The sequence below is a fragment of the Lotus japonicus genome, chromosome 1 (genome assembly GCF_012489685.1).
Source record: "Lotus japonicus ecotype B-129 chromosome 1, LjGifu_v1.2".
In the NCBI taxonomy this organism is placed as follows: Eukaryota; Viridiplantae; Streptophyta; class Magnoliopsida; order Fabales; family Fabaceae; genus Lotus; species Lotus japonicus.
Genome location: NC_080041.1, coordinates 97,871,443 through 97,940,171, shown reverse-complemented (window position 1 = coordinate 97,940,171; position 68,729 = coordinate 97,871,443). Strand labels below are relative to the sequence as shown.

The following is a 68,729-nucleotide window of genomic DNA, read 5'->3' as shown; positions in this document are numbered from 1 at the left end:
TGGACGTGATAATCTGAGTGGTGAAATTATTTGTCTGGAAGGGGACTCTGCTACTATCCAAGGTTCTGTCTGACTTTTGCAGGTGGGTTTGATTTTCTGATAAAAAAACCATAAGCGCCACGAAATCCACGAGAGAAGAGGAATCAGGTGGGTTTGATTTTCTGATAAGTTGAAAAACAGTTAATGGGTTTGTTTTTTTTGGAAATGGGTTTAATTTCCTGATAAGTTGAAGATTTAATTTGGGATTTAATTTTGATGGTTTAAGTTTAATTATGGGTTTTTTTAAAAAAATTAAATGAAAAAGAAAAAGAAAATCCACCTGGAGCTCATTAATCTGACGTGGCCTGCCGGAGCTCCGGCGTTGATCCAAAAGGGTTGAGGGACTAAAACCAAACTTTTCTCCAAACGTTAGGGATGATCGTCCACATTTACTCCGGCAAGGGACCAAAACCAAAACATGGTAAAGGATAGGGACCAAATACTTAATTAAGCCAAAAAAATAAAACTTAAGTTCAATGCTTTCAGTAGACATTTGTACAACTACACCATAATAATATAACCGCAGAAAAAGTTATACTTGTCTTACATCCAAGATCATCTACAGGAAAAGTAGGTACTTGGAATAAAATCAGTAGTCAGAGCAGAAAATTCTGAACTTTAAAACGCTACACAAAGGGAAAACATATGATTTCAATACAACCACTCCTCAACTGGAGTGATTCTTATATTTTCTGTTTAGGGAGGGCAAAGAACTTTATGACAGCAAAGGTGGTCAGAGAGCATATTCTTCTTCAAAATCATCAGCTTCATATTCTTCCTCATCCCAATCATCTTCCACAACTCCTATTACATGTCCACGCAATATAGTCACAATCTGTTGGAAATCTCTCAGTCCCCTCTGCATATAATCAGTGGAATTTGCACCAGATTCTTCTTCAGAGGTCGCTGGGGGCTGATAGTTCCGGTCACACTTCAACACAAACATTCCAGAGGGCTCCAGAATGTCAACACTAAATGCAGGTGACAACAAGCTCCCCACAGCTTGAACATGAGAAATACTGCAATCATCACAATTTTCCTCAAGTTTAGAACTTTGCACAACTATCTGATCTGTATACAATATTTAGGAGAATAATGTAGGAACATTTTTACGAGACTAAAGAGGTCATGTGAAGTAGGAACCTTTTTACAAGCCTAAAGCATTATTCAGTCCACAAGCAACAAAATGAAAAGGGAAAGCAAATAGTTTTCTCATCCTTACAGACAGGTCTAACTGAATCAGTGAACTAGGGTTGGAATTAACAACAGAACATTAAGCAAGGACAACTAAAACAACCTATGCAAGTGTGGGGTTCAAGTGAGGCAATCCTTCTTCAAACCCAACTTGATTGCATCCCGAAGCCTAATACATTAAGATGTCCAAGGGACCAAGAAGTTTATATCATTGCTAAACTAGACAAAAGGACTATCCTTAAAACAAGGGACAATAAGTATGAAATCATTCATCCAACATAATTGCAAGCCAAAACACAAGACTTACGATGTGGCAAATTATTTGTGCATGCAGAAGAAAAATGTAATTTAAACCTAGGGCTCCATATGGATAATTCAATACTAAGGTTACTCTGCCACTAAGTTTAATTAAATCTCAACAGCACACCAGTTCACAGATAAAGGAACGCACCAAATGTATAGCAAGCCATCCATTTCTTGTCTCTGTACCCTTCCCAAAAGCTCAACCTGTAAGATACCGCCAATACAAAGTACAGGTTCTGGAAGCTTGAAATTCTGCAGCTCGTTTTCCTGTTCACAAGGAATTGTTCTTAGAAACTATGCATGTAAAGCAGTTCTCAGGGTTAAAAATGAATGTGCAGTGAGTTACTCAAGCAAAATTATTTAAAATTGGAGCTATTGCTTTGTATGCAGCTTTCATTTAAATTTTAGCAATGTCCAGCTAGGTCATTCCATAATAGATTTTACCATCATCCAACAACTTTTATTTTTCAATTTTTTAACAATACCTTATTTAATTGACATAAACCCAATATCCACTGTCCAACAGTATAACCTAGACTGAGGAAATTCACACTGTTCTTAATAGGGAAAGCAAATCAGACAGCAGCAGCATATTTTTTCTTATGCAGCACAGCAGCAGTTTCATATTGTGTGGTAGGGGAAATAAGTTCTATGGTTGTAATGATATAACAATATTTGACCAGATCTATATAAATGTGGTTGCACTAAATACCTGTTAAAACCTGATGATATTATTACTTAAATACACAATTAGGTCTTTCTTATCCGATGAGCCAAACATAACCTAAGTTGCATTGAAAACTTATGTCAACATTATGTCAAACAGAAGCATCATATGAAGATGAAAAAAAGAGTTGAAAACTATAAGTTCACTGGTTACAGAAGGGAACTATTACAATATAGGACAAAATCCACAATAAGGTTACACAGAAGACTGAGACATCCTTAAGCAAAGCATATCTAGTTTTTCATTTCATTCATCAGGAAATCAATGCAACTGAAATCATTCGATGGAACATAAGTATAAAAACTAGCCAAGTTATAAGAAGTTACATACCTGAGTCATTGGAAACTCCGGTGAAGTGTAGGTCCATACAATCTTTTCATCAGCTGAAGCATCTAAAGAGGCATTAATATGACCCATTTTAAACCGAACAGATTTTGCTGAATAGATAGGTCCCCCCATCTGAAAGTAAGCTGAACAGGCAACACAAAATATTGTTAGTAGGAAAGCATAGAAATGCAAAATAAATGGGTCAACCGGTCAGGTACATAGTTTGTGAAGATTTCAAACAGAACCTTGGAACGGCTGGATATTGATCTCTGTAACAACACAAATTTGAGAGGCTAACTCATATGTTAATGTCTCAGGCACGTTGGGATTACTTTGTCCATTACTTGACCAGTAGGAATATCTACCAGCAATGTGGTCACTTGGCTCCAGAGTATTATCAATGCTCTCCTGAGGAAAATTATCAGTGCTAGAAGCAACAATTGTCTTGGCAATGCAATTCATAGAAACAGATGACTTGAAAGATCTAGCTAAATAAGCATAGACTCTATGATCTCTCTGCAGAGCTAGCCATTCCATAGAAGAGCTGGATCCAACTTCCGGGGTTTCCTCCAATCCATGTTGATTCGTTTCAACGACACGGGTAACTCTAGATAATTGAGGAAATATTCTCAAGCACAGCTGCTTACAAAGGCTATTTACAATCACTGCAAACCATAATACTAGTTTATCATCATAAATAATATTTTCAATCGAAACTACTCTCTGACTCTCTGTTAAGGGTGAGAATTGCAGTTTCAATGGAATTTAACCACTGTTAAAGAATATCACTGAAATAACATTTCTCCTTCATAAATTAACTTTTTGCTCTATTATTTTTAAAGGAGTAAATCTAAACAAAAACACAATGCAGGAAGTACAAGAAAACAAGATTAATAAAATTCAACTTCCAATCCCAATGTATATGTGGCAAAGATCGTCTCAAAAAACGACATAAAAGATGAGCCAATAAACAATATTATCCCATCTCAAAGATGAAGGAAATTCTACAAAAAGGTCCCACAATTATTTTCCAACAGAATATATTAAATGTTATGCTAACAATGTTTATAATATCCTGTTTAATATATCTAATTAGCATTTGAATTAGCTGTGGTAGATTGAATAGAGTTGTTTGCAGATATCTCAGAAAAGTTTTTCTTTATTCTTGTCATAACTGTTGCCTTATGCCTGAGCTAGCCTCAACAACTTCCTCTGGAATTTTAGACCCTCACGGGGCACATATTTACTCGACTTCATTTTTGTCAATATGTTATATGTTTGTGAAATCCCTACCGTAATAATATCAAAGGCCCAAAATAAGAGTACACCTGTGAGGGACAATGATGAAAGTGAGTGCATCTTTGATCAGAATCAGACCAAAACAGTTCTTCACTCTATAGTACTTAAACAAAGAAAAATTCTAATAAGAAACTGTGCCTTACTATGGATGATGTGTACATATTCTTATCATAAAGTATGCTTAATGCTTGATAGCCTATTTTTCAGCTCAAAGTCAACCATGCTAACACAAGAATCCTTTTTTTTTAAGTTAAGCACTACTTTTAACCAAGACAAGAGTATCTAAACATAACATTTTTACTTGTGTTAAGAATTTCTGTTAATGAATAATAATGGTTAATGTTATGTAGTCAGTTGTGAACTTGCAATTAAATATAAAACTTTTGCAGTATTAACGTAATCTTAACAGAAATGAGAAGTCTATCCACATTCATGACACCTAGGTTGGTTGACACAGCAGGAAAGAAGCATCCAGTCATCACAAAAATATGCACTTTCGATAAAGCTCTTTAGAGAATGTGCCAACACATTGTGTGAAAAAGATAAGAAACAAATTTCAGACATTATTCTATCAGACAAAACCTTAAAATTGTAAATGTAGGATCAGTACAAGGCTGGATACTTCTAAAATAAAAATTGAAGCAGAGAGATTATGATTCTAAAAAGACAGCCAGATTAAAATTTAACGTTAAGCGTACACCAACAAGAATCCAAAATTGAACTTCTCATGAAATTGAGGCACCGGTTGAAGAATAGTTACATACATCAAAGCAGTTTAACTCACCGTAGTGTCTCCAAGATCGCGAGACACAGCTGACACGAACAAGGTCTACTGGATCATCAAGACACATGAGTATCTTGAGAGACATGTCAGAATCAAGAAAACTGAGAAAATCTTTACGGCATTCCATCATCGACATCCGGGCAAGACAGTTGGTGAATACACAACACTAGGTTATCTTCTCAAACCTGAAAAACTGAATTGGCAGATAAGGTCAATTGCAATAGTTAGCATTGTCAACTTCAAAGTAAAGCACAAGATCCAATCCCAAACAAAGGGTTACAAAAACAAAAACATGAAAGAGTATTAATAATCCATATAAAATTGAAAAAATTCCACCACTCAGGCTAATCAGATCATGCCACAAACAAAGGGTTAAATTGATTGAAAGGGTTCCAAAGCCAATTGCCTAAATGGATGGAAAAATGATCAACACAGCAAATAACCAAACAAGTACAAGAAATTAACGTGAAAATCAAAGGAATTGAGAAATGGGTCATGAAATTCTAATTCCTGCATTTGGGGCAAAAAATTCCCTCGCAGCAAGCACAAAAAAAGGTGAATTTCTTCAAGAAAATGGTAATTGAATAGAGAAAAACGAGAGACAAAGGAAACGGAATTGAGAGGGAAAATTGAGGGCAGAGAGTAAGAGGGTGTTGAAAAATTCACCTGCGATGTGAAGAAGAAGACATGCCAATGGAAGAAGCGAAACCCTAGAAAATTGAAGAGAGAGAGAGAGAATGGTAAGTGTTGTTGGTAGGAAGGGAGACAAAGAGAAGATAGGAATGGCTTATAACTCAATGACAAACAGAACACTATTTTCATAATTTAATAATTGCTCATAATTTAATAAATCATCGTCAACCAATCTAAAAAAAACTTTACATTGAAAGTGTATGAAACTTTTTCTCTTAAAAAATCATCGTCAACCATATAATTTTTTAGATGTTCGTTCAAAACTTTTAAAAAACCTGAAAGCAAATTATTTGATTAGTTTATAAAAAAAAGAACTATTAAAATGGTGTTTTACTAGTGTGACCAAACATAAACTAGCTTATGCTTTTCATAAAAAACTTTTCATAAAATTCTCTAAAAAATCATTTCTATAATCTTAAACAAACGCACTCAAAATATATTTTCCTTATAGGAGTTGAGCGTCGGGTAGTAGGACAACCTGCTCAATCTACATCTAAAAAGGTAAATAGATCAAGTGTAGTGTTAAAAGTAAAATGTAGACCTATATTAATAGTGCATTTGACATATGGTATGATAAGTTTGACCATTTTCAAGTGCATAGTATTAGGAGTCTGCATGAATTGAGATGCATAGTTCTAGGGCTGCACATGGGTTGGGTTGGAATGTTGGATGGATTTTCAGGCTAATCAGGACCCGAACCGATCATAATTGTTTGGGTTGGGTTGGGTTGGATTTTGTGAATTTTCACCTACGAATCTGAACCAACCCAATCTGACAATCTTCGGATTGGTTTGGATGGATTGATTGGATCGCTATATTAAGATAAAAATAAATATGAAATATTGAAAAATAATAAAAAACAAGTACTTCAAGTCTCTAACATGCAATTACATCATAAATTAATAACTACCGTCTACACGCATCTATACAACAACACATAACTAAACAAGTACTTCAAGTTTTTAAATATGACAAGTAATTACAAACAAATTAGTCTCTCGGTCTCTTAAAAATCACTCAAGTAATAGAATCCAAGTCTCCATAAATTACATATCCTATTAATATCCTATTAATAGGTTAGGTAAAAATTAAAATTATTAAAAATATATATTAAATAATATATTATTATTGCATGATTGGATTTCGGGTTGGGTTTGATGGATTATTATGGAATCCAATATCCGATCCAAAGATGATTTGATCGTACTAAAATCCATCCGGTGGACCCGTTGGCCCAATCCAACCCGCATTTTTACCATTGGATTGGATTGGGTTGTATGGATTTATTGGGTTGACCTGGCCCATGTGCACCCCTACATAGTTCACACCAAATGAAAGACATAGGTGATAAAGAGTTAAGTATTGTAGGGCTCCAACAAGCCCACAAAAGTACTTGGATCATCTAGAATAGTGATATCTTGTGTGATCTTAGGCTTGGTTTCAAGGGGAGGGCTCATTGGGTTGCAATCAACCATGTTGGGTCATTCAAGAGTAGTAAGAGCATAGTATGGCTGGAACAAGTGGAGACCATCGGGTGTTGAAGATATAAGTCAATACAAAGACATTGTTGAATGGGATCGAAAGGAAAATCATACCACCGAGTGTCTAGGCTTGGTCAATGAGCTTAAATGAGATCGAAAGGAAAATTAGAGTCGGAGACCTAATGGTTTTCTTGTACATTTCTCTGCTGATTACTCTTCAACATGGTGATACCAAACGTAGGTGCAAAGATTATGTTACAAATCTGGATAGAATTTTTAATGCACAACAATGACAACATTCTTACGAAAAACAAGGTAGTATCTACTAGCCTTAGCCTTGATTCTCAATGAATTTGAGAAATGCATCCATAAATACAAAGTTGGGATGTTGTCTCTTTGGTGTGATCCTCCTAAGTGGTAAAAAAGTTTGCTTCGATATGAAGTTCTTGCCATCAGAGTTATAACAAATGTTTCAATATCTAAATCGTGGTCATTAATGATTGCTTGCGTTTAAAACTTATTTTTATTACTATATTTATCATTATAATTTAACAGTTTTATTGTTCATGTTTAATTTTTCTCTTTAACATTAGCTAAACCTAAACCGGCGCAAAACATCGATTTTAAATTCTATTCCACTTAAGGATTGTGTCGACCCCAACGATTGATAAAATCATTAACCAACATAGCATTCGCTTGCTGTCTTTTAGCAGTGGTTCATGATTGACGGTAATTTCCTTCGCCAACTTAGCGCCAGTTGTGATTAACACTAATGAAAAGTGGATCTGACCCATCTCTTAGGCCAAAAATTTAGCGTCAGTAAGGGGGATGCTAACCTTCCATGGTTTCTCTATCTGATCATCCTCATAAGCCCCCTTAAACCCTTAAACTCTCAAACTCTCACCCGCACACCGCCCCCACTTCCCCTGCCACCGCTCCCTACTAGCGATGGCATCTGAACAGGGTGGGGGCAGGGAATTCCTTCGCACCCCTTCCTCTATCTCTGTCCCTATCCCCATTTTTCATGGAGGGGTGAATTTTACTCGACCTTCGCTCTCCACCTTCTTACGGATCCCTGAATATGTAATTAAAAATTTCAGAAATTAAATTAAATTTATAAAATGCAAAACTTTATGCAATAAATTTAAAAATACAAGTGATACCACAACTACATCAAACCTAATGCAAATATATAATAAAGTTCAAACAATGATAAATAAATTCATCACACAATATGTAGAGTCTACAAAACAAACAATTTGAAATGTAAAATCCAACATTTAACCTATTCAAAATCTGAAGTCTAACACTCAATATTCTCGAACATTCAACTCAAATAAAATGTGAAGTTTTCATTGTAAGCATTCTAATATTTGAAGATAAAAATCATCCACAATCACATCATCGTCCAAAATGTTAAGTCTTCAAGTTATGTTTCTACAAGCACATAAATATGTATTTATGGCATTTTATAATTTTCTATTTGTTAGTTTTTAACTTTTTTTCTTAAGAGTATTATTATATTTTCACTTATATATATATATATATATATATATATATATATATATATATATATATATATATATATATGAGAGGTGGAGACCATGCAGAGCAGGAATAGTGATTTCAATCATCTTCCCCAAAATTTTTAAGGGGGTTTTTATATTCTCATTCTATGACATCTTCAGTTGGAAATTGTCATCCATACTTCCTGCCCCCTCTCCCCACGCTCAAACCTTTCATCCTTGTTGTCGCCCCTGCCCCCACCTCTTTGCTTGCCCCCACCTCCCACTCTTAAACCCTCACTCTCACCTCTTCGTTGTGCCTCTCTGCTCATCCCCACTTGGTTATGCTCAAATGTTGTAGAATAAGGTCACTTTCAGGTCTAAAATATAACTTTCCAAAATTAGAAGTCTAAACTTTTAATGATGAATTATTGAAGTTATAATAATGGAGTATGAATTACTAATGTTGTACTGAATGATTGAAATGAAGTTGCTCCATTTTCTTTGTTGCGCTTGCTCTTTATTTCCACCTGTCTATTTCCAATTCTTAATTTCATCTTGTTCAATTCATATTGAACCTGTAGTTATTTGTAAAATTCATCTTGTTTATTAACATAGTTAATTGGGTTATTTAAACATTTTGTTTGATGAAACATATCGATTTGAAGTTGTTTTAATCTAAGATATTCATACACACAAGTAAATGTGGACCAAGGGTAGGGACAATTTTAACAAATCTTGAGCACAATCGGTAAATAAGCTGAATAGTAAATTTCAAATTAGACAAAAGAAGACTCAATAATGAGATTTTCATTTCAGAATTGTTGAAGCACAGGTGCTTACAAATAGATAATACAATTTGTTTGTCATAAATAACCTAAGGCACTAAAGCCACAACTAAAATAATTGAAGTGCTCTGTTTACATCCAATACACATCATAGATGATTTGTCAACCACAAACATAAATCCATCATTAATATATCATTTGAAGCATATTTAACATACATCAATTTACAAATTAACCAAGAAATAGTAGAATGTACATTAACATTACATATGTGAAAGATTATTCAACAAACATCAATTAAACCATCACAGCAGAAGCTGTTAGCCATATCATCACTACCATCCTGGCTCCCCTACAAGAAGGTATAAATAAGCATGTGTTAAAAACTTCATGGTGATGAAGAGAAAAAACATTTATAGCAGGAACCAGTCTTTATGTTCTTATAACCAACCTCCGTTTCTGCAACAATATATAACTGCAGGTGGTATTCCAGAGGAGGAACTAGAGACTAACACACAAAGATCTACCGCATAACTTCACAGAAAATTAGAGTAAGAGGAAGTTTTTTAGGGTATGAATCTTCTTGCATTTCACTTGTTATTTTCTACATCTCATACACATGTACTGATAGCACAGTGATTGACTGTCACAATCATCAAAGAGTCTTAATGCCTACTTAATCACTCCACTAAGCACAACGTGTTTCCACTAACATTAACCACTTATAACACTCCACTAATAACAATTATACATCACTAAATAGTAATTCAGTACATTACTCAACAATAGCCAATGATATAAATGAGGAATGTAGGAAGAAAATGCGAGGACAGAAGTTTATAGCAGAAACATGGCGATAGAGAAGATTAGCCAAATACTTACGTATAAGTTCACTGAGGAATATCAGAATCTTAGCTCAGGCTGCTTCCTCGGAGAAAGTATTATTGATATTCAGGTCTTCCAAGTAGCTCATTTGGTATGAACTGGCGCACTTTAAATACATAGGTATATTTCAATTGAGGGCATTCTGCTAAAGTCAGTAAACTCAAGGATGGGAATTTCATCTTGGAAGTCCCCGTGTAAAAACCTATCATGCTTGGTAACGACTCTAGTGTCAAATTGTTGAGTTCCCCAAAGGTTATCTCTTCATCTATATGTTCATGATCACCCTCTATCGACACTATTTCCTGCAAAGCAGGGCAATCAATTACGGACATTTGTTTCAGTAGACCTAGACTTTTGGCTGTTGAGGGTGTGAGCAAACATAACAATCCATGACATCCACTAACATTCAAGTTCTCAAGATTGGTAAAAGATACAGTGGATGGAACTAAGATTTTTAGGCTGGAGCAGTTGTACACAACCAACATTGTTATTGTTTTAGGTAATGGCTCTACCCACGAGTGCTCTAACCCTATGGAATTAAGCTTTAGGAGATAATTCAAATGTAGCCCTTTAATCTTTGAAAGGATTTTGCTACAGTCAGTGCTAGGTCTTAGAGAAGGAAATACTTCATTGAAGGAAGTACAAGCCACTGCGAGGGATTCAATGTTGGGGATCTTTTCAAGTAATCTACTTGAGAATATATTTGACTCATCATCCTCATGAAAGCACTGCAATCTGAGAAATTTTAAGTTCTGCAGGAGGTGTGCAAGGTTTGCTCCAAATTGTTCTTCACCAATCATAGTGTCTTCCTTGGTGATTGTTTGATGCTCAAAGTCAGCGATAACCTAGAAATCAAAACAAATAAGAAAATAAGATGCAAGAAAGGGCACAATAATCAACCCCTTATTTTCAAGTTTGAGTTTCCATTCACTTCTTTTAATCTAATATTTTCCTGAATATGCCATGTAACGTTTTTTTCATCAAACATCTCATTTTTTCCTTTTTTCTAATTGTTTATTCATCTAAAATACTATTACTTATTTAACCAACCATATTATATATATATATATATATATATATATATATATCGCCACCTAATTTCACTTTTGGTGATAGGCAATTATAATTTGTTACTTACTTTGGGGAGAATTAGCCATCCTGGAGATCATTTCTGGTATTCTGTTATGGAGAGTCCCAAGCCTCTTGAATGCTTAGTTCATTTGTATATTCTCTTTGGTTCCAGATTGGGATTAGGGTTCTTAATCCAAAAAATATTCTCTTGGCTGATTCTATCATTTGGCCCCCTAGTTTTTACTATAGGTGAATTTTAGACACCCAATAGTTTTATGAGCAAATTTAGCCCATCAACTTTTTAATTGTTGCAAATCAAGTCCCCCCTATCATTATCATGCTACTTAAAACTCTCAAATTCTCATTTATTTAGAAAAATCTTCACAAATTTAATCAATTTAATCATTGTAGAAGTTTTCCTCATCAAAACGCAAAAATCAAAATATTAAATTTCAATACAAAATTAAAATTCCAATTTCCCACCTCTTTAAAAACCCACCTCATATCATTCAAAATTTAACAATTTTTTTATTATTTAACTTTTAAAAGGGTATTATATATCAATTTTATCATAAATACTAAAATATTTGAAAAGAAAATGAAGATTTAATGATTTCATGTGTATGAAAATTGAGAGAGGGACCAAATTGGCATAATTAAAAAAGCAGAGGGACTTAATTAGCTCGAAAAAACTAGGGGGCGAAAATTACACTGTCAAAACTAGGGGGACCAAAAGTGCAACTAAGCCTATATATTTTGATTGTCAATGTAAAAAAGATTATAACTATAAATTTGCAGTTCATAAACTTGATTTTTTACACACTATATCAAACTAATCGACATACATAATGTATTTTGTTTCAAGCAATTTAATTTTATATTCTTCACAACTTATATAAGTTTATATATATATATATATTTTTAAATATCTCTTAATTATTATTTCAAACTTTTTAAAATACTCATAAAAAAGGTAAGAAAGAACAAGAGAAAATGCAAGAGTAAGAGTAAGAATGACAAAACAAGCATTCCCCCAAGTGCCTAACCCAAGTAATAATTAAAATAAAATAGTACAAAGTAATGAAAGCAGTACAATTTGAGAAATCGTCCTTGCCTGAATTTGTCCTAGTGAAATCTTCATGGCTTCTTCCTTTGTGAGCGTTAATAGCTCCAATTTGGGAAAAACCTAGAAATCAAAACAAACATGATAAAAATATATTGTAATGAGACCTAACTCATTTTACAATGAATTTTTTTTTCCATTGTATTAAAAAGGAAAAAAAGAGGAATGCAAGCACCGCACTCTTTAGTACTATTAACAAGTTGGATATCTTATTTAGTATCCATGCATTCTTAATTTTTGTTCCCTCCTTTTGTATTTTGGTTAATACATATACCCCTCCCCTTCTTTTATTATAAAGAGGGAGTATGTAAAATTTTTGGTGTAAAAAGATATTATTCCTTTGAATGATAATTGGAGGGGAAAAAAGCAAGTGATTTGATTATGATTCACTAAGAAAAACAGTTAAAGAACTAACATTTATAGAGTTGCTAAACTCTGAACTAACTAACAAACTGTGACAGTTCAGCATAACTGTGCAGGTGAAGATAGCAATGTTATGAGTTTAAGGGAAATAATCCCGTACAAGTATGAGTATGCTATACCCAAAAGTATACTAACACTATACTCTATTAATTACTAATATATTTAAGTTAAATATTGAATGAGAAAAGTAAAATATATTTGGTACCTTTTCAGCTGAGAAAGTGGCTTGCTGATCAATTAAAGCACCAAGTTGATTCTCCAAATGTGCATCTTGGCAACCAGGAGGTTCAGTTGTAAACAGTTTCAATTTGTTACAATGATATACATCTATATGTGTTAGCATTGGCATTTCTAGCGAGTGCTTTCCATGGTAGAAGTACTTGAGCTCTGGCAATTCCCACAGTGCTAAATAGTTCAGACAATGGAAAGTTAACTGTTCAGTTTCTCCCTTCAAAGCTGCTTCATCTTCTGCAATAATTTTCTTCAAACTTGCACAATATCTCACATCAAGTCTAACAAGATGATTTGCCATTGATGCTTGAAACAAACTTTTAAGGCTTGGACAGTTATAAATAGACACTTCTTGTAAGTCTTGATGGCTGAGAATTTCATCAGGATTCGTGTTCCAGATAAACTCCAGATTTGGCAACTGATTTAGAACAATTTTCTTCAAAGGAAAAGAAAGCAGGGAAGCTGGTTCCATAACAGCTCCTGTATCTTTCACATCAAATATTGCCTTGACTGATTGACAGTTGCGGACTTCCATCTCTTTCAAGTTATGTAGCAATGGAAGTAGACGAAAAGGAATCACAATGGATAAATATTCACATTCCACCACAAATAAAGAAGTCAAGTTGTTGAAACAATTGTCGCTCGGAGCTACACTAAGAAGCCATATCTCTTCTAATTGAGGGTGATCACCAAATTTCCAATATTGGATATCACATGCAGACTTTACCAACTGTATAAGCAAACAATACTTTCAATTTGAGTGAAAAAATGACAGGGTTGAGATGGGAAAAAATGATAATTAAATCTCGATCCCTTATGTAACCCCAATTACATACTTTAAACAAATCATTAAACAATACTCTGTTTCACTATAATATTTTCTTAAATTGAGCACGAAGCCGAAGCAATAAAGCTATAAATGTAAAACAACTAGTTCAACTAAAAAACTAGAGACAAGTCACAAGTGGCCCAAAACAAAATATAGTAGCCTGATTAAATTTGAGGGGAGTGTTGGAAAAACAAGATCCACATGATGGGGATAAGAAAAACTCTAAGTGCATGTAAAGAGAGAACAATTTTTATTTGAATATAAATGAGTAACAATTTAATTTGGGCAAGGAATTCCTTACATTGTCGTATAACAGCCTCATTGTGGTGTTGAGATCATCATGGAAGTGAAAATCAACGTCCACAAACGATGTACGAACCCACGGACATATTGGCGCATTTGTGACACCTCCAGAGAAAGTCTTCATGTTGGGGCATTGAGTTACCAACACTGATTGCAAGTATGAGAAATGCAAGGTGGCGTCCCCTGAATAAAAACACACTAGGCTTGGCAAAGAACTCAGCCATAACGTACTGAGCCGTCCAAAGGTTATCTCATGATTGGAACCGCAATCATCTTCCATGGTTACTATTTCCTTTAATGTTTCAGAATCAGTAATGAATAGCTTCTCAAGTTGCTCCAAACTTTTAGCTGTTGAAAATGTGAATAAATACTTCATACTTTTACAGGACTGCACTGTCAATTCTCTTAGATTGGTGAAAGAAACTGCACTCTGCACTAATTTGTCCAACCTAGAGCATTCGTTAACATTTAATATTTCTAGCCTTTTAGTGCATGGCTCTACCCATGGGTGTTCTAGCCCTATCAAATTGAGCTGATCAAGCTGGTTTAGGCTTACTTTTTTCAACCCCACAAGTATTCCATCAAGAAGTTGGAGTTTTTCAGAGGGAAAAATCTCTTTGAGGCCAGTGCATTTGTTAACTTTAAGAGATGCTAAATTGGGTACCTTGTGAAGGAAATCAAAAGGCAAAGTAGCCTTCTCATTATCATGTTCTTCAAAGCATAGCTTTAATTTTAGAATGTTGTCGAGTGGCAAATGTGCTTCTCTCAACAAGTTAATGCTTTTCTCATTGAGTGCCAGTTTCTTCAGCTTGGGAACAACCTAGTAAATAAGGCCAAACCAATTTAGAAAAAGATGACCACAAGATGGAGAATAATGAAAAAAAAGGAAACAAATACTGGACAAGTACTAAGGCTTTGTCACCTTTTGAACCAAGAAAAGAGGTTGCTGCAGGAGACTAGTTGGTGTACTGTGTTGACCCTCTTCAAGTGCATCTGGGTGACTCTGAGATTCTGTTGTGAATAGCTTCAACTCACCACAATATGACACTTGTAAGTCTTCTAATCCAGGGCATTCCAAATGGTATCTTCCAGGATAAAAGGAAATAAACTGTGACAATTGGCGAAGAACCAGCGTGGATAAACAAGGAAATTCAAACACTACAGTTCTTTCAGTAGACTTTAGTTCCATTGGATCTTCCCTTCCAACAACTTCAGTCAACATTTCACACTCTTGTATTTGAAGTGTCTTGAGCTTTGCAAGATTTCTGGCAATGGACGAAGGGAACAATGTTGTCAAGCTTCCACAATTTTCAACAACCACTTCTTGCAAATTGGGAAAGTTGACAATTCCTTGAGGGTTGTTGTTCCATACACACTTCAAATTTGGCAAATCCTCCAAATTAAGCTTTTTCAAACGAAAGACTATTCCCTCGGTGTTCTTGGTCTCACTGTCATCTATGTCAAATATCACCTGCACCGCATCACAGCTATCTACATTCAATTCTTCCAATTTCTTCAAGTAAGGAAGAACATGAGAAGGAATTATGGTGTCTTTTTTGAATGACGAGTTGAACATCAATATTTTCAAACTACGAAAGAAGTTATCTGGGAAAGCTGGTTTTCCATGCCGAACTTCCTTCATCTCAGGATAGTCCTCAAGTGTCAAATAGTTTGAATATCCAAAAGAAACCTTCAGAGCAGTTTAATTCAACATCAAGAATGTATGGAAAATAAAAGGCAACAAAAAATGTAAGAACAACAATGAAGTGGGTTGGGGGGGACAATGTTCTGTTACTTTGAGAGAGAGAGAGAGAGAGAGAGAGAGAGAGAGAATTCGAACACAGATTCATTAAACCCGTACTCAAAACCTTGATAAATTTTATAAAATTCCAAGAATGAAACTTTCTTTCATGTTAGATGAATGCAAATATGATTAGTTTTTTCTCTGATTATAATGCACTGCATGTTCCTAAAGAATAAATATATCAAGATTCATAATTAAAACCACTAGCTTATGGCAATTTTGCTGCAGGGAGCTTTGTCCTTTGCAGTTGTAGAGAACTATATAACCCATTAATTGAAATATCTCCAGCTATGCAATTTTTTTTAATTATACCCCCATTTTTGCAAATTATTTTTAGTACAATCATCTAAACTATATGTTATGCATTAATTAGTCATTTTAATAATATTATTATAACATAATCATCCAGTAGCAGAAACTTACTTGCAACAAAACTATTTGGAATAGAACATATTCTATTTGTAGGGATTATGTAATTTTGGGTTGTGGCGGTTAATAAATAATCTAATGTATACCTGATCCTTGAAAATTTTTTGTACAGTGTCATTCAAATCACCCTCCCAGTACCATCTGTCTTTTTCTCCAGCAACAACATGTACTTTTCGTAGGTTTGGTGCGCTCTGGACTTTAGAGAATTTTCTCATTTGAGGGCATTCACTCACTACTAAATTCTCTAGTAATGGGAACTTGAAGTCACACTTGTCGGAACTGCAGAAACTTGTGAGACATTGCAGAGAAATCAATTCCAATGCCTTCAGTTGTTTAAACTCAATATCATGGCCATTTTCCTCTTCAACAATTTCCACAACCTTTTGACAGAAACCTACCTTCATGGTTGTGAGATGAACCAAGCTCTTGGCAGTTGAGGATGTCATTAAATTCTTCAAGCTTATACAGTTAACCACTTCCAAATATGACAAGTAACAGAAAGACACCGAGGAAGGCACTAAACTTGTCAATTTCAAACATCCATTGATGAGTAAGCGCTTTACCCTCTGAAGAAGAGGGTCATGTTCAAAGCCTATCACCTCTAAATGGAACAAATTAGTTAATATCAACTCCTTAAGTTGTACAACAACCCCAATTTTTTCTAATGCAACAAGGCTTGTAGGAGCCCAAATCCTTTTGAAGAGACAACTCGCCAATGTTAAGCTTTCCAAATTGGGAAGTCTATGAAGGAACCAAAAGAGAATCTCAATGTTCTTCAATCCATACAAGGCTAGTGACTGAAGTTTGTGCATTCTATGGACACTGACAATGTAGTACTGCAACCACTCCACTTCCTTCAAGCTAACTGCCAAAAATTCTAAGTTGTACATTACCTGAAAATGAGACGATTATAAAAAAGAGTTTCAAAGCATATTTGGAATCATATGTGTGAGAAGACATATAGGATGTGCTATTCATATATATGAAGTCCAAAACATCCTTCAGTGAGAGTTTCATTTAAGCTTTTATAGCATTCTTAATTCAAGCTGTTCTAATTCGTACCTTTTCTGTAGCTGAAAAAATTGGATTCACTTGTGAATTTGTGATTTCTGAAGTGGGCGCTTCCAACTTGTTGCAATAGAGTATTAGAAATTGCTTCAATGATGGCCACTCTAATGTGTGAGTTCCCTGATAGAAACTCCTGAGTTCAAATAATAGTTGTAATGATACAGTGTTTAGATGAGGGAACCTAAAGGGGGTAGCATGCTTATTTGATCCTTTCTCTTGAGCAACAATCTCCTTCATTCCCCTGCAACCACATACCTCAAGGGATTCCAGCTTTTTTAGGCCATCACTGGCAACAGAAAATGGAAAGAGATATTCTAATTTTGGAGCCTCATAAACACTTATGCTCTTTAAATTATTATATTTAAGAATTCCACTTCCGTCTTCTTTCCATACATGCACCAAACTTGGCAGTGAGTGTAAATACAAATAATGCAAGTTTGACTCATCTCTAGCATCAGTTTGTGAAATATTTGCAAAGTCAAATATATTTTCCACTGACTCGCAATTCAGAACTACCAAGCTTTGAAGGCTTTGAAACCAATTCCTCATATAACTAGGAAAGATCGTAACCAGTTTGTGGCACTCTCTCACCATCAATGAATCCAAACTGTGAAAGGAATGAGGACCAATATGCTGCAGCCATATGGTATTCAGTTTTTCCATGAGGATTATCTCCATTTTCTTCAACTTAGGTAAAACATCAATAATATGCTGCAGATAAAAGTGTTCATTAGGTGATCAAATAAAAACCCCATCAATTAATGCAATTAAATAACAAATGATATTAAAAATCAAATTTAATTAAATGATGATACACACCTTTGCATCTTCTGTTTGAAATATACCCTCCATCATTTCACATCCACTTACAAAGAGATTTTGGAGATTCACCAAACTTCCAGCCATAGAGAATGACAATAAATATTTTAAGTTACCACAATCTGTCACATTCAGTGTAAGCAAACTTTGAAAACAATTCAACGATTGGTCACTCCAAATCTTCTGGATATTGATTGAGGACAACTCCAACCACTCTAATTTGGGAAGTGAAACCTGTAAGAACACATAATTATTGTCTTGAGAGTGGTTCATTTTTATTGTCCAAGTTTAACGGGGCCAAGAGAAATGGAAGAAGTTAAAAAGTACTTCTTACTTATTTTAGAAAAATAACATCAAATGAACATTAAAGGTTGTAGATCTAAAGGACAAAAAAAATTATATACCTTTTCATCAAAGAGTGACACTCGAGTAGTGATACCTTGCCCAACTTCTGTGTCAATTTCTTTGTCCTTGTTTGGCACTTGGTCTTCCAATGATTGAGAGATGGAATATAAACAAGAAAATGCTGGTAAAGATTGTAAGGTTAAAAATCGTAATTGATGAAACACGAACTTATCATCTTTCCTGACATTGATAGTATATGCTTGTCCTTCAACTGAAATTATCTCCTTCAAAGCATTACAATCACAAACTTCAATGGTTTCAAGCATGGTTAGGAGTTTGAGAATGGTAAATGAAAAAAGATTTCGCAGTTGACCACAAGATTTAATCTTGATGATTTTCAATTGGTTGAAAGAGGCCCCTGTAAGCTGGTTATCACATATTTTCGTCAAATTGTCCAGTTTGTGAAGGTACATAGACTCCAATTTGGGAAAGGCCTGGTCCATTGAGTTCATAATGTAATGAATGCTAAAATTGTTTACAATGGACAAATGTTTCAACTCTGGAAATCCTTCAACATTTAATTCATAGAACACATCATGAACATCATTGAGCTCTCCCAGCAGCAAACTTTCAACTTTTTTGAACAACATTTTAACCCATTTTGCGGAATGAATGTTATTACCTTCTTTTAGTTGCAATGCCAAAAATTTCAACGCTTCATATTTGTCAGGCATTTTCAACTCTCCCACTGGAAGCATGTTGAATTCTCCAATGGCAATCTTGTAACTATCCAACTCGTCAAAGAACAAGTTCTGAGGAAAATGGGCAGTACTTGGAATGTGTATTTCCAGAGTTCTTAATTGATACAGAAGCCCCAACTCAGAAAGACTAGCATTTTCACTCTGGGTTCTTTGTTCTTCCTCCCATTGAATCAAGTTGTCTCTCATATACAACTCTTCCAAACTCTTCATCCTTGATATGATATTGGAAGGGATTACTCTTAGTTTTGAACAATTGCTTAAATCAAAATGTTGCAGCTTATCCAATTGCCCCAATTCGACAGGCAAACTTTCAACGTTAGATCCTGAAAAGGTAAGAATTCTCAATTTCTTTAAGTCTCCAATGATTGACAAGTTCTTTCCTATAGTGCATCTCTCCAAACAAAGCATTCTCAGTTTCTTTAGGCATTTAATTGAAGAAGGTAAGCATGACAGATTTACACCGGTCAATATCAATACTCTGAGTTCAATCATTCCTTTAAAGAAATTGTCTGGTATTCTTAAAAAATCATCTTTGTTGTCCAAGTGGAAGACTTCAAGTCTAGGACAGGATAGACTCTCAGGAAGCTCATCATTGATATCACAAAAGTGTAGAAAAATAGCAGTGCAGCTTTCAAGTTTATCTTGGTGAGGCCACTCGTCTAGTATGCCATTTTTCATGAAAAATACATGTTTCTCTTTGGATGATATAGAAAGAGCAACATCACGCACGATGTCATGCATGTTGAAGCGGTCACTAGAGTAACTTTCCACCAACAAACTTGAATCTTTTAGCTCATCTATCAACACATTTACTCTAGATCTTGCATCTCTTATTGTGTAGACCCCTTGAAGCAAACCTAGACCAATACAGAACTTCACCAAGTCCATAATCAAGGCGTCACTTCCCATTCTAGCACAATGTAAAAAAATGTACCTCAGCTGCTCATCTTTCAGATGATCATAACTCAACCTTGAAGAGAACTCTATGGATTCCTGCCCTCCTGTAAAATTTTGTATTTTAATTTGTCGACAGACATCCTCCCATACAAAGAGGCTCTTATTTTTTAATGCCCTTCCAATTGAAACTAATGCTATGGGCAACCCAGCACACATTTTGGCAATTTCAGTTGCTTTCACATCAAACTCAGAATTTTGATCCCATTTTCCAGCCACTTTCTTAAGCAAAGCCTCCGCCTCCTTTTCATCAAGAACTCCCACTGGGAAAGTTGATTCCTCATTCACATTCATTTGTGTATGTAGTACGTCTTTATTTCTAGATGTCAGCAAAATTTTGCATCCTTTGTTATCACCAGATAACTTTTCATTTTGCATCTTATTGTAATCACCAGAAAACTTTTCCCTTTTCATGTTATTGTAATCCTCAGATGCCTTTTGCTTTTCCATCTTACCATAACCAAAATCAGTTATATCCTTGACATCCCGCTGGGTTCCATCATCACTGCCAGGAATCCCCAACCTATTCAAGTCCAATCCATCCCAAAGATCATCTAGGATTATAAGGGTGTTCTCCTTTTCTTTCTTTAATCTCCTTCGTATGCGATCTGCTCTTACAATCTCACTTTCCTCTTCCAACCTCATCCCTAGCATCTCAGCAATCTGTCCTTGCATTTTTTTGATGTCAGGACTTCTTGTTATATTTGCCATAATCACCAAGTTGAACAACTTCTTTTCTTGAGCTTTCTTAGCCACTTCTTTGACTAAAGTGGTCTTACCAACACCACCAACCCCATACACTCCAACCATTCTAACTGTGGAGTCTTCCAATGCTTGCATAATCCTCTCCAGAGTTTTCTTTCTCGATTCAAAGCTTTCATTGCCAATGTTTGACAAAGCAGCATCTGCAGAAGGGCGTTCCCGATAAGAAACTCTCTCGAACTTTTTATTCCAAAGCTGTTCTTCTTTGGCTTTCTCTGCAAGCTTCGTAGCTCGTCTACCTAGCCGATACCTCAACTGCAAATTATTTGGAAAGAAACCAATGGAGCAACTTGTGTTCTCATGGGATCTGTCACTAAGAAAATTCTTATATTCTTTTATCTTGTCACCCACCTGTTCTAACCAACTATGAACATCAGCTTCAATTTCTTTTCCATTCATTTCCGCATCCTTAACATCATTTTGCACCCTCTTTTCAGCTTCTTCGAGTGAAATAACATATTTTTTCACCTCTTCAATTGTTTCGTTGTAATTATAAATGTAACCCATTTTACGCTTGACCACATCGACCCCAAATTGCCATGCACATTCAATAGCTGGAGAGACATATGTGTTTGGGTCCATTCTTCCTTACCCTACAAATAATTTTTAAAAAAAATGGAAAAAAAAGTATGGCCTGTAGTTAGTGTTAAAAATCTTGTAAATAAGTAGGATATCTTTTATTTATGCATATTAGGCAACCTAATCATGTAATTAGGGAAGTGATCATGTACATAGGAAAATAGAATATTTCTAGGATATTTTGTATTTATTGGGCCTATTATAAATAATGATCTCTGTTGTGTAGTTTAGACACACAGATTAAGTCTAATATTGTTTCTTGGTTTCTCCTAATTTTACATGGCATTAGAGCCTGATGAGAGGCAATCTTAATCCGTTGTCATTCCAGATGGACTCATTATCCACCGGTGTGAGAAACCGTGTCTCATTCCGGTTTCCGTTTCATTCCGACAGATTTTCCGACCTTACCACCTGTCTTGTTTCATTCTGGCTAGGGATGGCAATGTGGTCGCTTGATCAATTGTAGATACCAGGGCTAAAACTACATGTGAACTTATGTGGGCATCACAAATCTTGAGCAAGATGTGAGTTAAGAACACATCTCTGATGAAATTGTTGTATGATAACCAAACTGCCATACATATCACATCGAATCCTATTTTTCATGGAAGGACTAAACATATTGAGGTGGATTGTCATTTCATCTACGAGAAGCTCCATCCTATATTAGAACAGGTGACCAACTTGCAAATGTGTTCACAAATGCCTTGAATGGGGTGCGTAATGATTTCATCTGTAACAAGCTGGGCATGATCAATATCGAGGAGTATTGAAAGTTGAGTTAGACGTAGATTAATGAGAGTTATAGGCTTGGCCTATATATACTTTGTATTTTGTACTTTCTACTACATGATGCACATCACTCTAGTGGCCCATTTAGTATGTTGTATAGTATAAGGTCTGATATATTAGGGATCCGTTTGGTATGTTGTATAGTATAATGTCTGATAATATAATGTCTGATTATATTAGGCCCGATAGGATAAGACCTGATAAAATTTTAATACTATACAACGTTTGATCATACACTGTATAATTTGGTGGCGATAGTAGTGGTGGTGGTGATAGTGGTGGTATTGGAAGGTGATAGTGGTGGTGGATGGTGGTGGCAGCGGTGGTGGTGGTAGTAATGGCAGTAGCGGCGATGGTGGTAGTGGTGGAGGGTGGTGGTGGTGGCGGCGGTGGTAGTGGAGATAACGATGATGGTTTCAATGATGGTGGCAGTGGTGGAGCGTGGTGACGATGGCGATGGTGGTGGCGGTGGTGGAGGATGGTGGTGGCGACGGCGGTGGTAGTAGTGGTGATGACGATGACAGTATCAATGATGGTGGTAGTGGTGGAGCGTGGTGGTGGCGACGATGACGATGGTGGTGGCGGCAATGGTGGCAGCGGTGGTGGTGGCGGTTGATTAAATATATTCAAGTAGTTTATACATCACACTCTTATCATGCCTTATCCATCATCTATAGGGTGGATTAAATAATTCATCATTTTAATGTATAAGAGGGATGAATTGATGTATAAGCTTATACAATACAATGTGAGCACCAAACAATTGATAAGTCTATAATGTATTGTATAAGCTTATATTATCATGTCTAATACGGTGTACCAAACGGGCCCTAGATCTAATAGTATTAGACCGGATAAAAATTTAATATTATACAGCGTTTGGTCATACATTGTATAACTAATCATTTCAATTAAATTAATATTAACCTATGTTTCATGTGGTGGATGGGGTTGGTGGAGGGTATTGTAGGACGGTAGTGGCGGTAGTGGCGGTGGTGGTTCAGGTGGTGGAGGGGGGTGGCAGTTGATTAAATACTTTCATATAGGTTGTACATCACACGTTTATCATGTCTTATCCATCATCTACCCGGTGGATTATATAATTCATCATTTTAATGTATAAGAGAGGATTGATGCATAAGCTTATACAATACAATGTTAGCACCAAACAATAGATAAATTCATAATGTTTTGTATAAGATTATACTATCATGTCTAATACAACGTATCAAACGAGCTCTAAACCTAATATTAAATATATAAGAAGACTGCATCTAGCAGACTAGTAGAGTATCCCATTACAATTTTTGAATCTCCTTGTCTCATCTCTCTTTTAATTATTTTCCATCTTTACGGTCTAAATATGTCAATAATAAAGGAATTTGATGTTTTAAAAACTATATATGTAATGTGCAATGTATATCATATATCAAATTCCTCACCCGAATAAAATTGAGAAGTTGGAATGTTATAGAACAACTAGTAAAGAGAATTATAAATGATAAAAATAAGTAAAAAAAGAACAACTATAAAACTTGTTTGGATTGCATACCAGAAGAACCCTTCCTTGTTGTTGTAGCTATTCACTTTTAGAGTATGGTTATTGAATCGAGATTCAAAACATGAATCTGAAATCCTATTTTCTGAAACATGAATCGAATCTTTTTATATATTGTAAGATACATGATAAAAAAATCAAGTTATAAGTTGAAACATAAGTTAGTATGTCATATTATCGTTTTAGCTGCAATTTGACAATGAGCCCAGCATGCTCTCGCTGCTCACACCAGATTGAAGATGCCCTCCTTTGTCTTCGTGATTGCCCGCATTCAAAGGAGGTTTGGCTGCGCTCAGGGTGTATACTATCCTCTGCGTTCTTTACTTCTACTTTATGGCATTGGCTCGAGGACATGCTCAGTAACACTTCAGCTGCTTCACTTCTCCATGTGCTTTGGTGGGTATGGCGGTGGAGCAATAATATGGTTATGGGAGATGAGGCTTGGAAAATGGAGTTTGTGCAGCGCCAAATTGCGAGTACAAGGCCTGATCCGAGTTGGTGGATGCATAATACAGTGGCATCTAGTGCAAATGTTACCTTCACTCCTCCTCCAGCAGGTTGGATAGCTCTTCATGTGGATGGCAGCTTCCACCGGCAGTCTTCTCCCGTGAGCTGCGGGGGTCTCCTAAGTCCTAAGGGACCATAATGGAGCTTGGGTGCTTGGCTTCGCTAGTTATGAAGGTAATGGAGAGGTGTTCCTTGCGGAATTACTAGCTGTTATTCGAGGTTTGTCTTTGGCCTGGCACAAAGGAATTCACAAGCTTACTTGCACGTCTGATTGCCTTGATGTGGTGCAAGCTCTCAATGGGTCAAGGTCTCTCAACTTGTACTCTTATGCTTCCTATCTGGCAGAAGTGAAGAGCCTATTACACCAGGATTGGGAAGTTACCCTGCAGCACCAACCTAGGGAGCACAATCGTCCTGCAGATGCTTTAGCTAAGCTCGGTTTGAGGTTGCGCCTGGATTTCACTACCTAGAACACACCTCTTTAGATAGCTCCCCTGGTGGGGTGTGGCTAGTTTCTGTTCTTTTGTTTGTTTGTTGTCTTTACTTTTCCCATTTACCAAATAAAATAAAAATATAATAAATCTTAAAATAATACAAGATCCATACATAAATCAAAATAAGAAGAAAAGTAGTGAGTGCTTGCACAAAGTTTAGGTGCCGCCTAGGGTGGGGAACTTTCAAAATGGTCCACCGGTGGACCAAGGGTCATAGTAGTAATTTACAAAATAAAAATATAAAAAAATTGTAAAAAATGAATCCTCTCTCCTTAGTCCTCACTCACGCTTCAGTGTCAAACAACTCTCACTTCAAGTTCTCCAGAACACTCTTTCAAAAAAAAAAAAAAAAGTTCTCCAGAACACAATCCCAATTCAAAAACGTTCAACAATAAACACCATTGAAGACCTCAAAATTGAAACTAGCCTAACTCAGTTTCGGGTCCCTCTAATATGCACAAGGATTTCCTTGTGTAACTTTGCACAACCAAAGGAATTGTCTTTTTTACCCTTACTCGAAAATTTAATCTCATCTTTATCCTTTCCATCATCTTCAACCCAAACAACCCAGATTCATCCACACCCAAATTCAGATTGAAAAAAAACCTAATTTCATCCCCACCTACAAACACCTAAACGCTGTTGCAGCCACTGTTTCCTCGCTGAGCCAAGTTCGCTGGAGAGGCTCCAAAGTCCCATCCCACAACCACCTTGCCTTTGCAGGATCCAAACCAGAAAAATCCACCATTATAAATCCCAGATCCAGCAGCAGAAAGAAGATGGAGGCGCCGAGACCACCATTTTGTTGTTGCTTCTACATTTTCTGGGTTGGTTCTCGTTTCTGGGGTTCTGAAATTTGGAATTTTCTGGGTTTTTTGGTGGTTAGGGTGGGTTGGCTCAGTGTGGGTGGCGTTGGCAGTGGTGGCTTGGCGGTTATTACTGGTGTGGGTTGTGGGTGGGTTCGGTGGGGTTGGGGTTGGGGTGGGGTCGGTGGGGTCGGGGGTTGCTGGTTTCTGGGTTGGGGTTGGGTTTCAGTGGGGGCTCTGGGTGGTGGTGGTGTTTGGTGGGGATGGGTGACGTTGCTGGTGGTGGCAAAAATTTGAAACTTTGGCAGAAGAAGAAGGCGTGGGAAATTTTTGGTGATGGGTGGTGGGGTTTGAGTTCCAGAGAAAGGGGAAGTTTCAGAATCTGGGGTGGGGTTTGTGGATGTGGGTATGGTGGGTTGATGATGAAGGAGAAGAAGAAGATGAATGGTGATGATGAAGATGAAATGTGTATGTTTGGTGGGATTTGTGGTGATGATGATTTTGTGTATGTTTGGTGGGACGGTGCTTTGATGAAGATGGTGTGGTTTTTTTATGATGATAATGTTTTTCTTAATTTAATTTGGATTTGGGTGTGGGATGAATCTGGGTTGCTTTGGGTTGAAGATGATGGGAAGGATACAGATGGAATTAATTTTTGGAGCAGGGGTAAAAGAGACAATTTTGTGGTTGTGCAAAGTTACACAAGCAAAAAACTTGTGTATATTAGGGGGATCCCTCAGTTTCTTGGATTTTTCATGAACATCTGACATTACTTTTAAAATATATTTTGGATTTTTAAAAGATCTAATTTTTAAAGCACCCAGATCAGAAACAGAAGTGGGGTTATCTGAGTGGTGATGATCAACAGAAAGTGATGATCCCTCCCCCACCATGATGATGGTGATGGCTTCACGGCCATGAAGAGAAGAAGCTTGCGTGGTGATGGTGGCTCGCGTGTTTGGGGTTGCAGGACTCGTTGGAAGAAAGCTTGTGGCTGTCCATGGTGATGTTGTGGGTGGCCAGCGGTGGTGGTCTCATGGAGAGAGGAAGAAGAAGTGGTGGTGTTGCACAAGGAAGGAAAAAAACGAGAAGATGGTGGCTCACGTGGTGCTGCGAGCACGCCGGAAATCGCCTCCGGCGGCGGCTCACGGCGGAGGGCGGCGGAACGGCAAATTGGTTGAGGGGTTTTGTTGCGGACGATGAGGGGAGTGCAATAGTGGTGTTGGTTTCTCCAAATGATGAGTGATTCGCCGGAAATCGAGGGTTGAAGGTGGCGGTGGTTAGGGTTCTGTCTTCTCTATTTTACGTTGTCCATGGGGGGTGGTGGTGGTGCGGCGGTACTCGTCCATGGGTGGTGGTGTGGCACGTGGTGGTGGCGGCTACCATGTGAGGAAGGGAAGAAGGTGTGATGATGGTGATGATGGTTTGTTGTTGGAGAGAAAGGAGAAAGGAGAAGAAGATAATACTGGATCTGGAAATGTTAATTTTTTTTTAATAATAGGAGAAAGTGTATTACACTTTTACCCTTTTATTATCCTTTTAATCATAACCATTCATATATAGAATATTCTTTGATTCTAAGATCTGACGATTTTAAAGAGTGGACCACCAGTGGACCATTTTGAAAGTTCCCCACCCTAGCCGGCACCCAAAGTTTAAGTATATAGCCCCTCCAAAATACATCATGACGAAATGCAAATTACTTAGTAGGAAAGACATTAGTAGATGGAGAGAAATGTGAGAAGCACAAGGGACTGGAACCAATAAAAAAACAACGAAGGAGACACATTTCTTTGGTGAGCCAAAAATGTCAATTGTCACATGAACTAATAGTACTGAGAACCAAAGTAGGGTTTGGTTTTTCTAAGAATGTGATGTGAGTCTTTTGGAGGAATATTAGTCTGCTATTTCTACCCTTGTGTAAAAAACTTTCACAGAAAGCACTAGAAACTTTTACGAGTCACACAACCTGACCTGGCTGAACTGCAACTTGCTGAATCTCATTCAGCATGATTCAGCTCCGAGTCAAAAATACAGAATAAGATTCAGGTTCATTTAAATTCACACAATAGGTATCGTTGCCACAAAAAATTTGTTTTGTATCAAAATTCATATCGGAAGATACTGATACCTAGACTGCTTCACACTTCACCGTGGCGATTCAAGGTTGAGGATGATGCGCTCACAAAAGAGGTTTTTATTTCTTGCCTCTATATAGTTTTTTATTTTAATTTTATCTTAGCAAATAACAAATTTAATTTATAAATACTGTGTTGGAATGTCATAGAACGAGTATAGATAACTATAAATTGAAAAAAATAAATAAAGCAAGAAATAACGATGGAAATATAATAATGCAGATGCATACCAGCTTAGAAAAATATTGCAAACCAAAGCAACTCTTCCTTCTTAGTTCTTATTGTAGCTGCTCAATTTGGCTTGAAAAGGACGATTTGGTGAGGATGATGCACTTAGATAAGAGATTTTATTTTCTTTTTCTTTCTGAATTTTGTTTCCAAATAAATATTTATCCTAGCAAATAACAAATTTAGAAATACAATGGGTAGAGAACAAACTGAAAAGTACTGAAGAGGAAAGATCAATTCTGCTTTTCTTTTTGAATTTTTAATTGTATGGAAATAAATTAGAAACAAAAAGTAAAGAACAAAATGGAACAATTTTCCGAGGAAGCAAAAAAAAAAAAGAACAAAATGGAACAGAATAAAAAGAAAAAAAATCAGTTTTTCTTTGTGGAATTTGTTCTACCAAGTGTAAAGAACAAACTCGAATATACAATTTAAAAAAAAAAAGCCTAAAGAAATAAGTGCTGAACAGAAAAAGATAATTTTTTCATTTTGAATTTTTAATTGTATGGAAATAAATAAACTTACAAACACAGTAAAAAAAACAAACTGGAACAGAATAATAAAAAAAAATAAGTTTTTTTTTTTAAATTTGTTCTAGCAAATAAAAAATTTAGAAACACAATGGGTAAAGTGTAAACTTGAACATAATATACAATTTTTTTTTGCTTTTAAAAAGTTCTTTTGCTTTAAAAAAAATGTTCTAACAAATAAAAAAATTAGAAACAAAATGCGTAAAGAACAAACTGAAGCATAATCAATATAAAAATATCATTTTTCTTCTTCTCGTCTTCAAATTTGTTCTAGTAAAAAGACAAATTTTGAAATAGAAAGTTAAAGAAGAAAATGGGATCTATATAAAATGATGGCTAATCAAATTCGGATGCAAGGGAGTGAACACACTGAGTAGGAAATTGTCTGTCTTATCGGTTTTTTTGTCTGAACAACAATGGACTAACCATATATATAGAGTGGGGATTCTCGTGAAGATTTTATCATAAGAAAGGGGATATATTCTTTACTTGGTAAGAGAAATAATAAGAAATAAGAAAAGAGGATGATGAATTCTTTTCTTCATTGGAGGATAATGAATAGAAAAGAGAAATTCTTTGAATATATGAGTACAAAGTGTAACATGTGGCTTTTCGAAAAAAAAACAAAGTGTAACATGTTAGTGAAGCCTTTGAGCTCATCCGAACCTAATTGCTTTGGGAATAAACCAAATTGAAATCTCACATTTATTAAAAAAAACAAAGACAACTTATTGGACAATTGTTTTACAAGTAAGGGGAAAGGTAAGCTTTAGTTTGCTTGAAGTAGTGTCCGAATCAAATTTTGGAAAGGAGAAAAGTAGCTACAACATTCGAATACATGTTCAATTTAATTACTTTGGTGGCTAATTTCTATGAACAAAATTAATTATTTTGGTCCAGATGTATAAAGTTAAGTTTGATAATATCATAAACCAACTATGTGAAAAGCTGTTGGAAAGGAAGGAGACATGAATCACTTTATATAGTATTTCTAACACGCGTACTCAAGGCTCACTTGGACTTGAAGCTTGAACAACGCACAAACTCACTTATCATGTGCTGAAATTCGACCACTTGTTCATAGAGGCTCGGATACAATGACATGAACTAACTATCACAAAAGCTTAAGTTGTTGGGTAAAACACATAAATAACTTTATATTATATTTCTAACAGATAAAATTAAATTCTACATAATTAAGACCAGTAGAATTAAGTTTGAGAAAGTGAAAGTAAGTTTAAACAAAATGAATGGAGTAAAAGTAAAATCACATTTAGACAATAAAATTACTATAATAAATATAAGATGATGGATAAAATTTAATTTTGCATAAACTCAATAAAATGCAATATTGTATAAATTAAACTTATTAATAATTTTAATAATGTAAATGAATTAATTTTTATTTAATTTAATAATAACTGAGAATCTGGGGGCAGAGTTTGTCAACTCTTTGGGTCGACGGTCAACCTTTTTTGATGCTATAATTTGGAGGATTTGGAACAATTATATTTTCAGATTTGAGGAGTTTAGCTTGGATAATGTTTTGTGGTGAACAAAGCTGTTGTTATTTGATAAAGTCCATAATACTGAGGTCATGCATGGTTTAGGGACATTAGAGCTTTCACAGTACAGGCAAATGCTAGTGGGATGGGATATCCTTCCAAAGGTTTGGGTAAGTGTAACGTAGATGGCTTTCTAAGAGGAACTCTTAAAGAAGCAGGTTGTGAAGGGGTCGGTAGAAATGATTCAGGGTAGTATAGGATTTTCTAGTGTCCTTATGGCTGAGTTATGGGCAGTTCTTACAACTATTATAGTTAGCTTGGGGAGGGGACTCAGGAAGTTAATCATTGAAAGTGACTCTCAAACAGAAGTTAAGCTTATTCTTGAGAGTTTATCTCACTCATATTCCACGAGAATCTAACTAGGTGGCTGATTGCATTGCGGGTTTGTCCTATGACTTCTCTGTCTGTTGGGCTGCATATTTCGGAGCAATCTTCCACAAAAGTGGACATTTGATTTCATTATCAAGAAGCATTCTCTAACACTTTCTCCATGAGGACCAACCAATTATTCAAAGGCGATTTGAATTCTCATATGACACCATAATTTTACTGACTGGATATAGATTTTCTAGAGCATTTTCATAAATCCGCACTACAAATTTTCCTGGGATTTCTTATTCCTAGCAATAATTACCTCCTACGAATTTTAAAATTACCAGAATTGAATTTACCTGAAAGTTAAGTGAAAATTTGCAGAAAAATCTTCTGCCAAACTTCCCACATGAAAGGTAATCAATCCCCTGGGAATTTCTGCATGAAAGTCTCACGGAATTTCCCCCCGAGAAAATCTCTGATAGCAAATCCCTGGTACAAGAACAGTAAATTAAGCAATCAACACGGTAGCAAAGTTTGTTTTATCCTAATAAATACATCTAATAAATATTTGGATCCTGTCACAACCACTCAAACGTGCACTGGTTAAAAAATGGTACCAAAAGAGATAGAGCCCAGTAGCATACTCTAAATAAGCCCTTGAAATAAATCTACTCACCTCTACTTTCTTGTTTCCAACAATGATAATTGAAGCACCGAGCTTTATCCAGCTTCCCCTAACCATGTTCTGACTGCTCACCAACACAACATAGATGATAATATCTGCCTGTCTTGTCATTTCTTCTGGGTTTCTGGTTCTGGGAAGAACAACACTGACAGTAGCATTTTCCTTTTAGTTATATAAGAGATATATAAAGAAGAAGAAACATATCCATATGATAAAAAATGAAAGGAGCTGCAAAAAAATTTACTAGAAAAAAAACTAGTTTTGACAATTTAACTGCAATTTAAAGTTTGGTCCAATGAGATATTACTTCAAGCAAGAGAGGAGCTGGCAATCCGAAGTTGCCCGACCAATCACAACAGTCGTCATTCCTTCAATGGGAACACTGTATCTGTTAGTAGATCTAGGCATTCCTTTGGTGTGAATGGGAAAAACACTGGTTCTCTACCAGGCATAGCAAGACTACCAATATTCAACAGATGAAAGCCATCTACATCCATTTCAATTCTGACAGCATTGTGTATGTTTGCTTGTTCATGTGCTGTTACAAGACAAATGAAAATTAATTAAATTTTTATAAGAAAGTACAAGTTATATAGTTAAAGTACAGGGAACAGTAACTTCGTTATAAATTTCCATAAGAAAATACAAGTTATATAGTTATAGTTCAAGAAAATAAAAATTTCCATAAGCTTTTTTTTTCCGACGGGTATGGAACAGTAAGCTAGTAACTTCGTTTAAGTTATTAATACATCATGGCTGAAAAACATAACTTTGTCCCAAGAATTGAGGAATAGTTCAGACCTAAATATACAAATAGGCTAATTACATAATTTAGCATACTTTGCCCTAAAAAGAAAATGAATTAGAGATATAGAAACATAAAAAAAGAATGCCATGAACTGAAAGATCATGATTGAAGCTATGTTGTCAATCTCGGGTAGCGGCCAACCACAAAAATGCTATTGCGGTACAAAACATACTAGTACCAACAAAAGTCAAGGTAACCAAGAGGTCTAAGTCTCTATTTCCTAAACTAAACTGCCTAAACTTGAAAATTCTATATCACTTAACCTCTTCATCCTCCTCAAACTAGACCATTTTAAGTATGTTTCTGAAGGGAAACCCCTGAAATACCTCCCTAAAATTCCCTAACATGAACTTTTTGTGGGTTGTTTTTGCGTTTTAATCACTTCCATCAAATAGCGCCGCTACGGCTGCTATTTCCTCTACTTTAACAGCCGCTGCACTGAACTGTACCGCTAAGCAACAACTAGGAACGGCCATGGGCCACTCCACACCGCTACGGTATAGCACTCTGTTGACAACCCTGTTGATGTCTGAAATATAGTTCAAAAACTTCTTTTCTGTGGAATCCTCAGCAAAATGTACTTCCAAAGCATTGATTCCAACAAATATACTTCTTACTGGACATAAACAATGATAATCATAGCTTTTATGACTAACTGAATGCTAACTGCTACTGACTAAATTTAACTAACAAGTAGTTACATCAGTGTTAGTGTCCAACATTTCTTGCGACGCACATAAAGGTTAACCAATCGGTCACGAGTACATAATTCACATAAAGGTTAACCCAATGATAACCACAGTCCAATATAAATGAATCTACTCCTAAAGCCCGAGCTGCCCATGAATCTACTCCTTCTATCCTAATTGATGTTTTGGGGTTGAGCTATTATGCTAATGAATGTACATAGACAATTGGGCAAATTACCTTCACTGATCAATATCATTATGAGTGAGTCGAAGAAGATATCGAGCATTATGCAGAAGATCATCAAGCACGCGCAATTGTTTGATTTCTTCATGTTTAAAACCAACAAACCACAGCATGCAAATCAGAGAAGAATGCAATGCAGAAACACCAGGACCTGAGATTTGAGAAACAAAACAAACACTTGTCAAAGAAGAAGAAGAAACAAACAAAAATGTGCAGGTGATATTCGAAACCCTAAACAGTTAAAGAAAGAGAAAAGAAGAAGGAGAAATGCGAAGTTACCTGAATCCGCGGGTTCAAGTTATGCAGAAATAGTTCAAAAGTTTAGAATGCGAATGGTGGAGCGCAAAGAACACTCGAGGTGAATTGGATATACTGAGCTGAAATTGGAAATGATAAGTTGATAACGCATAGATAGGAGAATTAAACACAAACTAGGAAGTTAGCCGTTCGGGGTAGTTCTTGTTTGTAGTTGTCAGTTTTTAGTTTTTTTTTTTTGGGTTTTTATTCTCAATTTTGTAAATTCACAATAGTTATCATTGTTATAACTTATAAGACATCATTTTATCAACACATAGTAGTGGTGATGGGTATTACCCGGTGACGGTGGAGGTGAATGTTACCCGATGACGACGGTGATGGTGGATGAAGAGGTGGAGTTTGCATGGTGGTGGCGATAGTGACGACAATGGTTGCAGTAGTGGGTGGGTGGTGTGGTAAAGAGTGGTGGGGGTAGGGGTGGGGTGGCGGTGGTAGTGGTGGAAAGTTGTATCTTGGCGGCGGCGGATGCGGTTGTGAAGGCTAGTAGTGGTGGTGGTGATGGTAACACTCAAATTATGACGGAATTTTGCTACAGAAAACAATTCCGTCCCAAAATAATTAGTTTGCGACGGATTTGGCGACTCTTTCTTGTCGCTAAAGTTTTTTAAAACATTAATTTAACATTTTGGGACGGAATACAAATTTGATCACAACTTAGAGACGAAATTAGGAAAATCGTCGCAAATTTGAGACGAATAAAAAAATTCCGTCCCAATTGAAACATTTATTTTGGAGGGAAGTATGGCGCCAACTTTAGGGACGCAATAATTTAATTATTCCGTCCCAATTTGTGACGGAGTTAGCAATAACCTGTCGTCACAAATGTTTTTTAAAATTATAATCTTTTTTTTGGGACGGAGTTCGTATTCTGTCACAATTCAGTGACGCAATTATATAAACCGTCGCTATGTGGGGACGATATTTATATTCCGTCCCAATTTGAATATTTAGTTTAGGGGGGAAATCAACGCGCCAATATTGGGACGGAATAATCTAATTATTCCGTCCCAAGTTGTGACGAAGTAAGCAATAATGTTCCGTCCCAAATGTCTTTTAAAACTATAATTTTTTCTTGGGACGGTGTTTGTATTCTGTCACAATTTAGTGACACAGTTATATAAACCGGCCCCAATATGGAGACGATATTTATATTCCGTCCCAATTTAAATATTTAGTTTTGGGGGGAAATCAAGGCGCCAACAATGGGACGCAATAATCTAATTATTCCGTCCCAATTTGTGACGGAGTTAGCAATAACTTTCCGTCACGGGTATATTTTGAAATTATAATCTTTTTTGGGACGAAGTTCGTATTCTGTCATAATTCAGTGACGCAATTGTATAAACTGTCGCTATGTGGGGACGATATGTATATTCCGTCCCAATTTGAATATTTAGTTTTGGGGGGAATCAAGGCGCCAACATTGGGACGCAATAATTTAATTATTCCGTCATAATTTCTGACGAAGTTAGCAGTAATTATCCGTCACAATTTATTTTTTTAAATAATCATTTTTTTTGGGACAGAGTTGGTATTTTGTCACAATTTGGTGACGCAGTTATATTATCTGTCCCAATGTGGGGACGACATTTATTATCCATCCCAAATTGAAAATTTAATTTTTAGGGAAAATCAAGGCGTCAGCTTTATAATACCTTGTCCATTCTGATACGACCCTATATGAGTTATTTCGCTTAACTTGTGGGCTGCAGATCTGCTGACCAATACTTTTTATATATTAAAAAAATTAATTGAAAGTGCATAGAGAATTTTTTTGGGTACATAAAGTGCAAGGAGAATATTTTGATTATTTTTAATGTTTTACAATTTAGAACAACTAATAAATATTTATTATTATTTTTACTTTATTTTTTATTTTTCTAGTCCCGTACAAGCCTTCTAAACCGCAGACTTAAGCGTTGTAGACTCTAACCAATGAAAAGTTAGGCCCACTTATATTGTGAACTAACCCAGTCCAATCTGTTTATTTGCATGCCACATGGAATGTGCCTTAACATATGTTAGTCAATTTGAACTTCAAATTATGAGATGCAGATGTTATAGTTAGGTTTCATGTTGATCTTAAAGGTCTATTAAACCCAACAAGGCTCTGTATTGTGTATAGCCCACCAGACCCAATCAAAATAAACCATTAACTTATAGGCTCATAAAGTCCAATGAGACTTCGCATTACGCACCAGGCTCATTAAGTTCAATAGAAGTTGATTATTGATGATGCAGGTCCATCAAGTCAAATTAAGCTTCATTTCGACCTTATAGGTCATCAAGTATGATGAAACATCTAGTTGATCTCTAATATTCACCAGGCCCAATTGGGCTTCATGTTGACCTCAAATGTCTATCTGACCTAATTATGTTCCATGTTGATCTTAGACGCTCATATAACCTTATTGGGTTTCATGGTGCTCTAAGAGGTCCATCATAACATAATGAGGTTTCATGTTGATTTTAAAGGTCTGTTAGACCCAATGAGGCTTCCTGTTGCGTACAAAGTTAATCGAGTCCAATAAAACTCATTATTTGATCTTATAGGTCCATCAAGCTTAATTCAGATTCATTTCGAACTTAGGACTCATCAAGTACGATGAGACCTCTAATTGATCTTCAATACCCATCAAACTTGACTAGACTTTATGTCCACCTCAAATTTTATTTTTTTTGCCAAATATATAAACACAAATGCTTATATAAGATATTTTAAAATATATATTATTATTTTTATTTAAAATCTAAGACAAATATTTTGAGAATCATCGTGAATATTATTTCTTTTAACTAAATTATACTTCATATTTTATTTAAATTTAGAGTATTATTTTTTTATCACAAACTTGAAACACTTAAACCTTAAGGGTTGAATTATTATATTGATATATTTATTTCAAATTTCTATCTTATATCCTTTTTATTTATATTCATCTATATCTTTATTTTAAATTTAAAACAAAGATAACCTAAATTTCATAACCTAAATTCTTTTTCCCACTTTGCAGTGTTTATTAGTATCTCGTTATGCACATTATCATTGCTGCAATATCTCATTATGTACAGCCTCTTAGCTTAAGGTTTTGTGGTGGTGTCTGGTTCTAACTTACAAGTCTAACCTTGTTCAAACCACCTACTCTAATATCCCCATTACCATGTTTCTGGAATTTATTTACCCATGATTGGGCCTCTTAGAGGCAGGGGTCACATTGATCTCTCACTGGCCATGTAAACACTTCCACTTAGTTCAAGAAGTGATTGTGTAAGAAGCTACCAGGAGTAGCTACAGTGGGGCCTGACATGATTTTAGAAGGCTCAAACGTATATGTGAAGTGTGAACACTCATTTTTAGAAACTGATGGTTGATGAATTGAAGAGAAACTTATGTGAGGAGTGATTGTTAAATATTTGAGTCGAGGAAAGTGGAGTTACACAAAATCTATTCCTTTCATGTGAGTCTCTAACACGGTTTGATAAAACAGAATCTGCAAACTATATGGAAAGGATAAATTAATTAACATGCTTTAGTAATTCAGAAAGACTTGTGTCTGAGGCCTTGTTTTGTTCTCTGCATTAACTATGAAGTTCCGCTTCACCTTCCGGTTATTTTCTTGTAATTACTTTTTGTTGCTTTTATTCTAATTTCTCATTTTGAAGGTTACGAATTGTTCTATTTTTATTCAAGGGAAGCCAAATCACTAGTTAAGCATAAGTTAATGTCATTTGGGGTTAGGGAACTTGGCCACTAGAAATGCATAAATCAAATTGGATTTTTGTTTGAACTATTCTGTGTTCATTTTGGTTTTGGTGCTTAATCTAATTCTCGTTATCTTTATGGTCCTTTTCTATTGAAACGGAGAAGTAGCAAGTGAAGAGAAGCAGAGTAGATGTGTTTGTGTTATATTATAGGATCCATATTGAATTGGTGATGTCATCCTTTGAAGGTGTTTAAAACTGCACCTATATTCATTTTTAACATAATCTTTGACATCTCTAGTTACTGCACCTATGTTTACTTGTGTTTTGCTACATAAAGTATCATTTTCATCCAGGACAGGTAGTAGATTGGGAAGGAACTCAGATGATGACAAATGACAGGTAGATGAAAGGACTTTGAAGGAAGTATTGAAACCAATTGATGACGGTTAGTTCCTATGCCATCATGCATAATGTGAACATAATCTCTTAGGCTTAGATCCATCTATTTATCTGGTTACCTACAACAAAGTCCCCCGAGGGTTAGCTCAAGTGGTAAGAGTTAGGGGACATAAGGGTTGGGGAGGGGAAGGTCCAGGGTTCGAATCCTGGAAAAGAAATTTAAAGGGATTTTCTAACTTACTAACAACTAACCATTAACATTTGCCTATTAAAAAAAAAACCTACAACAAATATGACATTTTATTATTTTATAGTCTTGTCGTTTTCCATTTAATTTAGTGCCTTGTTTTATACGTTATTGACATTATGAATCTGATAGGGTCTAATTAATCTGAAACTCCCAACAAAGAAGTTCTAGCAACTCCCAACAAAGCACCAGCGGCAAACCCACTAGCTATGAAGAATTCAGAATTGCAAACACAGATAAATCTTGCTCTAAAAGATCTATAAAAAGCAAAAGAACATTTGAGAAGATAAAAGAAGCATAAAGAGTAAGGAAACAAATGAGAAACTTATGGAGGCATTGGTGGCTCAAAAACGGGTTGAGGAGGATTCTTAAATTGAGAAGCTCTGCAGTTTTGAATCCGGACATGCTGGAATTGAAGCTATTCAAAAGATGGAAGAGGATGGTAGAAAGAGCTTTGAAGGTGTAAGGAACCAGCGTGCTTAGTATGTGGCTTGAAAATAAGTAACTTTATTAGGGAAACTCTTAAGTAATTTTGGTATTTTTTGTATAGGTGCGATCTTTATGAATTACATGAAGCTTGTTGTTAATTGAAATTCATTTATCTCTTTGATAAATGAAGAGTTGATTCTTGATTAATGTTATTTTCATATTTTGTTAGTTATTATTGCAGATTAATTTGAGATTTCTTACTAATTTAATTAAAATCAAAATGTAAAGACAATAAAAAACGCTAAAAATTGGGGTGTGTTTAGTCCCAAATCTTCAACTCAGTGACAGAAATATTTCGTCACAAGATTTGGGACAGACTATGTTGTTCTCAGTTCCGTCCCAAACTATTATTATATCCGTCACTAACTCCGTCACAAAATTAATATTTTTTAAAATGAAAACTTATTAAATTCCATCCCAAAATGCGACGGAGTGAAAGATTCTGTCGCAACTAATTTATTATTTTCTGTCACAAATTCCGTCACGAAATAATTATTTTAAAAATGTAATTTATTATATTCTGTCTCCATTTCCGTCCTAAATTTGCGACAGAGTAATAAATTCTGTCCCAAAATTTTTGCGACGAGCGATATAGCGACGCAATTTTTTGCGTCACAATTCCGTCCCAAAATTATTTTGGGACGAAAATTTTAACTAGTGTGCGACGGATTTTTCCGTCCCAAATTAATGTTTTTGTAGTAGTGATGTTGCGGTAGCACTGATAGAAGTTGGTAGTGGTGGTGGCGGTGGCAATTGTAGTGGCGGTGGTTGTGGTAGTTCTTGGTGGTGGTGGTTGTGGGTGGTGGAAGTGGTGGTGGCAATGATGATGGTGGCGTTAGTGGCAGTGGGTGGTAGTGGGTGGTAGTGGCCGTGGCGGCGGTTGTCACGGTGAATGGTGGTGGTGGATTACATTTTCTTAGAACTAAAAAATCATAATCACAAAATCATTTCTTATGGTTTTACAAATTAGGCTAAAATCGTTTTAAAATTAAGTAAATATTCATTTCAACACCATTTTTACGAGCATGTTTTATTTTCAAATTTACATTTGAAAACCAAAACAAAAAAATCTCACTATGATCTGAAATTACCCTTAATAAATTTGTATATTTATATAGCATAAATATTGATTGCTTTAGGTACCACTGACCTCCATCATCACTGCTACCATCACCTTCACTTCCACTACCACCCTCCACCACAACCGCTACCACCTCTACCATCACCATGCTGCCGCCACAGGTAACAACCACCTCTATCGTTGTCGCGCCATTAGGTACCACCGACCTCCACCACTACTACTACATGATCTATCCACCAGCGTGTCAATGCATTTACTCGTTAATTTAAAAAGCGACAAAGTTCTTTTAAATTAAAAGTAGCTTTTTAGTTATAAAAAATAAAAAGTAACAAAAAACTTTTACATTTTTTTTTTGGTACATCGGAAAGCAAACAACAAAACAAAAAGAAACTAAGGCACAACTAGCTTGTCCCTCATCAAGAGCAGATCCAGTTCTGGGGATGGATTTTCCACTACCCGAAAGCCAGACTCAGGAGCAGAGCTTCCTTGTCTTGCTAGATAGTCAACTGAAAAATTGGCCTCACGATTGATCCAAGCTAGCTTGATAGTCCAATCCCTGGCCAACAATCCTTTGATTTCGAGCAAAGTAGTAGCATGTGAATGCAGCCTCACACGGTCCTCATCATGCAACACCTCCTTAAGCATTTGACAATCTGTTTCACATAAGACCAATCGGTAGCCACGATCCCAGGCGAACATCAACCCATCCCGCAAGGCTAGCGCTTCCGCGAGCAAAGCACCTCCCAACTGAGTCTGAGAAATAAATCCACCAGCCCAGATTCCATCACTATCCTGCAGCAAACCACCACCTCCCATACGGTTACTATTCTGGCAGTAACTTCCATCCACATTCAACTTCATAAACCCTTGTGGTGGTGTTTTCCAAACCGGTACAAGTAGCGTTCCATCACTCTTTGATTCATACCGAATCAGATCATCATGGACATGACAAAGTTTTTGCCAAGCAATCTGCAGCGGCCAAGGTTGCGGATCCAACACCATGTTATTCCTCCACCTCCACACGCTCCAGATTCCTGCAACAAAACGTGTGGCATTGACACTCCTGGCCTGTGAACGAATCCACCCATGGTAGTCCTGCGTCCATAAGTTATTCCAACTCCAAGCACCTAAGCGGCCCCAAAGTTCAAGCGAGTGGGGACAATCTCGAAGGCAATGAAGACAATCTTCAGACCCTGTAGAGCAGCGAGTACAAGTTTCCGACGTGGCAAGATGGCAGCGAACTCGATTCACGTTCACCGGAAGGGCACCGTGCAGGGCCTGCCAGAGAAATATCCGAATTTTCTCAGGTGCTGCAACTTTCCAGACCCAATCCCAGTTGTTTGTTACTGTCAAATTATTGTTCTTCTTCTCTCGCAGCCAAGTATAACCCTCACGCACTGAATAAAGCCCATCATCAGCCCCAACCCAGCTCCAACGATCCACCATGCCCTGGTTAGTTCGAGGTTCCACAGCAGCAAACATATCAATTACTGCATGAGGGATCGACGTTGATAAATACCTCAAATTCCACTGGTTTGAAACAACTAGATCTTTCAGGCAAAGCTTTGTGTCTGAGATATTTACGAAAAAAATCTGATTAACAATTTTCCCTTTACCAGACCAGTCCACATACCACACTGTCGTTGCACCGTCCCCCATCCTGAACTTAAACCCATCCTGCAGCTGGTCTCGAGCCCTTAAAATCCCCTTCCAGATTGGAGATGCATTGGGGTAGTGAGCTGCAGTGAAGATAGAGTCTCCTTTCATGTATTTATGAGAAAGAGCCTGAACCCACAACTTTTTCGAGTTATTAGCCAGGTGCCACACCGCCTTACCTAAGAGAGCAGTATTAAAATCATCCATGTCTTTAATACCAAGTCCACCATCAGGTTTCTCACGAGTGAGTGTATTCCAATTCACAAGATGCCACCCTCTATTACCATTTCTCTTCGACCAAACAAAGCCCCGCATCATTTGATCAATCCAGTGAGTAATGCTTATGGGGAGCCAGAAGGCCTGCATCGTGTACGTTGGGATGGAAGAGATTATCGCCTTTGCTAAACACACGCGACCTGCCATATTTAAAAGGTTTGTCTTCCAAGTTGTCATTTTCCTCTGAATGTTCTCCAAGAGATAGTTGAACTTTCCTCTCGTCACCCTCCCTCTAGCAAGGGGAAAACCAAGATATTTACCAAGGTCCCTAACAAAAGGAATGGGTGCAATACTCCGGATCGCCTCCCGTACATGATGGCGCACTCCTTTGGAAGAGATAGCCTTGGATTTAGACATGTTAATTTTTAATCCTGAGCTCGCACAGAACTCTTGGAGCATATCTGCCACTAATTGAACCTGTTGAACAGTAGCCTGACAAAACAGAAGAACGTCATCAGCTAAAAAGAGATGAGAAATAGAAGGACCACCCTGAGAGATCCTTATCGGCTTCCATTCACCCGCTTCTACTGCACTTTGGATACTAACTGAGAGTCGCTCCATGCAAAGAACAAATAAATATGGAGAGAGTGGGTCCCCTTGTCTTAGACCTCTACTCGGTTTGAAGGAAGATAGGCGAGAACCATTCCAAAGGATGGAGAGATTGGACCCAGAAACACATCTCATAATAAGCTCAATCAATCTATCGGGGAAGCCAAAACGCACCAAAGTATCTTTCAAGAACGTCCAAGAGACACTGTCATAAGCTTTTTCCAAATCAATTTTAAACGCCAAGCTTCCTTTCCTAGCCGTAGAAGATCCCATGGAGTGAATGATTTCTTGAGCAAGGATAGCATTATCCATCGTTCCTCTACCAGGGAGGAAGCTGTTCTGCATTGGCCCAATTAATCTGTTCAACGAGGGGCAAAGCCTATTAACCACCACCTTTGTAATCAACTTATAGACCACATTGCATAAGCTGATGGGGCGAAATTCTCTAACAGAGGAAGGATTATCAACTTTTGGAATAAGGACAATGAGAATTTCCAACAAAGCCTCATCAACCCTCCCCATCTCAAAAGCATCACGAACCACCTTCCAAAGATCTTCTCTAACTAGATCCCAGTATTTTTTAAAAAAGAAGGCTTGAAAGTCGTCAGGGCCTGGAGCTGAGAGCGATTTCATAGACATCAATGCTTGTCTCACTTCCTCTTTAATTACTGGAGCAACTAGAGTCCTTCTCTCTCGTTCTGTAAGCATTTGACACAATGCATGATCATAAGGAAGTCCGTCGAGATTAAGATCCGCCGCAAAGAGGGACTTTAAGTACTGTTGAACTTCCCTCGAGAGGGCCTCTTGATCCTCGCTCCAATTTCCATCACTCAGCTTCAGCATGATGATTCTATTCCTTTTCCTTCTAATCATTGTGTGTGTGTGGAAATATGTCGTGTTCCTGTCTCCAAACTATACCATCTTCTCACGAGCTTTTTGAAACCAAGAAGCTCTTCTTGGCGGAGAAGGCTCTGATATTCTCGCTACAATTCAGCTTCCAAGCGGGTCATAGAAGAGGTTACTTGGTGATTGAGCTCCCGTTGCACACCTCGAAGCCTGCCTTCTACCCATCTCTTGCGCCTGAAGATGTTGCCGAAGACCTCTTTGTTGAAAGTACAGGAGCCTGCTCGAACTTTGTCCAACTTTTCAGCGATAGCACGGTCACCACCGACCCAGGCCTTGTCCACGACATCTTTGTATTCCGGGTGATCAGCCCACGCAGCAACAAAGCAGAATGGTCTGTTATTTCCCACAGCAATCGACGCATTAAAATGCACCAAAAGGGGGCAATGATCCGAATGAACACGGTTTAGGGCCTCGACATAAGCCTCCGGGAATGCAAGCCGCCACGCTGCATCACCCATGCCACGATCCAGCCTCTTGGATAAAATTATCCGATTGTTACGTTTTCTGAACCAAGTATATTTCCCACCAGTCATGCCCAGATCCACCATACCACAATTATCAAGAACTGAAGCAAACCTTGCAGCTCTGACCGGCAGAAATTCCCCTCCCCTAACCTCTCCAGGTTGCACTACCTCATTCCAATCACCTATCATGAGCCAAGGGATGGAAATAGTATTGCGGAGATGAGCTAAATGCTCCCATAAACCATCACGAGAAGCCGGTATAGGGGAAGCATAAATAGCGCTGCATGTCCAAGACAGATTCTCTTTCTAGGCTTCAAACGTTATTGCTTGGTGATGCATATGTAGTACCCTGAATGAGAGCCCAGCAGTATTGTTAGAGAGTACCCAAATTCCCCCACTAAATCCATTTGCTTCCGAGATGCACGTAGGAGAGATGCCCATGGTGTTCCAAAAATTGCTAACATTGGTGAACTGACATCGAGTCTCTAGAAGAATGACAATATCCGGTTTTCTATTGCGAATTAGATCCCGAATAAAATATCTTCCATTCTCATTAACAGCACCTCTAACATTCCAAGAGATAACTTTTAACTCTTCAAAGCCAATCATCATAAAACCAAGGCTTTGGGGGGGGACACGTCCCCAGACCCTGACGCGGGTCAAGCGTTCTCATTCCGAGCAGGGTTGATGGTGTCTCCCACCTGCAGACCAGGGTTCTTGCTGCCAGTGCTTTGGAAATTATCCTCAACTGCAATTTCATCAGTGTTATATTCAACAATATTCATACTTTGCTGATTATTCCTCTCACTCACCGCCAGTTGGGGTTGTGGGCCCATTGGTGGAGCATTAAAAACAATTCCATGGCCAGACGCACGTGATCTCTTCTTCTTGTTTTCATGTGTATTGACTTCCATGTGTCCCTTGTCCCCCAAAACAAATTTCAAGGGATATTTTGGGGCGGTTACCACTGTGACGGCTGATTCCCTTAGATTCCGGGCCCCATTATTGAGTTTTCATTTGGACAAGGCCATGCTATTATTCCCTGAACCAGTTCTCGTATTTGGGACCCTCGGGATCTGTTTTTTCTTTCTTTTCACCACAGTCATCCACTCACCTAGTACTTCAAAATTCTCACCTAGACTTGCTTTTGACTTTTCCACATGGTTATTTGTATCTTTGGCAACCTCATCAATGCTACCTATTTTCTCTCCTGATTCCGTGCCCCCAGATTCTTGTTGATTTTCCATTACCATTTATGACTCCTTATTGGGATCCACCACCACCTTCTCACCCGGATTTTCTGGAGTTGTTTTTTCTGGCTGTGTCATCGCCGGAGTCACCACCACCGTTGGCGGAGCTTCTGTGCACTCACGGTTGCGGTGCCCATAGCACCCACATTTTGTGCAGATTACATGGAGACCCTCGTATTCAACTTTATACCAGAAGCCCTCTATGCAAACTTTACCTACCACTGCCATCGTTAAGTCAATTTCCACGCAAATTCTTGCGAACCTCCCTCGATCAGCCTTTAGAGTGTTCATATCCACCTTGATCGGCCTCCCAATGGCTCTTGCAACAGAAAGAAGATAACTTTCATCGTAGAAGACCACATTTAGACCTGGGATCCTTATCCAAGCAAGTGTCGAGTTGACACACGCTGCCGGTGAGACAAATTCCCTACTCCATGTTGATACCGCTAAGTAATGATCAAAGATCATCCACGGGTCTCCATTGATGACCTTCTCTCGATCTTCTTTGATATCAAACTTCACCATGTAGAATCCATTGTCTACATCAAGCAAATCAAAGTCCCCTGTAAGCCTCCAAGTGCTTACCAGTTTAGATTTCATGGTTCTATATCCCAGCTTTTTGCCCAATAAGTAGACGATCAACGCCTCCCTATCTTCATCTTCCCTTGGTCCACCAAGTCAATGACCTTCTTCGGCGGCGGAGCCTTAGCCCCCCCCCCCCATCAGCTTGTCTCGGAAGGATATCTTTGTCGGTGTAGTTTCGTCAGGCGGCGCTTTGTCTCCGTCAATGTCCATGGCCGCTAGCGTGAAACCCTAGCACAGCAAAACCTAGAGATTATGCTCTACATTTTTCTTCTTAAAGCTCTTATTTTAAATTTTAACTTAAAAATAACTTTTAAAACACAAAAAAAGTTGGATCAAACGCTACAATATTAAATTCTATGATTGGGAGTAAACACAATATTTTGACATTGTCATTGGATAATGAAACACTTATGGTTATTATAATTCAAATCCTAAGACTTTCTACATCTCTGTTAGTTTAGGTAGGAGATTTTTTTTTAAACATAGGTAGGATTGATTAGGATAGATTAATTTTATTGATTATTCAGTTATTCTATTCGTTTATGAACTTGTCAATATTTGATGAACTGGTTTTAAGAAAATAATATAATTTTCATAGTTTATAAAATCATTGACTTTTTGTTAATAAATTAATGAACTTTTTTTAACTGAATATATTAAGTAACACCACGAGAAACAACATCATCCATGATTAAGGAAGCAAACTCTTTTGAAGTTATCTCAATCCAAACGCTAATATCACGCGAAAAAGAATGTTTGGCCAAAATATCTGCCGCACAATTATCAGAACGGCGAATAAAGCAAAAGTCTATAAAATCACAAGATGAAGTTAAGTCCCGGCAATTCCAGACAATAGAATACAAATACAAACGTTCCCAGGAGGGCCTCTTCCACGCGTAAAATAGAAAGCATGCAATTAGTCTCAAAACAAAATCCTCCGGAAGCAAAGATCAAAAGCCAAAAAAAGTTATGAAAAACTAGTCTCTGCGATCACAAGAGAAAAGGGCATCCACAACATCATCCGACGAAGCTGAGTTATACTAGAATAGAGATTGCATTTGATGTAAAAAAATAATTATTCAAAGGTTTTTTCTTTTTTTGGTTACAGTATATCTAAAAAAGCATTAGAAAACTTATATTATTCTAGTAATTACGTGTGGCACCTGCCTAAGGAAAATTTGAATAAAGAAAAAAGAAAAAACAATTCTTCTCAAAAGTGAGGACTGATAATATAAATATGTTAACTGGATTAAACTTGAAAAACAGGGGGGAAACACAAAAGGAAGACCGGGAAGAAGTCAAGAAGAGGATGAATGGTGATAAAATTTGTGAAATGTTCATACAAGATTTTTGTATGTGCATCAGTGCATGTAACAGTGAGTTGTGGTCTCTCTTTTTTTTTAAAATAGTCTTATTTTAGGGGTAAATAGCCAAGTTCGTCCCTGAAAGTGTCCACCGCCTTCAACTTCGTCCCTAAACTTCCAAAATGACACTCGTGGTCCCTAGATGTGCCAAATCTCCCTCATATGCAGTCCCTGAGTTAAAATTAGCTCACGCCGTTAACGGAAAACTGAGTTGGGATTTTTTTTAAAAGCCAACAGCTGATGTGGCATTTAATTTCAACCCAGAAAATAATAAAATAAAATAGTTAAATAAATAAAGAACAACTTCAGGAAATAAAAAAACTCACCCTAAATTTGTCTTCATCATCTCACCGTCTTCATCATCACATCAACACCACACCAGAACCTCCTTCCATTCTGCTTCCAAATCCACGTAAGATCCTCACTCTTCCAACCCATGAAGAACCCCCACCACCGCTAGAAGAGGAGTCAGTGAAGGAGGTCCTCTCTGAAACACCCATTTCCAAACCCAACCAAGTTCCGATTTTGATAGCAGAATCGAAGACCCAAATGCCTCTACTTCAACACCCATATCTGGTTTGATGGCAGAAACAAAGACCTAAATTCCTCTACTTCAAAACCCACCAGAGAAATTCGAAACAAAGGATGTTATAGAGGAGACGAAGCTTTTTTGCCGCCACCACTGCTACCGTTACAGAGAAGAGAGAAGACGAAGCAGACAGAGGGAACGGGGACACAAAAATGGAGTCGATCTGTTCCATATTACCCATGATATCCAAATTGAATCTTCATCCAATTTGTTTTTAGATTTGTATTATGCTGGTTTCAATAGCTTAGTGTGTGTGGTCTTTTTTGGGGAATTTACGGTTTTTAACCCTATTTCACTTTATTCTGATTCTGGATCGTGGGTTCACTATAAAGTTTGTAACTTTATGTTAATTTCGGATTTTGGTAGACTTGTGGTTGCTAGTTTTGGGGCTTGTGTAATTGGTGTGTGATAGCTGTGAACTGTGTGATAATTACTCACAAATCATGATGTGGGTGCACCTTGGTGCTGGATTGAAAGGGTGTGATATATTGCAGTAGAATGTGGTGCGCGTTATTTGTGGGAAAAGCTTTGGTTCAGATTCTGCTCTTGCCCCTTAAGCCTATTTCTTTTGTCTGCTGTGATTAGCTTGCTTTACTTCACTAGTTTTCTATCTAAGTCTGTTGCATTTTAATCTCTATGTTTTTTTACTGATTACTTCTTTTATAATGGGTGCTAGATTTGGGGTGAGGGGGTGAGGGACAGTGTGAGAGGGAGGGGATGAGGGTGGGAAGAAGAAGAAGATGAAGATGGAGGAGGGTGATGGTGGTGGACTGGTGGGGAGAGGTAGAGGAAGATGGGGGAGAGAAAGAATTTCTTTTCAACCATAGGGACTAAATTGAAGCCTTTAAAATTTTCACAACATTCAAGGACTAAATTGAACCCTTCCCAAACATTCTTAACGTTCACATGCCACGTCCCACTTCCGTTAATGACGTGAGCTAATTTTAACTCAGGGACTGCATATGAGGGAGATTTGGCACATCCAGGGACCACGAGTGTCATTTTGAAAGTTTAGGGACGAAGTTGAAGGCGGTGGACACTTCCAGGGACGAACTTGGCTATTTACCCCTTATTTTAGTCATTTAGTGCTAGAAGTTTGTTTTTTAGTGTAAACTGATATATATCAGATAATTGTAATGGACAAGTGTAGTAACACAAATTTATATTTTTTTAGTGTTGATGTCATATTATGTTGTATGATTTGTCTTTCAGTATTGTTAATGTCATGATTTGGCTTGGAAAGCGAAGGAGGCCGGCAGATTATATTTTAGTTCTATTATTTCAGATTGTCGTTTATTAGTTTCTGCTTTTGATTATGTTAATCTTAGTTTTGTTAGACGTACGGGTAACACTGTTGCAGACTTTTTGGCTAGCAACGCTGCAACCTATGCTGGTTTTGTATGGGTTGAAGAGGTTCCTGATGCCGCTCTTCCTTTCATTATTTCTGATGTAACTCTTCTGGAGCCAATTGGCATTTAATAGAATTGCAGTTTACTTTCAAAAAAAAAGAAATTTAGAGATTAAAATGGAATTTTTAAAAATTACAACAAAAACTAAAACATAGTCTACCCGTTGAAGAATTATTTATTTAATGGTAGAGTGCATGACTTGAATATTGTGTTCTGGACTCTGGAGCAAGCTAGAAGTTTTCATTGCATCCCATAGGCAAACTTTTAGATGAAAGTCACAAATCTTACATTTGGATCATATTCCATAAATCCATTGATCTTCACCTTTTCATCTGAGAAATGGGTTTCAACAGCTGTGCAATTTTGTTCTCTATGCTGTCCATACAGTGTTGTTATTTGTTAAATATTGTTATTGCTATAGACACCATCACCTCATCTCAATTCATCAAGGATCCTGAAACTCTAAGCTCCAAAGATGGTAACTTCACCTTGGGGTTCTTTAGCCCTGGGAATTCCACATACCGCTACGTTGGAATTTGGTGGAAATCTCCATCCACAGTCATATGGGTGGCTAACAGAAACCAACCACTGAATGATTCTTCTGGGGTTGTCACAATATCTGAAGATGGAAACCTTGTGGTATTGAATGGACACAAAACACTCATTTGGTCATCAAATGTTTCAAACACATCCAACAGAACTAGGTCCACGTTTTCAGGTTTTGGTAAACTTGTCCTTTTGGAAACCACAAAAGGAAACATCTTATGGCATAGTATACAGCATGCTTCAGACACAATACTACCAGGTATGAAACTTACAAGCAATGAAACAAGAAGAAGTGAGAAACATAAACTCACATCATGGAAAAGTCCTTCTGATCCTTCTTTTGGGAGCTTCTCTTCTTGGAGTGTCAATCGCCCATATATGCCTGAAGTGTTCATTTGGAAGGAAACAATACCATATTGGAGAAGTGGACCATGGAATGGAAGGGTCTTTACAGGGATACAAGGGATGGAATATGCATATGTTAATGGTTTTTATGGTGGAGATGATGGAGAAGGAAATATTGATATCTATTATATAACAAGAAATGAGTCGGAACCAGTGATCTATAATCTGAATTGGCAAGGCCAGTATCAAGCCAAATGTTGGGATGATGAGAAGGATGAAATGCGAATTTTATGGACTAGCCAAGAATCAGAGTGTGATGTGTATGGTACATGTGGGGCATTTGCAATCTGTAGTTCTCAAAGCTCACCAATATGCAGCTGTTTGAGAGGGTTTGAGCCCAAGAACAAAGAGGAGTGGAATAGTCAAAATTGGACTAGTGGGTGTGTTAGGAGGACAAGTTTGGAGTGTGATGGGGTCAACAATACTAAAACAAATGCTGATGGGTTTCTGAAATTGGAAATGGTTAAAGTACCAGATTCTGCAGGAGGGTCACCTGTTGAACCAGACTTATGCAGAAGCCAATGCTTGGAGAATTGCTCCTGCATTGCATATTCTCATGATGGTGGGATTGGCTGCATGTCTTGGAATGGAAATCTACTTGACATACAACAATTCTCAGAAGGAGGACTTGATCTATATGTTCGCGTAGCCTACACAGAACTTGGTACGCTAAGTGCTGTTTGTTCACTTACTTGATTTTATCTAATGTTTGTACATAAATTCTTGTATTAAAAATTAAAAATTTCCCTATATAACAGATCATGGGACAAACACAACAATCATCATCACAGTTACAGTGACAGTAGGATCTATCATAATTGTTGTTTTTGCCTATATTATGTGGAGAAGAAGGGCTTCTAATCATCCAGGTATTAAACTATCTTCCAGGATATAATTTATAGCATGTTTCGATCAGTTTATTTTTCCTCAACCAATTCTGACACCGAAAAAACTCGCAGAAGCTTCTCCTTAGAATTGATTTTTCCTTTAGAATTAATCGTAGCAGAATTTCAAAAAATGCAGGATTTTCAAACATGCCTAGAGAAGCTTGTTGATTCTAAAGGCAAAATTAGTTCTAAAGAGAAGTTTATGTAGGTAGATTTTGAGTGCCATAATTGATACTGAAGAAAGAAAAGCTGCTCCAAACATATAATTATAATTAACCATTTTGTTGGTCCTCAAACTAAAGTTACATTGTATTTCTCTCTCCAGCTAAACTGTGGCACTGTTTTAGATCAACAAGGGGAAAGAACAACAAAGCTTTCCCTCTATTTAATGAAGTTGGAACATCTGAAGAATATAAAGATGACAACATAATTGAAGAATTGTCACAAGTTAATCCCAAGGAGCTAATACTATTTGATTTTGAAAAGGTTGCAATTGCCACAAACACCTTCCATTTTTCTAACAAACTTGGACAAGGTGGTTTTGGTCTGGTATACAAGGTACCTTAAACACAACAGAGTTATCATATTTGAAGCCATTGTCTATAGTTGTTGTCTCTTAACATTTTCTTTCAGGGGAAACTGCAAGATGGTCAAGAAATAGCAGTTAAAAGACTTTCTAGAGCATCTGGACAAGGGCTAGAAGAATTCAAGAATGAAGTAGTGGTACTTTGTAAGCTTCAACACCGCAATCTTGTAAGACTTCTAGGTTGCTGCATTGGAGGTGGTGAAAAGATGTTGATATATGAGTACATGCCAAATAAAAGTTTGGATGCAAATATCTTTGGTTAGTTATTTGAAGCCCCCTTTAGCATTTGTCTCATATCCAATTCCAAAATTTCATGTTTCTCTTTATTTTGCATTTATGATATGTTTAACAAATTACATCTAGTGAGCTTTCTTGAAAGCATGCTCATAAGATGACTTAGCTTCATCTTCTTATATTATGTTCAAAATTTTGATATGCTACCCTTATCTTTTAGATCCATCCAAAAATAAAGCCTTAGATTGGAGGACACGATGTGGCATAATTGAAGGAGTAGCTCGAGGATTGCTTTATCTTCATAGAGATTCAAGACTAAGAATCATACACAGAGATTTGAAGCCAAGTAATATCTTGTTAGATGAGGAGCTGAATCCAAAAATATCAGATTTTGGTATGGCTAGAATCTTTGGAAGGAGTGAAGATCAGGCCAATACAGGAAGAATTGTTGGAACTTAGTAAGTTTCCCTTTTATGTCCTATATTGTTCTAATATACCTGAAGAATAATTTGTTAACATTTCAATGCAGTGGTTACATGTCCCCTGAATATGCAATGCAAGGACTGTTTTCAGAGAAATCAGATGTCTTCAGCTTTGGTGTTCTGATACTAGAGATTGTTAGTGGGAAAAGAAACTCAAGCTTTTATGACAACGAGCATGCTCTCAGCCTTTTAGGATTTGTAAGTCTCAACCATTCATTTCTAGCTCAAATGCGAGTAGCATGTTTGGATTAGCTTCTCTTTTCTCAGTATCAATTCCAACACATGAAGTTGTTCATAGAAGCTTCTCCCATAATTGAATTTGGAATCAATTTTATAATGATTTCCGAATATGTAAGAGCTCGTTTTCATATTGTTGATACAATTTCCAGATGTTTGACTTTTTATTTGATTTGATTTATTTATTTAGGCCTGGATACAATGGAGGGAAGGCAGTATCTCATCTTTAATAGATCCAAGCATGTATGATCCCAGTCATCAGAAGTCTATTATAAGGTGCCTACATATAGGGCTTCTGTGTGTGCAAGAACATGCTGTGGACAGACCAACTATGGCTACAGTGATTTCTATGCTTAATAGTGATGTTGAAATTCTTCCTCCTCCAAGTCAACCAGCATTCATCTTGAGGAAGAACATGTTGAGTTCAGTGTCATATGAAGAAAGGCATGAAGTATCTTCCATCAATACAATCAGCTTGACTGACATCTATGCTAGATAGTGTCCACTTTGATCCTTGCTTGTGTATTTTCTGATGTATCCAATTTAACAAAGATCAATTGTTAGTGTTCATTCTTCTTAGTAGACTAGAGGGTAATAATGGCTTACACATGGTGCTTTAAAGTGTGCAAGAAGAGCTTGTAATAGATAGACAACTCGATCTGGCCTGGCACTTGTGACTTTGTAAATCTTCATTGTCCAAGGCAGTGTGATTTAGCAGAGCTGTCAATGTTTAATGCATTGTCCTCTGAAAATAGTAAGAATAAGCTTCAACAATAATGTCACTCATTGTCACTATATCTAGAACATAAGCTCCATAAATAATGAATTTAGTCACCTATAAGCCCTATTAACTGACTGCCCAACACAAACTACAATTCTTAAATTCCAACATTGTTGTTTTTTCTAGCAATTATATGGCGAAGCATGTTCAAATTTAATCCATCCATGAACATATTTTTACTTGTTATAAAAAGACAATATTTAGTATATTAAGTACAATATGCTCCTCATTTTTTAAAAATAAATTTACAAGAAAACCTTTTATAATTTGTGAAGAAGGTTTCTTTTGTTCCATGGTATACAAAGGGTTTTTTTTTCTATTACTCTCGATTGCACTTTCTTATTGGAAATTGCAATAGACACCAATTGCATCATATTCTTAGCTTCAAATATGGTATGAGAGTTTAGTAACAAATTTATCCCTGAAATAGATTCTCTTTATGGCCCGTAACTATAAAGTGTGAATCCATTAACCATTAACCAATACTTTTGGGACGTCAATGTTCAAGTTTCAAGTTAGTTAGCTAACTCCCTAGATTGACCCTATAGATACATTTATTTAAATCATACATAAACACTAATATGTATAATTACATCGCGTAATTTATCGGTGTGCGCAAGTGTTCTCGCCAAAAACATAAAATCAAGGCATAGTGCCAAGAGTGTGTGGAATGTGATCGAAGATTTTAGAGAGATGAGCTCTCAACTGCTTAGGGAGAGAAAATATAACTGAATTTCAATGTTGTTATTGCCAAATGAGCTAAGAGTCCCTTACAATTGGTAACCGTCCCCTATTTATAGATTTGGGGTTGGGCCTTCGTGCCTTTAATCTGTCTAAATGGGCCGGTTGAGCCTTGGGGAGAGCGGCCCAAGGCTCAGGCATGTTCCGCGCCTAAGGCTGAGTCCCCTGGGCGAGGGACCCTGGGGTCTTGCCCAGTCCACAAGTCCACAAGACACCGAGCTCGAAGCATGAGAGCTAAGTGTGTCTTTAAACAGAAGAAACCAAGGCGAGGACTATGAAAGACTAAACAATGATAAAACCTAAAGTTTTTAACAAAATGAAAAAACAATTGCCAACATGGCTGGAAGAACAAAGTCAAAAACCTTCATATTCTAAACTTTTCGCTGCATCATCCCTTCCCTAGGCAAACCGAGTCCACAAGCAGTCCCAGGGCGATGGCACTTGACCTGCTCGCCTTGCCAACACTGCGCACGTGCCCTAAATCATGAGACTTTGACGGGTGTCGTGCGTTCGCCACGCGTTGCACCCTGAAGTAGTTTTTAAGTCAGCAAATCCACTGAATCTCAACTGCCACTTTTGAAATGTCCTTTCGAATCTTCAGCGAACCCTGCCAACCCGAATTTCAACCAATAAGCTTCCTTTACGCCGGCACGTCAAACCCTGACATTTTTGAATTTAAACCAATCAGCATTAACGGCTACAACTTTTCGCCTAACACGCTGCCTTTACTTTCTACTTTTCCATCCTTTAAATTCTCTTCCCCACATTTCTCCTCTTTCCTTGTTAACTATCTCCTCACTCGCTCCTGATTCCTGTGCCGGCTTCCCTTACTAATCCTGCGAATCCCTTGCTCTGCTCCCTGCTCTTTCGTCCACAACCCCACCTCTGGTTAGTTCTTTTCTCTTCTCCTTCTTATTTTTGATGTTCTCCACAGGGGCTCTGTCCTCTCTCGAGGAAATCAAGGCTCACCGCTTGACAACCTTCGCCACTCTTCCCCCTTGTCACGGAGGCACCCAACCAAGAAATCCTTGACCAATCATCTGAACTGTCAACCAGCGAATCTGTCTATAACCTCGCTAATCGAGTCGGTGGGTTTTGCTACTCCTCCTTGCTAAAGGACCTCCTTCGCACCACCGGCTGTCAAGAACAAGACCGCCCTTAGAAGCACCGAGAGTTTAACGACCTCGGATACTCTCACTTTTTCTTCATCCATGAATACTTATTCCTTGACCTGAACATAAAACTTCCCTTCTCACCTTTCCTTACCCTCATGTTGCGCAGCATCAACGTTTCCCCTTGCCAACTTCACCCCTGCTCCTGGGCCTACCTACGATGTTTCGAGATCCTTTGCCACAGTGTTGATGTTGCACCTTCTCCTGCCCTTTTTTCCCTTCTTTTTGAGGTGGATCTTCGAGGATCTCAAGGTTGGGTCGTCTTGGTCCCTCGGCCCGGTCGAGAACGATTTGTCCCTTACGGGGCGGGCTCAGAATCTTATCTTGCTCGGAGATACTTCCGAGTCGTCATCCATCCTGCTTACCCCTCATTATTCACGGAGAGGGGAGGAGAAACCCTTTTCCCTCTTTACTGGACCTCGTCCCCTCGATCTTTAGATGGCCCCCATACCACGTCTCCTTCTCCCCGAGACGGTATCGCCTGGAACCTTACTTCAACTTCCGCTCCTGAATTGTATTGACCTTCTTAATGCCCCCCCAGGATCTAAATTGCTTCCCCGATTAGGTCCTGATTCCTGTATGTTTGTCGCATACTTTCTTCCTCGCCTTTCTCGCTAATGACTGTTTTTCTTTTCCTTTTCCAGGTAAAACGATGAAGTTCTCTACCGCTGAGTTGTTGAATGCCTTTGTTCTTAACAGCTCCAAAGCCTCCCCCTCTGCCCGCGCTGGGGAGAAAAGACAGAGCTAGCCGGCGGACGAGGGTGCTCTAAAGAAGAATAAGGCGAGCGAGGCGAACGCCTCCGTTATCTCCCCTGTTTTTTGTGAATAGGGCATCATTTCCGCCCCTTGTACCTCTTCAGATGCGGGCAAGTCTCCTGCAGCTGATCACCAGGGCGAGGCGAACGCCTCTGCTACAACTCACACCTCGCCGTCTTGCAACTGCCCAAACTCTCCCACCAATGTTTTACCAACCCCTCCTTCTCCAAAAAATGTCAATGAGGAGGAGGAACTCTCGCCCGATCGCCCGAAGGGCCCCTCCAGCGAATCCAATCCCGATCCATTTTCCTTCCTTCTTTCTCATCCATATCTTGAGAAATTGAGGGAAATTCCCAGCCAGAATCCGCAAGATGTGGCTCAGGAAGCTGTGTCGAATCTTCTCCGCGCGGGTTGCCTGTTTGCTCAGGTAGCCTGGCAGCCTCGGGCCCTATCTGGCACTACTGAGCTTCGCCAGGAAGTGGAGACTTTGCGCGCCGCCAACCATCGATTCGATGAAACTTGCTCCAACCTACACCGCCAGTTAGCGTTTGAAGCGGAGAAAACGTCAAAGATGCAAAAGAACTTGCTGAGGCGAAGCTGGCGCGGGCCGCGGCGGATGAGAAAGAAGAGCATCTGGAAACCAAGATTAACGAACTCAAGCAGGCCCTTGATGCTAAAGATGTCGCCCTTGCTGCTCAAGAGAAAGGTCTTTCCAGCAAGGAAGAAGAGATTGCCCAGCTGCGCAAGGATTTATCAGACAGGCGCAAGACTCTTGCCGACGCTCGCTCCGATCTAGAGTCCAAGTAGAAACTCCTGGCCGAGAAGGATGCTCAAGCCAAGATTCTGGAGGAGCGAATGAAGAACGACGCAGCCCAGACAGCAGCTATTGAACGCATCCGGGGCTTCCTGATCGCCAAGGCTCAAGTCAAGCATCTTCATCCTGATGTCAACCTTGACTCTTTGGGAGTTTTTAAGAAGATTACACCCGCTGGGCTGGAAGGTGCTGAAGACCCTCCGGGGGTATCTGGCGTTGACCTAGGAGATGTTGTTCAACCAGAAACGAAAACATAGATAGAAACAATGCTTCTTTATTTATTTGGATTACTGTATTTTAACTTTAAGTTGACTCATTTTTTACTTATCTTTGTGTTTTATGCATGGTTTAATGTTTTTCGATTTTTATTCCCTTGTTTCCCCCACTTGTTTATTAATTTCTGAATTACGTCTGACGACATTGATGGTGTGCTGGGTTCAACTAGGGCTCTTGGCTCAGTTTCTGAACTGAGGCTTTCTTTCACACGCATATTTCCCATAAGATCAAGTGTGGCCTCGCCAGCCTTATTAGGCGAGGACTTATAATTGCTCAGGGTCCAATGGCCATATGGGTTTACCCGAGTCTTTTGAGCCTAGTTTGAACAATGCTCGCCCATATTTCGGGGAGATTATCGGGATAAGAAGCTTTTCCGCACACATCGCCGACGAGTGACGGCGAACTGCGTCGGACTTTCCGGAGCAATCCCCAGACATCAAGGTCGTGTTGGGATTGCCACCTTTAGGGAATTTTTTCCACCGAGCCCCCGCCGCAATTCAGTGTGATTGAAATTGCTGGATACAATTTTTGTATTTTCAATCAGACGTGATAGTCAACAAACTCCCGAGATGGAGAACAAGAACGTGTCTTTGTTTTGTCCATTCAGGAACTTTTGGCCAACAATTTCTTCGAACAAAGTACAAAAGGATTTTCCCTCGCCGAGACTGCTGCCGATTTTGCATCGCAGCGTTTTTGTTGATCTCGTTAGCTGTAGTAGTATTTTAGACTGGCAGCGTTCCACGATCTTGGCATCCGCTTCCCATCCAAGCTTTCCAGGTGATAAGCTCCCTTTCCAAGGACCTTCAAGATTCTGTAGGGTCCCTCCCATATTGGGCTTAACTTGTTTCCCGTGACCCCTGTCCGCTTCTTAAGCACCAAATCCCCTGCTTGCATTTCTCTTGGTCGCACCTTCGTGTCATACATAGCCGCTGCTCGTTGTTTCATCGCTGCTTCTGTTAGGCGAGCTTCGTCGCGTGTCTGATGACCCGGGATTTAAGGTTATTTTCCTAGTTTATTTGCATGCATTTTACTATAATATTTAAGATATTTTAGTCATTTTATGACACTTTAGGCTTATTTCATGCATTTTAATATTTTTATTTAGTTTTAATATTTTTCTACATTTTATATTATTTTTCTAGATTTTATTAGGATTTAAATTAGCTTTATATTCTATTTAATTATTATTAGGATTTATTTACTTTAATTTAGGATTAGATAATTTTATTTTAAGGTGTTATCTTATTTTTATCTTTTATCTATTTTTATTTGCTTTATTTTAGGAGAAGATAGAGAAAATTCGGAATTCAAATAGAATTATGGAGGCTGAAATCATGCGATATCCAAGTGCACGAGCTTACCATGCACCTGCGCTGGGATCGTGACACGTGTCAGTGGCTGGAAGAAAATGCACCAGATGCACGCGGGTGCACCGTGTTACGGTGTGCCTGACTACGCCAGATCATTTTCTGCATCAGATAGGCCAAAAAACGCACAGAACACGAAAATCACTATAAATTCCGTTTTTGACCTATTTTTTGGGATTTTTTTCATTTTTCTTTTCTCCTAAACCTAATAAAAAACCTTTGGAAGACTTGGAGGCAATTTCTTGGTGAAGAGGGAGGCTAGGCCCTTGAGGGCCGGTGTCAGGGCCATGGAGGAGGTGACAGCTTCTCCGGACGTCCATGGCTCCGTTCTATTTTGGGTTTTGTTTTTCTCTTTACCTATTTTTGTGTTTTGACTCTCTTTTGGTATTTGGAATGATGTTAGTTTGATTTTACTCTTAGTCAAAACATCTTTTATGCAATTATAAGTATGAATTTTCATTATTTGGTGTTTCTCTCTATGTTTAATGCTTCAATTGGTTAATTGGTGATTTAAAGAGTTTATATTAATTCATAAATAGATTGAGAAATTGATATGAGTTAATGTAGCTTAGTTCATAGAAAGAGGAAAAATTCCTATATCTTAGGTTATTGATTCTCTTTGCGCGTTCATGTATCTTTTGTCAATATGATGCTTTTTAGGATTTGCATGACAATTGAGAAGTTGGTGTGAATTTAGTTAATGAGAGAAACCACTCGTGCATCAGTCATCTTAAGAAAGGCATGTCTTAGGTAGGGTTTAGGTTTTCTAGGTGACAATAGGAGACATTAACTCTTAGGTATGAATATCATGAGTTGGAAAAGAGATCTATACCGAGTGACAAGTCGGGATACTCACCACTCTAGGATAGGATTATCTAGTAGGAACTATTAGGATTTCTTGAGTGACAGTCAGAGATTCTATCCACTAGGACATGAACTTCTAGGGTTAGGAACAGAGCTTGAGAATGTCTTATCGAGTAGGTATGTGTATAATGCTCCTTTTATGATCACTAGGGCTTAAGAGATTAAGGCTAGGTTCTTAATGGGTAGATTCGCTTAGCTAAGAAATTAGTGGGTGAATAGCTCTTATCGGCATCTTAAATGTTAATTTCATCTGATAAAAGTATATTGGTTGAGAATAAGTTGTATATCAAATGAACTCATTTTCCAAATACATTTTCTTCTTTGTTTGCCTCCGTAAATTTCTTTTATCGCTTTAATTATAGTTTTTCCTTTATTTAAATAAACCCACATTTTACTTTTTAAGTCATTCATCCAACATCAAGCTAGTAAGATTAATACGTAGCAACACAATCCCTGTGGAGACGACAAAACCCGATACTATACTACGATTGAGTCTTGAAAGGGATTTGATAGTAGTTAGTGGAGGAAAACCTCTTCATTAAATATCCTTTCATCAGTGTCTCTGATAGCAGGTCCAACTCCATCGCCATATTTGAAGCATTCTCGCCTTCAAACTTCGGCGCTGCTCGCCATGAGCTGTTGTCGATCTCTACGGGGAGCATAGCATCCGCCCCGTATGTCATCCTGAACGGTGTTTCTCCTGTAGACGAATGTTGCGTCGTGTTATATGACCAAATCACAATCGGAAGTTCATCCAACCAGGCCCCCTTGGCATCCGAGAGTCGGCGTTTCAATCCTCGCAAGATGACTTTGTTCACCGACTCCGCCTGACCATTGGTTTGAGGGTGCTCTACCGACGATAATCTCCTCTGGATCCCCATTTCCTCACAAAATTCCTTAGTCTGATTGCTTGCAAATTGCGTCCCATTATCCGAGACGATCACCCTTGGCACTCCGAATCGGCACACGATCCTTTTCCAATAAAAGCTTATTATCTTGGTTGTTGTTATGCTTGCTAAAGGTTCAGCCTCTATCCATTTAGTAAAGTAGTCCACCGCCCCGAGAATGACTACAATAATTTTTCCCACCTTTCCACAGAGCAGTGGGTACTTTACTGCAAGATGGGATGTTGAAATGACGGCGCACAAACGGTTTAAGGTATTCCTCCCAATGATAGCGTTGTATGAGGCTACAACTTGTATCACTAAGTACCTCACGCGAAGGAGTTTGGCGTTGTCCTCTATCCCGAAAACGGTGTCTAAATCTATATAACCACGCACCCACACTTGCTCGCCTGAGAACCCCACTAGTGTTCCCGTATAGGGCATTAAATCCTTATCGGTTAATCCCAACTTATCAAACGCGTCCCCGTAAATGATATCGGCGGAGCTACCTTGATCTAGGAGTACTCGGCGAACATTAAAGCTGTTGATCTGAACTATAACGACCACCGGATCATCTTTGTGCATTTTGATGTAAGATCAAGTTTTGATCTAGTAGTACAACTCTATGTTTTGATGATTACAAGTTAGCCTTTTGATATGAACAATTGTGGTACTCTAACGTGTTTTTCTGAGTGTGCTATTTACAGGCTCTGCCCTATATTCTATCTCACACAAATCAGAAGCACTGTGCTTAAAGAGTGTCCCAAGCAACGCTTTCGCATTCACCATGTTCAGTATGAACAATGGAAAAGCTTCAGAAGTTCTGAAGTTATACAAACTCTGATGTGGACTCAGTCACTAGAAGTTTTGAAGATCCAGAAAGTCTGATAACCAAGAAACACTGAAGGCTCAGATATTCTGATGGCGTAGAAGACTCTGAAGATCCAGAAGCTGAATAGTGGAAACTCTGATGTCCAGAAGCAAGATACTCTGAAGACCATGTACTTCCCTCTGAGTTCAGAATCAGAAGATACAATGGTCAGAGGATCTGGGCTTTCCCTCTGACTCTGATCAACCGGCTTCACAAGTTCCAACATGAAGCATTCCCCTGATCAGAAGTCTCCTAGGTTTAAAGGTCAAGTCACTATCCAAGTACAAAAGCAACTGTACCTTCCTGACGACCTACCTTACAGTCTCAGACACAGCAGAAGCTGGATTTTCCAGAACTGCCCTCCAACGGTAGCATTTCCCATGCAACGCTCAACCCTAATCCTTGGAGTATAAAAAGAGGCTGAAGACTGAAAGAAGCGGCTAGAAGCATTCATATACGCGCAAGACAAATTCAAATTCTTCTAAGCTTTCTTTCATCTGAAATTCATTGAGTTTACTATTAGCTTTTTAGAAGCAAATCTCTTGTAAACAATTCTTTGATAAACAGTTTGTTTAGTTCCTTTAGGAGATCAAGGTTGATCGGATCCTAGAAAAGACTAAGAGAGTGAATCTTAGTGTGAGCTAAGTCAGTGTAATTGTTAGTCACTTGTAGGTTTCAAGTGCAGTTGTAACTCTTACCTGATTAGTGGATTGCCTTCATTCTAAGAAGGAAGAAATCACCTTAACGGGTGGACTGGAGTAGCTTGAGTGATTTATCAAGTGAACCAGGATAAAATCCTCGTGTGCCTTTCCATCTCTTATCTTTAGCACTTAAGTTCTCGAAAGATTTGTCAAAATCTTTAAGGTGGAAGCTTTATCTTGAAAACGTTATTCAAACCCCCCCTTTCTACCGTTTTTCATACCTTCATTTGACTCCCTCAAAATCCGCTGATGAGATCACTATATCCGGATGCTGGAAACCAAAAGGAACTTGGTATTGTTGCACCGAGGTTACTGCCCTGACATGTCTTCTTCTCGTCGAAGCTGTATCTCCCCCTCCGCCGAAACCACCTGCAGTTGTATTAATTGTGCCCACTGGCGGCTCGAGATCTTTATTAAATGTTTCCTCTGCATTCTTTTTCTTGGTAGTCAGTGTTTCCTTCTTTTCTGCGCTCGGCGTGCGGCGACGATCCTCCCGTCGGCGATCATCCTGCTGGCAAGAGTTCCTATACCTGTTTCCCTGCTGTCGTTCGTCGTTCCAACACTCATTGCGGTCATTTAGCTGTGCTCGCCCTGCTCTGATGAGCCTCTCGATCTCATTCTCTAAAGTGAAACAATCCCCTGTATCATGTCCCGCTGACCGGTGGTACTCACACCACTTAGTCTTATCTGATTTTGGTCGCGGTGGGTCCGCTTCCCTTTCGCCCTCCTCAACGGCATGGGTCGCCTTGACCTCATGGAGCAGCTCCGTTAGATGAGCGCTTAGACTCTTTTCCGACTCTCCACGCCGGCGAGAGTCAGCCTGGTGCCAGGGCCGGCAACGCTCGAAATTGTCCTTCCTCGGATACAAGGGATCTTTCGTTGTCTTTTCCGTTGTCCGGACTTTCCTGACTCGCCTTTTACTCCCTTCAGCCTTGCCTTTGCTCGCTTTATCCTCTGGCGACGCGTCCCTTTGATCACCATCCTTTTCCACCTTCGCTCTTCTTCGCTTGAAAGCGTCGTCCTCTTCATCAAGCATGTACGTGTTCGCCCGCGCGCGCACCTCGGCCATCGATTTGGCCGGCTTACGACTCAGTTTGCTATTTAGCTTCCCAGGTTGTAGACCGTTCTTGAAGGCCCGAGCACGGGCATTCGGCTCCGACTCCTCAATCTTTACTGGCGCAGCACTGAATCGTTTCACATATTGTTTCAGAGTCTCTCCTTCAGACTGACGCACGTTGTACAAGTCCTCGATCATCACTTGCTTAGTCTTGCTTGCTGAGAACTGGACGAGGAATTTGGACGAAAAATCTCTGAAGTTGGTGATGGATCCTCACGGAAGAGTTGTCACTACAAAAAATACGGGATTTAGCGGCAGTTAATTTTGTCTTTAGCGGCGGTTCTAACCGCCGCCGCCGCTAAAAGGAGCTAAAAACACATAGCGTCGGTTAAAAAAGCGAAGTGAAATCTGGCGACGCTAAATTTTTTGCGGCGGTTCTGATAGCGTCACCTCTAACCACCGCTATATTTTACGTTGTGTTTTGGCGTCGGTTACAACCGCCGCTATATATAAAGCAGTGCTTTTTTATTTTTCATCATTTAGTGGCGGTTTGAAGCGCCACTAAAGCCAAACTTTATTTTTTTGCGGATTTTAGACACGTTTTTTATATCTGATTTCTTTCTCTACCATTACATAAAAAATTAAATAGTTATACACATCATATATGATAAAATTGTAAATAAGACAACACTTTTTAATTGTAAATTAAATTTATATGGCAACATATGTATATATAGGTATCATTTAAGCACTGTTGCCAATACCTGATAAAAAAAAATTCATTTTCAATCTAATCATACCTCTCACTCTCCCTATATATATATAACTATGTCAAGCAAAGAAAACCATCAAAGATGAACATCAAAGAAAACGTTGCAGACTACGTTCCCTTATGCAAGGAATTTGGTAAAACAATCAAAGATGAATTTTTATTGTAAACAAGACTACTTGTAATTGTTACATATGATTCTGACATGGAGTAGATCAAAAGAAAAACTGAAATGCACAAGGTTCATAAAAGTAAAAAGACATTTCTACAGGAGACTTTAATTGGACTCACAGAGGGTGTCATTGACTTGAAACAGTATTTTTTGAGCCCAAAGCCTGTATTCTTCTGAAAGCTTCACCACCTAGCCATCTTTGCCTCCAACAATTAATTTTGAATGCTTGAGAGGATGATGAAGAGGTGAGAATCAACATCGATATAATCAAAAGAAAAGATACAGAAATTGGTGATGAGACCTCATAGACTTTGGCTCAAATGTTCTATACCTGGAAATAAAAAAATGGTATTAGTAGAATAAAAAGCAAAATTTGAGTAAATAGTGACTTTGGCTCAAACAGAAAAATCATGTTATTCTCACAAAATTTGAGTAAATACTAAATAGTAACTTACACCGGTACATGGGCATGGTAGGAACAGAAAGAAGCTTTTCAACGACAAGAGCACCAAAAACCTGAAAATTAGCCAGTCTAGGATATTGATATATCAATTTTCACAAAGTGACTTCATACATGTTTTTAAAATTGCAGCATGAGAAACCAAAGAGATTCTTATAGCTAACCTGTCATGCCAATTTGCTCATATAAGCCTTTCCAACATCAGAAAATTAAGAACATAAAAGAGAATCTGTCATTGGAAGAGCAGCAAGGAGTGAGTCCCCCTAATCAGATGAAGAAACAAACTGACAATAATAAAAAAAAAAAAAAGAGGCCCTTTACATTCGATAGTTGTTCAACATGAGAAGCAGTTGCTACTTCTTTCATTAGTTTTCATTAAACAGGAAGCATATCTCCATATATAGATTAACTACCTCTGATTTTCCAAATGTAAAGAAGTATGGTTCTCCTTCTGTAAGTGATATTACCAATTTCCACGCAACTGCCTTTGCAGAAATCCTAGAAATGACCAAACAAAATACCATCAGACTTCCACAAAAGCCATTTTACATTCTGGTGAGCATCAAGGTAACAAAAATTTGTTTTACCAAGCCTTTACTTCTTAAGGTTCGCTTAGAAATACCCAACCCTTCCCTTCACATACTTCCTGAATCAAAAGAGTCACTTGTTGAAGCATAATGTTATTCAAGTAGTAACCCTGTGTCATAAAAAACAAAAAAGAGGCCACTCATACTTGAAGAGATTTAAAAAGAAGGTGAGATCAAAAGTCGTCAACATATATCGCTGACTTCAATTCATGCTTTAATTCCTTGTCTTACACCATGAGGGGGACCTTTGTTGAAATGTGCTGCTCTAATTCTAAACCAGTAAATAATCAATAAGCTGATAATCAAACAGAACAAAAACTAAGAGAACTACCAGAGGTCCAGAGCCTAGCAATGCAAAGAAAAGAGGAGCTCTTTGCTTCCTATCGCTACCTACAAAAATGAGGCAACAGAGCCCTTCCAATCAAACCAAGCAAAACACCATCCCTTTAAAAAAAAAACCCACAGACCCAAGGGACTAGTAAGATTAAGAGCCCTTGCAAACATATAAACACCAGCAACACAGCCTCAAAAGCCAAAAAAAACATTCCAGAATCTCATTAATCATTAAGAGGCCCTAACAAGAGCAGCAAAACATCCACAAGAAAAAATAGGATAACAGCACCACGAGTCTCTCTTCCAGAAGCAAAACAGCACAACCCCAACATTCCAGACTTTGTAATGAACAGAGAGAAGAAAGGGCCTTAAACCTAAACGGCGTGCCAAACAACAGCAACTAACAAGTCAAGTAACAACGAACAAAGTCAAGGTCCAGAAGTGTTATTACCTGAGGAAGAAAACCCAGTGCAAATGGAAATTTTTTGGCGAGCAGAAACAGAGCTAGAACGGCGAACAAAGATGGAGCTCGAGGACATCGAATGGAAAACGAAGGAAGGGATCCGAGGGTAGCGATGAGGAACTGAGGAAGCTTTGAAGCCATCAAGACTCGACGAAGTTGTGAAGCGGTGAAGGAACTGGGAACATGGTGAAGCTGGTGCATCCCCCTGCTTGTCAACAACGAAAGGGGGTGAAGCAGGGGAGCAATGGAGCAGTTTCAAGGAAATAGGGAATGTGGATTTGGAAATTTGGGGGAATAGGGTTTCAATTGTTTATTTTGAGAAGAGGGTCGATTGTTATCAAATTGGGGAAGGCGGGGATTTAAAATCGTGACCGCTGCTTGGAGCGAAATTTCGAGAAAAATTTAATATTACAACAATACAAACCTTATAGTTAACTTGGTGTGCTAGCGGCGGCTACCCCAACCGCCACTAAAAAACCGCCGCTAAATACCGTTTTTCTCGTAGTGTGTGAACCACGTCATTGTTGTACCTTTAAAAGTTGCTGGAAACATTCTGCATTTGACTGCGTCTGAAGCGGTGCTAATCACCATCTTTGTATTGAAATACAGTAGGTGTTCCTTAGGATCTGCTTTTCCACTGTATGTTTCGAGGACTATATTCTTCATATTATCTGGAATGGCCACTTCCCTTACCGCTGCTGAAAATGGCTCGAATTCAGCCACAGCCTCTGCCTCGCGCTCTCCTTCGTCCTGCTGCTCGTGACGATAGTACTCTAGATGCTCCTGAAGATAGTCGTTATGTTGCCTTATATCGTCGATGTTGCTGATCAAGCGTCTCCAATCTTGGCTGGAGATCGGAGCTTGAGGTGCTTGCGTCTCTCCTCCTGAAACCACAGGTGACTGCTCTGGCGACCTTCTTTGTTCTGGTGATGTCGGTGGAGAAGGCAGCGGAGGTGTTGGAGACGGAGGAGGCGGGGGCGGAGCTGGAGGAGTTACTGGAGTTGCTTCCTCGCGGTGAATCGTCTGGTGGCGCGGTCGGCCCCGAACGCGACGCGGCGGCGAAATGCGTCGTCGCACGGGATCTTCTTCATGTCGTCTGCGACGTGTTTCCATTGACACCGAAGAACGTTCACCAAAAACTCAAGAATTGACGAAATGTCTCACAGAAAACCGAAGAATTTCTCCTTCAAATCACGATCCACGTAGTCCGGGAATCAAAATTTATCGGTCCCCATAGACGGCGCCAATGTTCTCGCCAAGAACATAGAATCAAGGCATAGTGCCAAGAGTGTGTGGAATGTGATCGAAGATTTTAGAGAGATGAGCTCTCAACTGCTTAGGGAGAGAAAATATAACTGAATTTCAATGTTGTTATTGTCAAATGAGCTAAGAGTCCCTTACAATTGCTAACCGTCCCCTATTTATAGATTTGGGGTTGGGCATTCGTGCCTTTAATTTGTCTAAATGGGCCGGTTGGGCCTTGGGGAGAGCGGCCCAAGGCCCAGGCATGTTCCGCGCCTAAGGCTGAGTCCCCTGGGCGAGGGACCCTAGGGTCTCGCCCAGTCCAGCAAGGATCTCTATATTATCACTTGATATGGTACGATCGGTGCGTATCTAGGGAGGGGTTGGCAGCGGTCACCGCCTCCAAGAATTTTAAAATTTCCATCGATTATATGTATTTTTAAATAGATTTTTTTTTGTTAAGACTCAGCTTCGCAACATAATTGAAGATGATCTTCTCAGAAATTTATTATAAATTGTCTATATCAAGAGAGAAATTGCTGAAAAAATCTATGTTGATACAATAATAGATAAATTTAGTACTATAAAAAAACGAAGAGTTGTATTTAAATAATTTTTATAATTAAAAATTTATATAATATTTAATGAAGATTTTTTAAGTCCGGTACACACATACCCCAAACTGTTACTTCCAAAAAGGCACAATGCCATAACTAACGAGATTATATATTTTAACATGATGCTTAAAGGAAAACTTAATGCTAAGGATCAACCAAGAGCAAGTTTAGTCTTCCTATAATTTTGTACTCTATTTCATTAAAGTAATTCTTTGAACCAACATGCGAATAAAGCGACAAACCTTCTTAGAAATTAAATTAGTAACTATTTATTGTAAAAAAACTACAATGATTAGTAGCCAACTGGATTATTCATGCATGAAGCCCCCACCATGGTTGACTAACAGTTAAGTGTTTAAAATTTGGACATTTGGGGGAGGTCGTTACTTGGATGCATGTCGTATATATCTTGGAAATCAATTGGAAAATGCAGCTAATAAGATATGGTGATTTTTTTGTTTACCAAAAAATATATATGGTGATTTTTCTTGTACAGAAATTTAGAAAAGTATGAAAATAACTTTTGCAAAGAATTTAACGTTTTTTATTATTATTTCAATAAATTCTTTTAATTGGTTTCAATTTATAGACACTTGTGCCCATGCAAGAACTACTCATAAATCATAATTAAGATGATGAAATAGTTGCGATGCCGGTTTTTTCTTTTTTGAACGTCCGGCTTTGTTGATAATAATGATATGAGAACATGAAGTTTGATTCGAATTTTTTTTGAAAGAATTGGTTGGAATTTAGTTAGACTAATTTTAAAATATCATTTTGAAAAACACTAAGATGAGATAAGAGAAAGTAGTAAAAAGCTCGGCATGGCACGATCGACGTAGAGCTAGAAGATATCGAATATTTAATTATTTATCTCCATGCATGTTACTTATGAGAATATTATTGTTCGAAACTAAAAATAGGAAAAATTCAACTACATGTGTCGGTAGTTGATTCGTTGATTAAAGTGGCGGAACCAGAAAAAATAGCATGAGGGGCTAAGAAAGTTAAAAATAAATTAAAGTTTTTAATTAGTAATAAACACAAATATACACACAAAAAATAATTAAACTAATATATATATATATACTCATTGAAAATGTATTATAAGTTGTATTAATAATGTTAGAAATTTATTTTTTTCATTTTTTTCAGTGTTTTTAATCTCGAGTTATTTTTTACATTAACTTTTTTAATTTATCACACTCAAAAGTGATTCTATTGGAAAAAATAAATCAATCTTTTACTCTTGATTATTAGGTTTTTTTAGAGAAATTTATTTATTGATTTTATGCTCTAAGACTATTAGAACAAAAAAAAAATGTCCTAGGACTATTATATTTCCAACACTCATGTTTCTATGCAAAGAAAAAAGATATGATTGTTTTAATTCTTGCACTAATTATAGTATAAAATTTACTAAGTAATAAATAAAATAATATACAGGGTCCCGCTACTGTGGAGCCCTATTTTTCAGGCTCCAAATTTGGAGCCCTGTTTTTGACCTGCTATCACCATTCACTTAAAAAAATAAAAAATAAAATATATATATATAAATAAAAAATTGTAATAAACGGTTTAAGTTAATAAAAATCTCATATTCTTCCTGTTCCACATTCATCTTCTTCCCCCACAACTCAAGCCCAGAAATCTATTCATTCATTGAATCTCCAAATCCAGAAATTTTTACAAAGAGAAGATGAATCAGATCGAGATGAACAAAAAGATGCTATTAACAGTGTTCTGAACACTTAACCAACAGAAAAATCAAATCTTTACAACACAATATTAAATTTGAAGCTCAAAGATGCTATCACCAGATTTGAACACTAAACGAATTGAAAAATCAAATCTTCATAACAAAATTTCTAAGTCGTGGTGGTGTCTAACCAACAGAGATGTGGAAGTATATACTCAAGTATTAGATTATTTGGGTTCCATGGGTCTCTCATCGCTGGAAAACATTGCAAGTTTCCCCTACTGTGAAATAATTTTGAAATCCATGGGTCTCTCATCGCTGGCGCTGGCGACTGTGAGATCTAGAGCCCATGGATCATAGAAATCCATTGAAGGCACCATCTTGATACCATGAGAGACCCATATTTTTCAGATCTATTTGGAATTTTTCGGGGTGGTTAAGGCGAGGAGGTTTTGTGAGAAGGTCATGGGAGAAGGTCTCGCAGAGGTGTACCAGGCTCCAGATCCATGAGGACGGCGCCAGAATCGCCCTCCTCCCCCTTTTTCCCACGGTTG

The 68,729-nt window shown here is 37.9% G+C and overlaps 5 protein-coding genes across 10 annotated transcripts; 1 reads left to right on the top strand and 4 right to left on the bottom strand.

The window, feature by feature from the left end:
• Nucleotides 1-531: 531 nt before the first annotated feature.
• Nucleotides 532-5,472, bottom strand: LOC130728196 (F-box protein At4g00755). Of its 2 annotated transcripts, none has more exons than XM_057579566.1 (6): nt 5,340-5,472; nt 4,674-4,866; nt 2,836-3,255; nt 2,594-2,733; nt 1,685-1,803; nt 532-1,058 (listed from the first exon to the last, which is right to left on the bottom strand). In XM_057579566.1, exons 2-6 carry the CDS (start codon nt 4,807-4,809, stop codon nt 773-775), a joined length of 1,101 nt encoding a protein of 366 aa, XP_057435549.1. In that variant the 5' UTR covers nt 4,810-4,866; nt 5,340-5,472; the 3' UTR covers nt 532-772. The 2 variants fall into 2 exon arrangements, with proteins under 2 accessions (XP_057435549.1, XP_057435550.1); XM_057579567.1 differs by having other exon boundaries at nt 4,674-4,858; nt 5,340-5,462.
• A 3,823-nt stretch (nt 5,473-9,295) lies between these two features.
• Nucleotides 9,296-33,536, bottom strand: LOC130728195 (uncharacterized). 2 transcript variants are annotated; one of them, XM_057579564.1, is made up of 16 exons: nt 33,165-33,536; nt 32,880-33,036; nt 31,608-31,682; nt 31,452-31,512; nt 31,136-31,289; nt 30,816-30,948; nt 18,530-21,540; nt 18,126-18,359; nt 17,301-18,017; nt 16,325-17,131; nt 14,928-15,695; nt 14,004-14,825; nt 12,848-13,603; nt 12,211-12,282; nt 10,023-10,870; nt 9,296-9,492 (listed from the first exon to the last, which is right to left on the bottom strand). In XM_057579564.1, exons 7-15 carry the CDS (start codon nt 21,527-21,529, stop codon nt 10,082-10,084), a joined length of 7,965 nt encoding a protein of 2,654 aa, XP_057435547.1. In that variant the 5' UTR covers nt 21,530-21,540; nt 30,816-30,948; nt 31,136-31,289; nt 31,452-31,512; nt 31,608-31,682; nt 32,880-33,036; nt 33,165-33,536; the 3' UTR covers nt 9,296-9,492; nt 10,023-10,081. The 2 variants fall into 2 exon arrangements, with proteins under 2 accessions (XP_057435547.1, XP_057435548.1); XM_057579565.1 differs by lacking the exons at nt 30,816-30,948; nt 31,136-31,289; nt 31,452-31,512; ... (1 more) ...; nt 32,880-33,036; nt 33,165-33,536 and adding an exon at nt 28,052-28,494.
• A 9,052-nt stretch (nt 33,537-42,588) lies between these two features.
• On the bottom strand, nt 42,589-43,439 carry LOC130714278 (uncharacterized). Its single transcript, XM_057564182.1, has 2 exons — nt 43,360-43,439; nt 42,589-43,255 (listed from the first exon to the last, which is right to left on the bottom strand). The coding sequence occupies exons 1-2, from the start codon at nt 43,437-43,439 to the stop codon at nt 42,589-42,591; spliced, it is 747 nt and encodes a 248-aa protein (XP_057420165.1).
• A 4,933-nt stretch (nt 43,440-48,372) lies between these two features.
• Nucleotides 48,373-52,326, top strand: LOC130728194 (G-type lectin S-receptor-like serine/threonine-protein kinase At1g11300). Its single transcript, XM_057579562.1, has 7 exons — nt 48,373-49,787; nt 49,882-49,992; nt 50,336-50,568; nt 50,644-50,854; nt 51,051-51,288; nt 51,360-51,510; nt 51,740-52,326. The coding sequence occupies exons 1-7, from the start codon at nt 48,512-48,514 to the stop codon at nt 52,046-52,048; spliced, it is 2,529 nt and encodes an 842-aa protein (XP_057435545.1). The 5' UTR covers nt 48,373-48,511; the 3' UTR covers nt 52,049-52,326.
• A 10,489-nt stretch (nt 52,327-62,815) lies between these two features.
• Nucleotides 62,816-64,948, bottom strand: LOC130732305 (uncharacterized). 4 transcript variants are annotated; one of them, XR_009017008.1, is made up of 6 exons: nt 64,606-64,948; nt 63,822-63,931; nt 63,648-63,732; nt 63,399-63,463; nt 63,230-63,306; nt 62,816-63,105 (listed from the first exon to the last, which is right to left on the bottom strand). XR_009017008.1 is itself a non-coding variant. In XM_057584379.1 (5 exons), exons 1-4 carry the CDS (start codon nt 64,816-64,818, stop codon nt 63,444-63,446), a joined length of 372 nt encoding a protein of 123 aa, XP_057440362.1. In that variant the 5' UTR covers nt 64,819-64,948; the 3' UTR covers nt 62,816-63,105; nt 63,230-63,443. The 4 variants fall into 4 exon arrangements, 1 of the variants encoding a protein (XP_057440362.1); XR_009017006.1 differs by having other exon boundaries at nt 63,230-63,290; XR_009017007.1 differs by lacking the exon at nt 63,822-63,931 and having other exon boundaries at nt 63,230-63,290.
• Between the last annotated feature and the right edge of the window lie 3,781 nt (nt 64,949-68,729).

Bases quoted from the DNA above. Each gene is read 5' to 3' on its own strand.
- LOC130728196 (XM_057579566.1), bottom strand. From the start codon at position 4,809: ATGTCGATGATGGAATGCCGTAAAGATTTTCTCAGTTTTCTTGATTCT. The intron at 3,256-4,673 runs GTGAGTTAAACT...TATGGTTTGCAG, and splicing joins GCGATCTTGGAGACACTACG to TGATTGTAAATAGCCTTTGT. The intron at 1,804-2,593 runs GTATGTAACTTC...CCTTGTGAACAG, and splicing joins CGGAGTTTCCAATGACTCAG to GAAAACGAGCTGCAGAATTT.
- LOC130728194 (XM_057579562.1), top strand. From the start codon at position 48,512: ATGGGTTTCAACAGCTGTGCAATTTTGTTCTCTATGCTGTCCATACAG. The intron at 50,569-50,643 runs GTACCTTAAACA...ATTTTCTTTCAG, and splicing joins GTTTTGGTCTGGTATACAAG to GGGAAACTGCAAGATGGTCA. The intron at 51,511-51,739 runs GTAAGTCTCAAC...TTATTTATTTAG, and splicing joins CTCTCAGCCTTTTAGGATTT to GCCTGGATACAATGGAGGGA.
- LOC130714278 (XM_057564182.1), bottom strand. From the start codon at position 43,439: ATGTTAGCAATTTTTGGAACACCATGGGCATCTCTCCTACGTGCATCT. The intron at 43,256-43,359 runs GTACTCTCTAAC...TTGGACATGCAG, and splicing joins GATTTAGTGGGGGAATTTGG to CGCTATTTATGCTTCCCCTA.
- LOC130732305 (XM_057584379.1), bottom strand. From the start codon at position 64,818: ATGCACCAGCTTCACCATGTTCCCAGTTCCTTCACCGCTTCACAACTT. The intron at 63,932-64,605 runs GTAATAACACTT...TTTATGACACAG, and splicing joins CACTGGGTTTTCTTCCTCAG to GGTTACTACTTGAATAACAT. The intron at 63,733-63,877 runs GTATGTGAAGGG...GGTCATTTCTAG, and splicing joins TGACTCTTTTGATTCAGGAA to GATTTCTGCAAAGGCAGTTG.
- LOC130728195 (XM_057579564.1), bottom strand. From the start codon at position 21,529: ATGGACCCAAACACATATGTCTCTCCAGCTATTGAATGTGCATGGCAA. The intron at 18,360-18,529 runs GTATATAATTTT...GTGTTCTTACAG, and splicing joins TGTCACTCTTTGATGAAAAG to GTTTCACTTCCCAAATTAGA. The intron at 12,283-12,847 runs GTACCAAATATA...TTTGATTTCTAG, and splicing joins CCACTTTCTCAGCTGAAAAG to GTTTTTCCCAAATTGGAGCT.